At 42.6% G+C, this 60,948-nt stretch overlaps 1 protein-coding gene across 1 annotated transcript; it reads left to right on the top strand.

The window, feature by feature from the left end:
* Positions 1-8,064: 8,064 nt before the first annotated feature.
* Positions 8,065-42,058, top strand: CIROZ (ciliated left-right organizer protein containing ZP-N domains). The gene is made up of 11 exons (XM_082273183.1): positions 8,065-8,167; positions 14,542-14,630; positions 15,026-15,124; positions 19,240-19,364; positions 24,884-25,027; positions 28,445-28,483; positions 30,947-31,081; positions 35,234-35,318; positions 36,699-36,895; positions 38,938-39,064; positions 40,878-42,058. Exons 1-11 carry the CDS (start codon positions 8,142-8,144, stop codon positions 42,050-42,052), a joined length of 2,241 nt encoding a protein of 746 aa, XP_082129309.1. The 5' UTR covers positions 8,065-8,141; the 3' UTR covers positions 42,053-42,058.
* The last annotated feature ends 18,890 nt before the right edge of the window (positions 42,059-60,948 follow it).

Below are 60,948 nucleotides of genomic sequence, written 5' to 3'. Positions count from 1 at the left end.
AAAAGCATTCCAGCCAATTCTTTATTTTTTGATTTTTGATTGAAAAGGGAAGGGTTGGGTAAAACAATGCTGCCTGTGTCCCCATTGGGGAGATTTCCCCCTGACTGACTTTTGAACAGGGATTAAAATGGCATTTTCAACAGGGATTAAAATGGAGAACGAATTCAACATTTGACAACTAATGTGAGTGGACCGCACTGGATTAGTAGTCCACGTACATGATTGTTGGTGGACAATTTTGCCAGAAATGTGGTGGGTTAGACTTGTGAGGAGTAGGGTTAGACTTGTGAGGAGTAGGACCCTAGAGTAGGGTAGTTATGGTTGAGGTCCTCGGGCTGCTGCCTATCTGATGTGATATGAACGTTGTATCAAAGGGAGTGATGTCATGTACCTGGGTGTCCTTGAATCGGGAGGTTCCCTGTTTCATAGCTTGCAGCCTTATCTGTTGTGCCACAAAGAAGCTCTGGAGTTTTGGTAGTGATTTTACAGCCTGATGCTTTACTTTTGGACTCACTAGCTCCACCTGCTGCCAGCTGCGAACAATGTACAATTTAACCAGCTGTGAACAATGTACAATTTATCCAGCATTTAAATAGCAGCACTTCCTGTTCCTCCGTTTGTTTGGAATATCTTCCTGGGTGTGTTGTTTGCTCTTTTACTTTGACTATCGTGTATGAACTTTTGCCTGTAATCTTGACCCTTCTTCAGCCTGCCGAATCTGTACTTCACCGCCAGCTTGTGTATGACTTCTGCCTGCCTGACCATTCTTTGGATTACATTTGGATACCACTTTGCCCGATCTGTTGCCGGCCTGATCTCTGACTACGTTTTCGTCTGAATCCTCAGCACTCAAGCTCCACTTCAGACTTTACCTAACAGGTACCTAACAAGTGACTTGAGTGAGTGTGGTGGAGCGCCCGGTAACAGATGGTCATCTCGTTTGGAGGTTGAATTAGAAACAATTAGACGATGTCCATGATACATTTTTTTATTTGCACTAACATACAGTTTTTCAGGACAAGCTTTTTGGGTATGCCCCCTTCTTCAGGGTCCCAGAGTACTGCTGAGACATTGAAGAAGGTGGTACACCCTGAAAGCTTGTCCTGAAACATTGTATGTTAGTGCAAATTAAAAAAGTATCACGGACAGTACTCATTGTTTCTGTCACAAGTGCACTAATATGGCTACAATTACCTCAAGGTTGAATTAAAAGATTTGTATTAAAAATCCAAGGGTAACAGGTAAATCCAATGCATTTTGGGGGAAAACCGTCTCCCCCTTCTTCAGGGCTGGTGTGTAAGAATACAACCAAACAATTAACAACAAATAAGTAATCAATAGTGCAAATCAGGTGAGTGTTCTACACTAAATAGTATGTAAACAAAATGCTAAACCTTACACATAAAAAGCAGACTGGGGAAATCTGTGTCTAGTAGTCTTTCTGTGACAGTAGACATTTTATGACAAGACTATATAAGCAGCTAGACAACAGTAAAAATAGACCTGAAAATCTAATTATACTAAAGTAATAAAAAAAAAATAAGAAAAAATAATGAGAAAAATAAGAGATAAAAATAGGTGGATCTGGACGCAATTTTGAGGAACAATAAAAGATATCTGATAAATAATTTTTAAATCATAATTAAAAAAACGCAAAAATGAATAACAAACAAAAATGAATCGCTAATTAGAGATTCTGGATTACTCCTACCATGTCAGTTATGTACACAGACCTCTATACTATATTTATATTTATCAGGGGCCCGTCCATTGGGGGTGCAGGGGCGCCGCCCCCGCCATCCATGCGTCCAGCCCCCTAATCTACATGCAGGGCGCTGGATGCATGGATTCCAATGGGTTTTTTTTTTTAAAGCACGTGATTAGAGCCAGAGGCTCTAATAGGCTTCAAAAAGGGTGGGCTCGGGGCGCAGAGAACTGCGCCCTGACCCCGCCCAGTTGTGTGACAATAGCAAATGAATATTCGCTGTTGCCACAATGATTCTCCTCCTGGCCAATCAGGAAGCGGGTCCTGAGACCTGTTTCCCGATTGGCCAAAAGGAGAAGGCATGCTTTTGGCCAAGAAGGGGGGGAGGAGACGGCCGCCGAAAAGAGACATGAAGGAGCCTGAGGGGGAAGCCCTTCATCCTGGAGGAACAAGGTAAGTAAACTGGCGGGTAGGTGGGTGGGCGGAGAGATGTGGTGGTGCAGGCTGGAGTGATATGGGGGGCAGGTCCGTCTTCTCCACCCCCCGACTGATGGAGCACCAGTTGCCACTGATATATATATTTATATTTTTTTATTTTATTTTTTATTTTAAATTAATGCATTTGTTTCATTTAGGTACCGTCCCTTGATGTGATAGTAGTAGTGGGGAAATTAATTACATTTTCTAATTCAGATGTATGAATTCAAGTTTTTTTCCATTCCTTAATTCGGATACGCATGACGCCAGTCGATATTGTCCAATCATCTCATTCCATTTCTCTTGGTGGGTTGGACATGCACCCAAATATATTGAAACTTTTCAATTCGATAATATATGGAATATATAGCAATCTTCGGGCAAAACTGCAACATTTTTCCAATCCACTTGGACCAAAGAATAAATGAAAGGAATGCCGAAGATACAAAACTAATTTTGAAAATGAATCGCTTTAGCATAATTAATATGATGAAAAGAAATTCTTCAATGAACCAATGCATCCAAAATGAAAATATTCAGCGTGCACATGTCTAGTAGCGATAGTTCTCACTGAAATAAACCTTCTTTTCCTGTTCTGGCAACAACTCAAAATTTCTCTAACTTTAAGCTATAAATACACCTTTAACAACATTTCCCAAAAATCTCACCTATGCAGTTCCATTTCTTCTGAATATTACCTACTAGTGCTCCTCCTGTTTTAAATGCTGCCCCTCCTTTCATTACCTGCATGGGCATCCGCAAGGAGGGGGGGATCTGAACTTCCACTTTAAAGTGGTTGTTAAGCCACTTTATACCATCCTGTCCGGTCTGTTTAATAATCCTGTGTGCCCCTTTGTGTATGTGTTTTAAAAAAATAAGCCGTTCTTTACCAGTTTTAAGAGCGCAGATCGCTGCTTACGTGACCCGCCGACTCTCTCCTCTCCCCATCTGACAGCTGCCTGCAGTGGGCGGGACAGAGAATTTAGTCTTTAGTCAGGAGGGGAGGAAGAGAGGCCAAGAGGAGGAGAGAGGCGGCGGGTCACGTGAGCGGTGGCCGGGTCGGCGCTCTGAAAACTGGTAAAGAATGGTCTATTTTTATAAAAAGCAGACACGGGGCACACAGGATTACTAAACAGACTGTAGACAGGATATGAAACTTTAAATGAAACTACAGCAGCAGGAGGGGGGGGGAGGGGAGGGTCACTGACACAGGAGCAGACAGGCAGGGAAGGAGAGGGGAGAGAAGACAGAGGAGGACAGGAGGGCTGTGGATGAGGGAGGCACATAGACTGACCACAGTGTCAGGGCTCAGCAACCGTGGTATACTGTGGTCAGTTTACAGAGGAGAGAACATAACCAGGCAGGATCAGCCAGGTATTTTAGGAGATAGAAGGGGCCAAATTACACAGCCCAAGCACTGTGCTGTATAACATGCTTTAAGGGAACAGGATCAATATTTATTTTTTTAGGTTAACAAATGCTTTAACCACTTAAGCCCCGGAAGATTTTACCCCCTTCCTGACAGGGCCTATTTTGCGATTCGGCACTGCGTGACTTTAACGGACAATTGCGCGGACGTGCGACGCTGTATGCAAACGAATTTGACATCCTTTTTTTCCCACAAACAGAGCTTTCTTTTGGTGGTATTTGATCACCTGTGTGATTTTTTGATCATGCGCTATAAACAAAAAAATAGCGACAATTTTGCAAAAATAACAATATTTTTCACATTTTTTTATATCAAATTCCCCCCCAAAAAAATGTAAAAATCAACATTTTTTTAACATTTTAGGCCAATTTGTTTTCTGCTACATATGTTTGTTAAAAAAAATCACAAAAAGCGTATTTTGATTGGTTTGCGCAAAAGTTATTGCGTTTACTAACTACGGGAAAGATTTAGGTCATTTTTATTATTTTTTTTTTATCGAGTAATGGCGGCGATTTTTTTTGCGGGACTGCGACATTGCAGCGGACAGATCGGATCCTTGACTGACATTTTTGACACTTTTGGGGTTACCAGTGACATTACTACAGTAATCAGTGCTATACATATGCACTGTTACTGTAAAAATGACACTGGCAGGGAAGAGGTTAACTTTATTGGAGAGGGAGGGGTTAAGTGTGTCCCTAGGGGCGTGCTTCTAACTGTGATTGGATGTGGCTGTGTGTGTAACAGCAGAGATCAACAGTCCTACATAACAGGACCATATGATCTCTGCTGTTACATTAGCCGCCTGCCTTTCTCCCGGTGTAACCGACGATCGCGAGTGACCTGTGGACATCGGGTCCGCCGGTCACTCGCGCGGGGGGGAGTCTGTGAGCGAGCGGGAGCAGGAGCACGCCTCGCTCCCTAGAGCCTCACAGGCAAGCGACGTAGTACACGTCACTTTGCCTGTGAGGGGCTGACCGCCGCAGTAAATAGTAGTGCGGCGGTCGGCAAGCGGTTTAAAAAAAATTCTGCCGGTTCCCCTTTAAAAATAAATACTCACGAGTCATGGCGCCTTCATGACATTGTCGAAAAGGGGCGGAGCATGGGTGACCTTAAAATGATGCCCCACCCCTAAAAAAAGTTCTGTGGATGCCCATGATTACCTGTGCAGGTGTGGGGGGGCCTCACCACAAAAACCACTGGCCCCTTGATCCCCCTCCATCGTCTTTTGTGTGTAGGATGGGCTGGACACTACAATTGTGTGGTTCCTAGCGGCCAATACTGAGCTCAGCTGAAGAACGAGTGAGCTCACACGTGCGGTTTGAAAGATCCTTAGCAGCTGCTAGGGGGTCCTCTGTTGCAGTGTCCAGCCTTTCCCTTCAAATGGCGGGACGAAGTCAGATTAAGGGTTAGGGCTTTGTGAAGAGCCACCCCTCCTCCCACAGCTGAAGGTATAATGGGAAAAGGTGCAGCATTTAAAACAGGTGGGGCGTTCATATGTACGATTTAAAACAGGGGTGTCCAACCTGCGGGCCACGAGCTGCATGTGGCCCAAGACAGCTATGAAACACAAAATTTCGATTTTTTTGGCAAAAATGCGGGGTTGATACACTAAAACTGGAGCGTGCATAATTTGATGCAGCTCTGCAAAGAAACCAATAAGCCCGCCGTCGATTTACGTCGATCCTTTGACGCTAAATACTGGGATCATTGCAGCAGATAGCTTGCCATGACCCGGTATTTTTTAAAACGGCGGGCGATCGGCTTTCCGATAAGGGTGGTCCCAGCCGCGGATTCACTGCGGGATCACCCTTACGGTGCGGCGGAAGAGGTGACCCCCCCTCCCGCCGTGTCCCGGGCCGTTTTCCCGCTTACCGGACCCGCCGGCAGCAGGAAAAATTATCCGGTCCCGAATCCTCAGAGACAGGAAGTCGAGTGAGGGCAACATGGCCCTCACTCGACTCTATGGTCTTGGAGGATCGGAGGGACGTCAAACGTCGTTGCCTAGCATCCGGTTTAAAGGGCCGATTTTTTTTTTTCAACAATTTTTTTTTTCTTTTTCAGTGTAGTTGTGAGATCTGAGGTCTTTTTGACCCCATATCTCAAAATAAAGAGGACCAGTCATGCCTATTTCTATTACAAGGGATGTTTACATTCCTTGTAATAGGAATGAAAATGATCAACATTTAAGAAAAAAAAAAAAAAAAAATAATAAATCAAATAAATCCGAAAAAAAAAAAAAATGTAAGCGCCCTGTCCCTGTTAGCTCGCACACAGAAGAGAACACATACGCAAGTCCCGCCCACATATGTAAAATGTGTTCAAACCACACATGCGCGGTATTGCCACGATCGTTAGAGCTAGAGCAATAATTTTGAGCCCTAGACCTCCTCTGTAACTCTAAGCTGGTAACCTGTAGAAATTTTTAAAGCGTGGCCTATGGGGATTTTTAAGTACCAAAGTTTGTCGCCATTCCGCGAGCGTGCGCAATTTTAAAGCATGACATGTTGGGTATCTATTTACTCCCGTAACATTATCTTTCACATTATGGATAAAAATTGGGCTAACTTTACTATTTTCTTATTTTTTAATTAAAAAAAGTTAATTTTTTCCCAAAAAAATGCGTTTGGAAGACCTCTGCACAACTACTGCAAAAAATATTTCAACGATCTCCATTTTATTCTCTAGGGTCTCTGCTAAAAAAAAATATATAATGTTTGGGGGTTCTAAGTAGTTTTCTAGCAAAAAAAAACTGATTTTAGCTTGTGAACACCAAGTGTCAAAAATAGGCCCGGTCTTAAAGTGGTTAAGTCCAAGTGTCAATGGTCCCCAGCAGAAAGAGAGGGTGAATGGAGATGGATGGTTGAAAAAGTCAAAACTGTCCACTTACATAGTTACATAGTAGTTGAGGTTGAATAAAGACAATAGTCCATCCAGTTCAATCTGTGTAGGTGTGTGTGACCGTAATCATCTCTCATACCCCTTAACCGGTTGCCGACAGCCGCAAGTACATATACTGCGGCGGTCAGCCCTGGCCAGGCAAAGTGACGTATGGGTACGTCACTAGCCCGGGAGCCAATAGCGGGCCGGCGCGCGCCGCCAGAGGCGCGCTCCCGCCTCTGCTCGTTCACGGACACCTCCGTGCGTGTGACCGGCGGACCCGATGTCCGCCGGTCACTCGCGATCGTCCGCTGTGAAGGGAGAAAGGCATGCGGCTAGTGTAAACAAAGCCGCCTGTCATTCTCCCCTGTGTAACAGCACAGATCTAACGGTCCTGCTATGTAGGACCGTTGATCTGTGCTGTTACACACACAGCCACATCCCTGCACAGTTAGAAGCGCGCCCCTAGGGACACACATAGTCACTGCATCTCTAATAAAGTTAACCCCTTCCCTGCCAGTGTCATTTTTACAGTAACAGTGCATATGTATAGCACTGATTACTGTAGTAATGTCACTGGTACTCCCAAAAGGGTCAAAAATGTCAGTGAAGGGTCCGATCTGTCCGCCGCAATGTCGCAGTCCCGCAAAAAAAATTGCAGATCGCCGCCATTACTCGTTAAAAAAAAAACAACAAAAATGACAAAAATCTTTCCCTTAGTTAGTAAAAGAAATAACTTTTGCGCAAACCAATCAAAATACGCTTATTGTGATTTTTTTTTTTTACCAAACATAGGTAGCAGAAAACAAATTGGCCAAAAATTTCAAAAAATTTTGATTTTTACATTTTTTGGGGGAATTTCATATAAAAAAATGTGAAAAATATTTTTTTTTGCAAAATTGTCGCTATGTTTTTGATTATAGCACATGACCAAAAAATCTCACAGGTGATCAAATACCGCCAAAAGAAAGCTCTGTTTGTGGGGAAAAAAGGACGTCAAATTCGTTTAGGTACAGCGTTGCACGACCGCGCAATTGTCCATTAAAGTCACGCAGTGCCGAATCGCAAAATACAGTAGGCCCTGGTCAGGAAGGGGGTAAAATCTTCCGAGGCTTAAGTGGTTAATGTTCTGATCCTTGAGATGTATGTCCACTTAGCTTATCCCTAATTGTAAATCAGTGGATACAGTTTGAGGATGGGCATGCCGACAGAAACCTTGCTGGCTTCTATTAAACATTTCAGGTACATTGATCTTCACAGGAATCCATGCTGGGTTGTTTATTCTGACAGTTCAGATCCTGTGTGAAGGTCTTGGCCTGACTCAGGTGGTCCACCATTCAGTGCGTCTCCTTTGACATGTAAAGCGAGGAGTTGGTCGCAGTGTCCTTAGAGATCATCCTCCAGTTTCTGTTAGCTGTCCTATGTCAACTTTCTTATTTGTCCAATTATTGTAGTCCTTTTGTAGTCCTGAGGTTCAGCTGCTCTTTGTATATATCTTAGTTTTGATTCTCTATGGAGACCTAGGACACCAACTGATGAGGATATTTCGTATTATTGACGCCTCTTTCTGGGCAGCTTACAGTATTTAACAGGGGCAGGGAGCTTCGGAAACGGGCTAATAGGCGATTCAGAAGCAGAAGACACAGGAGGATGAAGCCTTTCTTGATGATATCAGGGTATGTGATCTTGAATTATTGCCTGGTTATTGTGTGCTATGTTTCTGGTTACCTTTGTTTTTTTAATCAGATTTTATTTTTTCTAAAGTTTTTGGTAAATATACAAAACATCAAATGTCAAACAAGACAGGTACAGTCAGATACAAATATATCATTGAATTGTATTTAGTATAATAGAATATAATTTCCTATTACACATACATTTATGGGATTGTGTTACATGGCAGCAGTTTATGGTATTAATTTATTACACATAGCAGCTCACAAGGTATTTTTTATATACAGTCAGATACAGCTTAGGGATCATTTCGGCACTGGACAGGAAATAATATGATTGCGTAATCATAACATTTGTAATATAATGCTATACAAACCATGGGGTCAAAACAAGCATTTGTGAAGTTAAAGCGGAGTTCCACCCTACAAAAAATTTTGCAGCATCAGTTAGCAATAAAAAAAAACCTAGAAAATAATTGGATAGTTAATTTTTTTTTTTCACTTACCTTGTTTTTAATGAAAATAAACTTACCTTCCTTCCTTTTCCTCCTTGTGCGGCCGCCGCCCCCGACGTCACTTCCTCCTTTGCATTGTGTCCTGGGATCCTGCTTCATCAATCCCAGGATGCAATGGGAACGGCCCCGGCCACTACTCTGATTGCCGATCGCAATCTACCGCGCATGCGGGAGATTGCGATTGGCATTCTGGGTAGCCAGGAACCCGGAAGAAGGACACAGTGGGAGACACCACGGCTTCAGATGCCCACACCGGAGATGGCCGCGCTCTGCAATCAATTTTAAAGGTAAGTATTTATCTTTATTTAATAACTGTAATGACCTGTAATGTGGGGTTAGTGTTAGGGTAATTGGGGATAGCTTAGGATTAGGGGGGTATTTTTAGTTAAAAAATGTGTATGTGGCCGGAACTCCACTTTAAGGTCATAGGACGACTGTCTTTACCATTTAAATAGCGATCAGGTATGCAGAACCTAGCTAGCATGATCAAATACAATACATTTGTATTAGGAAAACAGTATTAGGAAATAGGAAATAAGTTTATTTCTCAAATGCTGTATACAGTTTGGGTCTTGCGACCAATCCTCTATGGTGTGGCGAGGGGGGGGGGGGTAGGGGGGATAGCTGATCTGGAAACCACCCAAGACTCATATTTGTCCAAAGAGAAGGAGTCAAACCTACCCACAATGCAGTTTTAGGGTTGATATATAGCCTAGTACCCATTACAAGGAAACAAAAAAAAAGTGATGTCAGAAAAGTATTAAGTAGTCAATCGGGTCTGCCCATTTTTTTTTTTTTTATTTCAATATTTGTTTTTTTTTTCTTTTAATTTTTTTTCTTTTTTTGTTTCCTTTTTTTTAGTAAACATTATTGTCTTAGTATAGATCTATGTTTGTCCCTAGCATGGTTGAAGCCATTTACTGTTGACTGTTTCATTACCTCTGCTGGAAGTTTTATCCAAGCATCAACTACCCTTTCAGTGAAATCATACTTTCTAAGATTAGTTTCAAACTTGCCTCCGGTTAGTTTAAGGTCACATCTCCCGATGTTCTTGATTTTGGTTTCATATTGAAAAAACTGCCCTCCTGAACCTTATTCACCATCTTGATATATTTAACCACTTAAGCCCCGGAAGATTTTACCCCCATTCCGACCAGGGGGTATTTTGCGATTCGGCACTGCGTGACTTTAACGGACAATTGCGCGGTCGTGCGACGCTGTACCTAAACGAATTTGACGTCCTTTTTTTCCCACAAACAGAGCTTTCTTTTGGTGGTATTTGATCACCTGTGCGATTTTTTGATCACGCGCTATAAACAAAAAAAGAGCGTCAATTTTGCAAAAATAGCAATATTTTTCACATTTTTTTATATGAAATTCCCCCCAAAAAAATGTAAAAATCAAAATTTTTTAACATTTTCGGCCAATTTGTTTTATGCTACATATGTTTGGTAAAAAAACCCGCATTGGTTTGATTGGTTTGCGCAAAAGTTATCGCGTTTAATAACAAAGGGAAAGATTTTTGTCATTTTTGTTGTTTTTTTTTTAACGCGTAATGGCGGCGATCTGCGATTTTTTTTGCGGTACTGCGACATTGCGGCGGACAGATCGGACCCTTGACTGACATTTTTGACACTTTTGGGGTTACCAGTGACATTTCTACAGTAATCAGTGCTATACATATGCACTGTTACTGTAAAAATACACTGGTAGTGAAGGGATTAACTTTATTTGGGAGGGAGGGGCTGTGTGTGTCCCTAGGGGCGTGCTTTCTACTGTGATTGGCTGTGGCTTCAGCTGTAAGGACACTGATCAACGGATCTACATACTAGATCCGAGTGATCAGTGTCTTTACAGCGAGGAGAATGACAGGCAGCTTGTTTACACAAGCTGCCTGACATTCTCCCTCTCCCCCGCCGATCGCCGAGTGGCCGGCGGACATCGGGTCCGCTGGTCACACGCGCGGGGGGGTCCGTGACCACGCGGGAGCGGGAGCGCGCCTCCGGGGGCGCGCGCTCGCTCCCTAGACCCTCACAAGCAAGCAACGTAGCCCTACGTTAGTTTGCCTGTGAGGGGCTGACCGCCGACGTAGATAGTCGTGCGGCGGTCTGCAAGTGGTTAACCACTTGCCTGCTGGCCACCTTTACCCCCTTCCTTCCAAAGGACAATTTTCAGCTTTCAGCGCTGTCACACTTTAATTGACAATTGCACGGTCATGCAATACTGTACCCAAATTCAATTTTTATCATTTTTTTTTCACACAAATAGAGCTTTCTTTTGGTAGTATTTAATCACCACTGTTTTTTTTTTTTTTGCTAAACAAATGAAAAATGAAAAAAACAAAAAAACAAAAAAAAAAACAGTCATAGTTTGTTATCTATCTATCTTGTTACCTGTTTCTGCAAACAGGTAATTTTTCTCCTTCACTGATGTGCACTGATGAAGCTGCACTGATGGGCACTGATAGGCTTCACTGATGGCCACTGATGGGCATTGATGTGCGCTGATGAAACTGCACTGATAGGCACTGATGAGGTGATACTGGTGGGCACTGATGAGGCTGCACTAATAGGCAACACTGATGGGCACTGATAGGTGGCACTGATTTGCAGCACTGATTTTTCGGCTATATCACAGGTGGCAACAGGTTAATGGTTTCAATAATGTCTCCCCTTTGGCCCCTTTCACACAGGCTTTCCGATCAGGTCCGCCTGTCAGTTTTTCAGGCGTACCTGATTGGATGCTCCATGCAGTGCCGGGACAAGGTCATCCAGCGCCCAGGGCAAGGATGCCAAACTGCGCCCCCTTCCCTTAGGTTTAGGGTCAAGGCGCCCCCCCATCCCTGCAATAAACCATTGCACCCAGGGCAACCGCCCCTCCTGCCCACCCCTTGTCCCGGCACTGGCTCCATGTACCTCTATAGAGCAGCGGATGTCAGCGGTGACATCTCCGCTGATGCCCGCCGCTCCTTATTACGTCAGACTGATGAAACACGTAGGGCGGGACTACAGCGTCATTGCGTCACTTCCAGCTGTTTGGTAACGGGCCATGGAACGCACAGCACCCGGATATCCGGCAAGGAACACCGCTGTATCTGCATACCGCTGCTATACCGTAAGTGGATGCTGCATTTTAGAATACATTTATCACACTGGTACACTATGGGCTGTCTGCATTATTTTTACATGTAAACCTGGCGGGGAACATATGGAGACGCCGAGGATACTTTACTGCAGAAAGGGCTGATACCCCTTTACGGGGACGGATTTGTGGTGAGGGCAACACCATTGCACAAAGCACAAAGAAGCCTTTAAGCACTATGGAGCATGGAACAGCACGGATCACTTTAAATTGGTCTGCATTATTCAATGCCACAGGCACCTTGATGTTAATGGACTAAGCACTAATTATTGTGGACATTAACACTTGACACTGTTACTATCTATTATTTATCGGATATTTATTTAATTATTATTTATATATATGGCACTTTACATGTTTTCACATTTATTGGTTTGGATTCAGATACCAACACTGCACAGAACACCATATAGAAGTGTATAAGCAGGACATGTACTCCCTCTAGTGGTGTAATATAGAATTGGTCTATTCATTTTATATAGAAATTTTTTTCAGCACATTTTTAGTATTGTTCAGCACTTTATGGTGGAAGGAATATACACATTGCACTGGTCACTTTATGTTCACCTTGGGACATTAATGTATATGCTGTTAGATATTTTGCATATCCCTTTACTGTGGAAATAACGCACATAATTGGTTCATCACATTATTCTATAGAGTAGCGCCTTCACCCCATAAAATTTACCTTTCACATTTTTTACGTCACACAGTAATTGCACAGCGGCTTTTCAAAAGGAATTTTTCTGGAAAAAATACACTTTAATGAATAAAAAAATAAAACAAAAAACAATATACACCCCAATGTTTTTATAAAATATGAAAGATGATGTTATGCCACGTAAATAAATACCTAACATGTCATGCTTTAAAATAGGGATCGACCGATTATTGGTTTGGCCGATAATCGGTGGCCGATATTCACTTTTTTGAAAGTATTGGTATCGGCCACAAACTTGGCCGATATAACCGATATCTTCTAAAGGTAGGGCCTATTGGGCTGCCTCTGGAGTGGAAGGGGGGGGGGGGGATTAGAGCACCGCCTGATTACACAGAGCAGGGTTCTTCTGCTTACCCGGCGCGGGCGCTGTCATACTAAGTTCCGCCTCCTGGACCGGCTCCTACCCATGTTAGACAGCACAATGGTGACGTCTATCATAGGAGCTGGTTCAGGAAGCGGGACTTCATATGACAGCGCCCACGCCGGGTAAGCAGAAGAACCCTGCTCTGTGTAATCAGGCGGCGCTCTAATCCCCATGCACTGGTCACTCTGCATTGGATGGGTGCACTGGTCACTTTGAATTGGATGGGGGCACTGGTCACTCTGCATTGGATTGGGGCACTGGTCACTCTGCCTTGGATTGGGGCACTGGTCACTCTGCCTTGGATTGGGGCACTGGTCACTCTGCATTGGATGGGGGCACTGGTCACTCTGCATTGGATGGGGGCACTGGTCACTCTGCATTTGATTGGGGCACTGATCACTCTGCCTTGGATTGGGGCACTGGTCACTCTGCCTTGGATTGGGGCACTGGTCACTCTGCCTTGGATTGGGGCACTGGTCACTCTGCCTTGAATTGGGGTACTGGCCACTCTGCATTGGATGGGGCGCTGGTCACTCTGCATTGTTTTGGGGGCACTGGTCACTCTGCATTGTTGGGGGCACTGGTCACTTTACATTGATGGGGGCACTGGTCACTCTGCATTGGATGGGGGCACTGGTAACTCTGCATTGGATGGGGGCACTGGTTACTCTGCTGCATTGATGGGGGCACTGGTCACTCTGCATTGGATGTGTGATTGAATTTGCAGAATATTGGTCCATATCGGCCGATATCGATACTTTTTGACCAAAATATCGGTATCGGCCCTGGAAAAACCATATCAGTCTATCCCTACTTTAAGATTGCGCACACTCGTGGAATGGCGACAAACTATGGTACTTAAATATCTCCATAGGCAACGCTTACATTTCTTTTCACAGGTTACCTGTTTAGAGTTACAGAGGAGGTCTAGCACTAGAATTATTGCTCTCAACCAGGTGAGGAGTACAAAGACAAGTGCGTCTTGCCTACAGTCAAGCATGGTGGTGGGAGTGTCATGGTCTGGGGCTGCTTGAGTGCTGCCGGCACTGGGGAGCTTAAGTTCATTGAGGATACCATGAATGCCAACATGTACTGTGACTTACTAAAGCAGAGCATGATCCCCTCTCTTTGGGTTTCCAACATGATAAGGACCCCAAACACACCTCCAACATGACCACTGCCTTGCTAAAGAAACTGAGGGTAAAGGTGATGGACTGGCCAAGCATGTCAACAGACCTAAACCCTATTGAGCATCTGTGGGGCATCCTCAAACGGAAGGTGGTAGAACGCAAGGTCTCTAACATCCACCAGCTTCATAATGTCCTCATGGAGGAGTGGAAGGAGACTCCAGTGGCAACCTGTAAAGCTCTGGTGAACTCCATGCTCAAGAGGGTTAAGGCAGTGCTGGAAAATAATGGTGGCCACACAAAATATTGACATGTTGGGCTGAATTTCGACATTTTCCCTTAGGGGTGTACTCATTTTTGTTGCCAGCGGTTTAAACAATAATGGCTGTGTGTTGAGTTATTTTGGGGGGACAGCAAATTTACACTGTTTGCTGCCCCCACATTGTTTAATCCAGTATCTTCATTTATTACCATTACACTTATACTAACAGCTCCTTATTTCTTTCCAGTGTCCTTCTAAGTATCCTGTGTCATGTTCCCTCTGATGGCTTCCCATTCCAAAGCAGTGGTCTGGCCCCAATCCCAGAATCCTCCTCAGGTACAGTTCAATGCTAAATCCAAATCATTTGACTTCATGGGCTTGTGGAGGATGTTTGTAATTGTTGCTAAAGTTTTTTTAGGAAGAGGGATGTTATTCCCATACCAGGAGACAAACTCAGGCTGCCTGAAGTCCGAGTCACTAGATCTTGTGGGAGATCCCTTGATCTCTGGATCTTTCATGGTCCAGTGGTCAGGAGTCCTGGTGGTCATCCAGGTTCAACTTCAGGTTTGGGAAGGACATCCTTCTTCCCAAATGGCTCTTCTATTTTTAGATTTCAGTCTACATAGGACAGTTTTGCATTGACACAGAACATCACAAAAAGCTGTGCACATAAATAAGTTGGAAAGTCAGCTTGTACCCCTTGGGCTTACATTCTTTCTTCTGTTCTGCAGACAATGTTGAGTGTTTCCTGGACTATATGGAACTATGGGTGCCCAGGAAAATGATGAATGGCTTACTTCTCTGGCTGTCCCGGGTCATGCGATTTCCAGGTACAGATAGATTAGCAGAAATTTTGTGAAGTCCGTAATGGGATATCTGTTAATAAACTTTTTCCACTGCTTATAGACACCAGTTATAATTTTAATGTAAATCTGTTTGTTTTGACACAATTAATTTCCCCAGCTAGTTTTTAGCAGATGGTAAAATGTACTGTGAACACTTGATGCATCCAATGTATAGGTAACATGTCAAATTAGCAATCCTGTTGCTGGCATCACTTTTCCAGCAACAGGATTGTTAAAACAAACGTATGCTTCGATCCCCCGTTGGCCCAAATGCTAGAGAATTAAAAAAGAAGCATGCTTACCTAGGTGGATGCTGCATCTGTCCCCCACCGGCTCTAAGACTGAGAACCAAGCGATCAAACACCACTGATTATTCAGGTTCTCTGAGCTCCATGAGTAGAGAGCTAGTGACTGTTAGTCACCGCTATCTGCTCTGCCCCCCCCCCCCCCCATGCTCGCTGGAGAGTTTGGCTGTGCAGGGGGCCATATTGTCTCGATCCTGCCCCAGCCTGTACCAGCTCTGTGACATCATCCAACAATGGGCTTCAGCTGCTGCTGCTGCTAAAAATGGGTCACGGGAGTGCACAAAGAACTGTACTCTTGCGATCCACAGAAGAAGTACAGCTAAATGAGCTTTGGCTGTACTTCTCCTTTAAATCAGTGAGGTAGTAGCATTGGAGGAATGCCTCACAGGACCGGAGCTACCTTCCGGCCATATTGAAGGCCGGAAGGTAGCTCCAATATGACCTCTTCTAACTGTTTCACAACATTCTTGATCATCTCTTTGCCTTTCTCACACTCAAATGACCAACTGTGTACAACTATGGGGGAAATTGGGACTTTATATGAGACTCCTGACCAACAGAGTCTCCATCCCCAATGCAATGAAGCAAAAAAGAAAAACAAAAGCAAAATTGGGACTTTATAGGAGGTGTGACCAGCCACAGAATAGACATGAATACATAATGAGAGGGACCAGAGGATAATATTAAAATCGTATATTTATTGACAATCAGTAGACCAAATAGTGGTAAAAACCAACATGTTCAGTAAAAACATGTAACCCATGGTAATGGGGTATACATGAGTGAACCATAGGTAGGTATGCATGGTCTAAGACAGAGATACATAGTAATGCGATATTATCCTGGTACATACAAATAAGTAAATAGAACTTAAATAAGATCATGGATACAGGGTATGATAGCTACAACTTGTAATGGATAAAATTGCCTGTGTTGAACTCAACGCGTTTCGTAAAAATTTCACTTCATCGGGAGTAGGCATGATTCAAGCGTCTAGAGAAGATATATATAAATGAACTACAGTGGATACAATAAACAAGTAAACCTCACAAACCTAACAGAGGTATAGCTTACAATGAGGTAGCGTAGCATCCGGGAATAGGTCCCGCCTGGGAACTGAGGGGGCGAGGCCTGCGTGCGTCAAGCAGGTATAATATTGAAATTATATATAGAGTGAGGATCTCCAAAAGGGATAACAGACAGCCTCAACTGATAATACAGGTATGGATCTATGTGGGTAACGAAGGTAGTATAAGTAAATAAATATAAAATATAGAATGATGGTAGTAGATAAACAAGTGTGGCTGTTGATAGGATCCAGAAGATTATGTATGTATTCATGTCTATTCTGTGGCTGGTCACACCTCATATAAAGTCCCAATTTTGCTCACACTCAAATGAGCCAATCAACAAACTCCTGTGAAAGGATTACTTGAATGAGGTGAGTGTACCTTGAAAGGAGAAGAGATAACCAGGCACAGAGTGTCCTGCAGGATAGGTTCATATTGGAGCTCTGTCTATCATCCAACTTTGCCTGTGTCGTTTTTAAAATTTAATATTTGGAAGCTGTATGCACTAAATTGGTTAGGTTTAGCAAAAATGACACAGGAAATGGGGTGGGTTTACTAAGGGCAAATAGGCTTTTCACTTTGCAAAATAATTTTCCTTCAAGCCTAGTAAGTGTGCTGAAAATTCACTTTGCAAAGAATACCCAATCATGTGCAATAAAAATATAGTAATTTTGATTGCACATGATTGGATAATGGAGGTCCACAAAGCATCATTTCATCCATTCCGCTCTGGGGCTGCAAAATGAAAATGGCCTCGCAAAGTGAACAACCTATTTGCATCAGCAAGTCCTCCCAAGATCTGAATGTAGTCAGCAGTGAGCACTACACAGTGATTGACACACATGGTCATTTTATTGCATATGGGGAAGATTTGCTAAAGGCAAATAGGCTGTTCACTTTGCAAGGCAATTTTCCCTTAGCTCTGTAAATGTGTTGAAAATAATGTTGTAAAGAATACCAAATCACATGCAAGGAAGATAAAGAAAACAGTTATTTTGCTTGCGCATGATTGGATGATGGAAGTCAGCAGACTCATTCACTAGACTTTGGGAAAATCTCCTTGCAAAGTGAATAGCCTATTTTCCTTTAGTAAAGCAACCCAAAGGAACCCGAATGCCTCGTTTCCACTGAGCGGCACGGTTCGGTTCGGTACAGTTCGGTTCGGTACAGTTCAGTACGGTTCGGAACGGTACACCTTGATCAGGCTTGCGTTTCCACCGCCAACAGTAGCTCAGCTCAAGAGTACCTCAACAGTGTAGCTCCACCCTGTTGGTACGGTACGATTGTGCTTGGTACCCCAACGAAAGGGTCCCAAAAAAGTGGTACGGTACGGTTCAGAATTAGGGTACCACTCACAACTTTTGACAATGGAAACGGCAAAAATTTCGTACTGTACCGAAACAAGCCGAACCATACTGCTCAGTGGAAACGAGGCATTAGGGCGTCACGCTTATGGTCCTGTCCCTGAAGACAACTCGCCAGTGGCAGAATCCATAAAGACAACAATGAAAATACTCACCTGTTTCCTTAGTGCGTGAGACATCAGAGTGTCAAAAGGCAAATGTACATATATTGGAACTCTAATTATGCCTCTGGTAGTGAAAAGAAAAATGTATCTTTAAAATCCAGGCAATATTTTTATCACAAAACTTCATATAAAGAATTGCCCATAGGCATATCAAAATATTATAAAAAAGCTGAAGCTAGTTTGGCGCAATGTTGATATAGGTACTGTGCAATAAACCAAAGCTGCTGCCTTCCTTAACATCAGCCCCTGCAAAAGGGCAATGTTTTAATGATGAAAGTGCATGTAATAGGTATGGTGCTGCTTTGCGAGTTAAGTTTATGAAGAGGATGTACATATATACCCTAAAGTGCTTGGTGCTCAAATAATGTATGTGCGTGCTGGTGATAATGACTTAATTGAAAATACATGGCAAATGATTAGTGCTTGTAGAAAATTAATAAATGATATGTGTTAGATCAAACAGCAATTTCAGAATAGCAGATAGTTGAAGCTGTTCCTGCATATACTGTGAACTAAAAAGTCCGAAACATGTCAGGTGTCGCCTATATACCAAGAGACTTTCAAGTACATTGGCCCAACTAAGCCAATTGTTCATGTTGCTATTTGCCTTTATTGTTATCCTATGTATACTTATGTGGTTATGTTGCTATGCGATTCCCTAATAGGATACTTTTAGGATCTCATTTTTTTATATACTCCCTTGTTATGTTTCAATAAACATTTATATATTTTTACTCATGTCTCATGAGGGTCATTAAGTCCTAAGGGGTATTTAGACACAATTTTCTTTGTGTCTTCAATTTTTTTTCCCCTTCAACTATGTCTTCAGGAGTTGCTCCATCTTGCTACACTTTTCAGTATTTATATAGTGTGGTAACCTGGCAACCCCGAGTCACATGATCGGCAGCCATATTTGGTTAGTCTTTTCTTGCTAATGTGGATATCCTTTGTAATTTAACAAGCCCATAATGCCAAAGAGATCCCATACTTACTCCAAAGCTGATATTTGAAAGGAATATATGTATCACTCAAGAGAGACTTGATATATCATCCCAAGGTTCACTTCTTCATTATAATCTCAGGGGTGTCACATGGTCAGCCACCCTATTGATAATAAGGGGGCATGCATGTTACGACACTAATCCATATAGGAGGGGCATACATGTTACAACACTAATTACTTGTCTTGTGTTGCAGTAAGCCTCAGCTCGCTGGACCGCTCCAATCATCTCCTCTCCCGCTGCAGATATGCCCTGGATATGGATAATAATGCCAACTATATCTTCAGAGTTCATTACTCAGCCTGCAATGTGCAGACCCAGGTAGGAAGATGATACACCCTCACATGGTGATGGTTCATGCAATTCCCACTAAAAATACCAAATTCTCATTATTGAAGAAAAGGTTCTTTAGCCATACAGGCTGAATGGCTGCATAAACAAAATAAATTAATAAAACTAATAAAAAGACAGAGAGATATATAAAAAAGTGACAACGCGTATATGTGTGTGTGTGTATATATATATATATATTAAAGCATAAATGTGTAACCTTATTAACCCTTTCACATAACAAACGCTTGCCTATAAAATGGGGAATCTTAGTTTGCATATTGTAATGCATGTTAATTTGGCCAGCTGCATGAAAGTAATCTCTCTCTGGTCTATATATATATATAAATATATTGTTTATACAGTCATGGCCAAAAATATTGACACCCCTGCATTTCTGTCAGATAATGCTCCACTTCGCCAAGAAAATTGTTGCAATTACAAATGTTTAGGCATGCTCATGTTTGTTTCTTTTGTTTGGATTGGTATGACACAAATTGGAGAAACAAAAAGCCAAATCATTCCACACAAAACTCCAAAAATCGACTGGACAAAATCATTGGCACCCTCTATATGAAAAAAGGGGAGACAAGCTCAACGGATAGAGTTTTGGGAAGAAAGGCACCATGTCCCAGTTGCATATATAGAAAGGAAAAGAACATGGAAGGGGCGCATGGGGGGGTGGGGGGGTTGGACTTTTTAGTAGGGTGCCGTCATTAGACAAATATGCCAAGAAGATATGTATAAAAAGTATGAATAATTTTATTGAAAACACAAAAACATAAAATGTATACTGTATTCAGTAAGGCAAAACAGTATTACAACATGGGTTAAATTCCATGTTTTTAACCCATGTTTTAATACTGTTTTGCCTTACTGAATACAGTATACATGTTATGTTTTTGTGTTTTCAATAAAATTATTCATACTTTTTATACATATCTTCTTGGCATATTTGTCTAATGACGGCACCCTACTAAAAAGTCCCCCCCATGCGCCCCTTCCAACGGCACCCTCTATATAATATTTGGTAGCACACCCCTTGGAAAAAATAACTGAAATCAACCGCTTCCTGTAACCATCAATGAGTTTCTTAAACTCTTTATTCGCCAACTGCTCCAGGTATCTCAGATTAGAAGGTTTCCTTTTGCCAACTACTGTTTTAACCATGAGTAGTGGCATCAGCACATTGAACAAATTCAAAAATTACCTGTTCTCTCTCTGTCTTTTCACTGAAGTAAATTAAGTGATGTGTGACCAAGGAGGAGTAGAACCTAGTGCTAAAAACAGATCAAAACTAAAGTTTGGTGATTTTTTTTTTTTTAAAACCCCACCAGAGACAGTAATTACCATGAATGAAGGAAGGAAGTTCCCTCTGTGCTGGTGGCTGTTGTTTTCAGCTAAGATCCAAAGTCCTCTGCCCTTTGATACCCCCGTAGCGGTGATCTTCCTTTGCTGTGGGGGGTAATATGAGCAGCTTCACCTATCACCGGCACTTGTCAAAAGCGCCTACTAAGCCTACTTTTTCCACCCACCTTCTCCATTCAAAGAAGCCATACTGTTCCAACAATGAAAAGCATTTTGGGATCCGAGGAGGTGGACCTCCATTCATAGAGCACTTTTCAATATGGGAACTGATAATACGACTTCTATGAATTGCGCATGGGGGGGGGGGGGGACGACATAGTTGGCACTTGGCGAATGCCTGTCACAGGTGTAGCTGCTCATAATAACCTCCACAGTACAAGAAGATCACTGCTTGGAGGTATCCATGGACAGAGGACATCGAACACAACAGCCACCAGCACATGGGACACTTCATTCATGGTAAGTAAAGTCCCTGATACTTTGGGAAAAAATTACCAAACTTCAGCATTAAAGTTTGTAGCAGGGAGGAGGCGGCTTTAATAAGGGCATTAGACATAGAACTGAGATAAGAGACTGGACATCACAAGTTCAACAGGTCCAGCAAAAATCAGGCCAACAGAAAAGAGATTGCTCTGAAAGGAGCCATTTCTGTAAAAAGTCCTAGAAAGTGTCAAGGAATCAGCAGGATCACAGTAAATGAGGGCAGAGTGCGGGCCACTCTCTTCATACCGCCCAGTGAGTGTGCCCAGAACAGGGGATCGGGGTCCCTGGGTGTTACATGGAGCATCCCTGGTATGAAAGGGAATCGGGGTCATCAGGTGTGTCATGGGGAATCTGAGTCACCAGGTGTGACATGGGGGATAGGGGTCACCGGGTGTAACAGGGGTTCAGGGTCACCAGGTAAGCCATGAGGAATTGGGGTCCCTGGGTGTGCCATGGGGGAATTGGGTCCCCAGATGAACCAAGAAGGAAATTCCCCTAGGGGTGGGACTTTTTAGGCACAATTCAAATTATGTAACAAACCAATTTATATAAAAGTAAATTCTTTATTAAATAGTACAAAGAAGATAAAAACAAGAAGGCAAGCTAGAGCATATTGCACATAAAAAACAGTTGAACTCAAAACCACAAAACCTCCGGGCTGTAACCCGACGCGTTTCGGAGTCTCTCGGGCTCCTTCCTCAGGGGTGCCCTTGGAGGGTGGTCTGTGAATAATTAATACATATATATTAATTCCAACATTGTATATATAGTTGCAATACATTAAACAAAAAGTTTGGATAACAACTTACATAGTTCACTGTGATAATGAGCATGGGTAGCCTGCCTGGCGATTACAAACAAATGGGCAGCATATCACTGTTAACCATCCGGAGTGCCGTATTCACGATGTTCTAGATCTAAGCCAAGAGTCTAAGATCTTGAGGTGTTCGGGATTTTTTGTGTGCAGACCAGTCTTGATGCCAGACTGGGTAGGGGCAGCTGGAGCCTCAAATGACAGCAAATCTGCTGGGCAAGAATCGCATGATTATTGCAGGGTCCGAATAGAAAGGACCAAGCATGTGCAGGGTGTCAAAAAAGATAATCTTCAGCCCCCCATGTCTCTTATATAAGGTCAAGAGACGGGATTATAACTCTTATTGAATCAACAATAAAGTATAATAAATAGCCAAATAAAAATGAAGTATCCATATAAATATATCATGCTAGGTATTAGGACCATAGCAAAGCATATAAATCCCTTTAAAAAAAAAAAAAAATGGTGGGGGCTGAAAAATCCCATTAGGAACCGTGCACAGGTCAAAAATCCTAACACTGATCAAATAGATCAGCAGTCTTTGAATTAGAGTAACTGGAGAAGGTGATCCTTTTCTTACCTTAGAAACAGCTAAAGGTTGTTGACAGAGGATAGAGGTCCTCACAAGACCTGTGTGTTCGGCAAAAGAGCAAGCAGCTCTGACGCCAGACACACAGGGCTTAAAAAGCGTGGCAATCAGCTGAAAAGTGGATCAGCTGGATTACCCGCATTCAGCAGATAGCCGTCAGAGGTTCCCTGGGACGTAAGAGCCAGACACGCCCCCGACCCGGATATCCGGCGGAAGCGTGAGTGGCCGATGCGTCTCACCGACACGGAAGAATCACTTGTTAGCGTGGAGCGCAAACAAGTGTAATAGACCGCCGCTGCCGACATCTGATAGATGTCGGGATGGAGAAGCGGATGGAGAAGCGGATGCCCATATCTTCCGTGTCGGTGAGACGCATCGGCCAATCCAGCTGATCCACTTTTCAGCTGATTGCCACGCTTTTTAAGCCCTGTGTGTCTGGCGTCAGAGCTGCTTGCTCTTTTGCCGAACACACAGGTCTTGTGAGGACCTCTATCCTCTGTCAACAACCTTTAGCTGTTTCTAAGGTAAGAAAAGGATCACCTTCTCCAGTTACTCTAATTCAAAGACTGCTGATCTTTTTGATCAGTGTTATGATTTTTGACCTGTGCACGGTGCCTAATGGGATTTTTCAGCCCCCACCATTTTTTTTTTTTTTAAAGGGATTTATATGCTTTGCTATGGTCCTAATACCTAGCATGATATATTTGTATGGATACTTCATTTTTATTTGGCTATTTATTATACTTTATTGTTGATTCAATAAGAGTTATAATCCCGTCTCTTGACCTTATATAAGAGACATGGGGGGCTGAAGATTATCTTTTTTGACACCCTGCACATGCTTGGTCCTTTTTATTCGGACCCTGCAATAATCATGCGATTCTTGCCCAGCAGATTTGCTGTCATTTGAGGCTCCAGCTGCCCCTACCCAGTCTGGCATCAAGACTGGTCTGCACACAAAAAATCCCGAACACCTCAAGATCTTAGACTCTTGGCTTAGATCTAGAACATCGTGAATACGGCACTCCGGATGGTTAACAGTGATATGCTGCCCATTTGTTTTTAATCGCCAGGCAGGCTACCCATGCTCATTATCACAGTGAACTATGTAAGTTGTTATCCAAACTTTTTGTTTAATGTATTGCAACTATATATACAATGTTGGAATTAATATATATGTATTAATTATTCACAGACCACCCTCCAAGGGCACCCCTCAGGAAGGAGCCCGAGAGACTCCGAAACGCGTCGGGTTACAGCCCGGAGGTTTTGTGGTTTTGAGTTCAACTGTTCTTTATGTGCAATATGCTCTAGCTTGCCTTCTTGTTTTTATCTTCTTTGTACTATTTAATAAAGAATTTACTTTTATATAAATTGGTTTGTTACATAATTTGAATTGTGCCTAAAAAGTCCCACCCCTAGGGGAATTTCCTTCTTGGTTCAATAGTCATTTTTGGGATGTGGCACCGTTGGGGATTTAGACAACATGAGCAATTTTGTTTGTAACTTGGGTCCCCAGATGTGACACAGAGAAACATTAGGGTCCCCAGGTGTGACGTGGAGGAACATCAGGGTCTGACATAGAGGAACATTGGGGTCACTGGGTATGACAGCATGACATGGAGGAACACGGGGTCCCTGGGTGTGACATGGAGGAACATCAGGGTCTGACATAGAGGAACATCGGGGTCAGTGGATATGACAGCATGACATGGAGGAATATTGGGGTACCAGGGTGTGACATGGAAAAACATCAGGGTCCCTGGGTGTGACATGGAGGAATATGGGGGTCACTAGGTATAAGAGCATAACATGGAGGAAGCATCAGGGTCACTGGGTATGACATAGGGGAGTTTTTAACCATTTCCCTTTTTTTTTTCTTTTTTTTTGGGGGGGGCGCAAGTAGCTGGTCTTGCCTAGGGCGTAAAATAGTCTATCACCGGCCCTGCATCCATCTGAATAAATTGTTTATTCTTCAGGACTGGCACTCTTCAGGTTCTAAGCTAAATTAGCGTTTCATTCATTTAGACTAGGCCAATGTTTGCCTAATCATTAACAGAGTCATTTTGGGAGTGGGTGCAGGTTGTTAGGTGAAGGTTAAAATTGGGGAGGTTCCAAAATATTGTATGTAGAGGGAACAGGGTTCTAGTGATACAGAAGGGAAATATATGTGAAAAAAAAGTGTTTGCATGGAAGAAATCAAACAGGTGCTTGTAGTAGAGGATGTGTTGAGCTCTGAAATCTCTGCACCTACAGAAGGGCTTCCACGTCCTGGAAATTCTCATGGTTAAGAAAACATCATCAGGAAACAGTCAAAGCAACCGCTACATCTTGAAATGTCCGGCTCTGACGGCAGCACTGGGCAGGGAGAAGGTGCGATGTGACCCAACGTATGTACAGGTACTGAGTTGGTATATTGTATAGTTATACCTATGTATTTGAATTAAAAATACTGGAAAGTCTGCTTCATCTGGTTGCCTCTCTTCTTTTACATTAAAGCTCAATTGAGTTAGCTGTTTAAGTCCAACTTAAAGTGGAGTTCCACCCATTTTAGTAACTTTAGATGTATGTAATCCCCTTTAAAACTACTTTTACCAATGGAAACTTTTTTTTTTTGCTAGTAAATACCTTATTTTCTTCTTTATTCATCCTCTCCTCACTTCCGGGTCCGGTCGCTGATCGGCGATTACGTCATTCGGCGATTCGCAGGGGGTGCTGGGATGGCATGAAATCTCGCATTATTACACAGGAGCTGAGCTGTTTGTATTGAGGCCTTGCTCTGCCCCGCCTCCGCCCCGCCTCCTCTCAGTGAGCGAGGACTGAAAGCATTATATCCTCACTGAGCTCACTGAGAGGAGGCGGGGCGAAGGCGGGGCAGAGCACGGCCTCAATACAATACATACAGTACAGCTCATTGAGAGGAGGCGGGGCGGAGGTGGGGCAGAGCAAGGCCTCAATACAATACATACAGTACAGCTCACTTAGAGGAGGCGGGGCGGAGGCAGGGCAGAGCACGGCCTCAATACAAACAGCTCAGCTCCTGTGTAATAATGCGAGATTTCATGCCATCCCAGCACCCCCTGCAAATCGCTGAATGACGTAATCGCCGATCGGCGGCCGGACCCGGAGAAGAGGATGAATAAAGAAGAAAATAAGGTATTTACTAGCAAAAAAAAAAAAAGTTTCCATTGGTAAAAGTATTTTTAAAGGGGATTACATACATCTATGTAATCCAAGTTATTAAAAATGGGTGGAACACCACTTTAAGGAATTAAAAAAATCATGCAGTGCAGGAATACCCCCAATGGCATTGGCACCTTATTTATTTATCTTGTATTGTACATGGAGGGGCAAGCGTGCGACTGTAGACCCAAGCAGCATAGAGAGGAAACTTTGGAATAAGGTAAGTATTTCTCATCATTCCATCACCCCTAGACATAATGAGCATTTAACAGTGGGGGGGTTTGAGCTTTGAGGGTGGATTTTTTTTAATTCCGTGCGTTGGGCTTTACATCAGCTAAATACATTCCACCAAAACAAAAGATATGCTTATGGCTGATTTTATTTACATCTAGACCACCTTGAAAGTAGAAAAGCATGTCTCCTGCATAGAAGGACCATTGATCTCTGGTCTCTCTGCAGAAATCTGGCATAGCCCTTGCTGGTTCAGAGCTAGAGCTTTCCAATCAGCCAAGCTCATGTCCCGTACTAATTGTCATGCTCTTGTTCTGACTTAGTGGGGGCTGTGTCAGACCTCTGCAGAGAGACCACTGCTTCCACACAGAGAACAAGACTCCTTCTCTACAGCATGCTGGTAGGGGGCAGGTTTTTTTACTCAGCCTGTGGCTACCTTCTAAAAAAGTTAATTGTAAGATTTTGAACCCCTTTTCGTTTTGATACACCTGGAATGTATTTTGCTCATTTAGAGCAGGGGTCTTCAAACTTTGGCCCTCTAGTTGTTCAGGAACTACATTTCCCATCATGGATTGTCCTGTCTGTGAATGTCAGAGTTTTACAATGCCTCATGGGATGTGTAGTTCCGCAACAGCTGGAGGGCCGTAGTTTGAGGATCCCTGATTTAAACTTAAAGTTCAATTAAGCTTTAGGGTGTTATTCACATCGGCTTCAGCTTGTATAAAACAGTTTTTACAGCAAGATTTTGCAATGCAATTGTTGAACATTGTTGAAGCCTTTCAAGAACCCCTTATAATCAGTTTAACAAATTTTAATTGTTGCTGACTGTTACTTTAACGACCTCCCACTCAGCCTATTATAATAATGCAGCCGAGCAGGAGCACCATTAGCCCAGGTGGACATCACGTCACATGACATCCTCCCATTCGTACACCTTGTGCGCGCCTTAGAGGCTTTTGTGACCCACTTTAATTTGTGACACAGCAGAACACAGATTGTAATACCGGGCCGGCCCTGGTGCTATGTGATCAATGTGACCAATCACAGCGATCACATGTCAGTTGTACACAATAGCTTTCATTCATAGCCATTCATTGTGTACTATTGTGATCTCTATGATTGGTCACAGTGACCGCATGGTACAGGGCCAATTACAGTGCACTTGTACCATGTGATAGCTGTGGCCAATCACAGCTATCACAATTGTACACAATGGCACATGAATGGATGCCATTCATAAAAACGATTGCTTATACAGTAATGAACACTGTAATAAGCATTCATAGTCTAAAAAAAAAAAATCCTGATTTCCTCCCCAGGCAGTACAGTGTCACTATGGTGACATTGTACTGGTTTGGTCATGGTATGTAAAAAAAACTTTAAAAATTGAAAATAAATGTTTATTTTTTTTTTTTTTATATAATGTCACAAGTCAGTGTCCCTGATCATTGCCACACCAGTCATATGGTGACATTCTACTGCTCTGGTGACAGTATGTAACAAAAATTGTGGGAAAAATTTTTTTTTTATTTATTTCCTAATTCTCCAAAAAATTGTGACTAAAAATTATAACTTACAAAAAAAACTCTCCATGTCTCTCACTAAATGCCTTCATATGTCTACTTTCCAAAAAGGGGTAATTTGGGGGGGATTTGAACTGTCCTGGCATTTTAGGGTGTCAGAAAATTAGTTAAGATGTCAGTACATCAGGATTGATCTATTTTCAAATATACAGTATATACCATGGTTTATAGACCCTATATCTTTCACACAGAGTAAATATTTTATACCTATTTGGGATACTTTTTCAAAAGAAATGTAACATAATGCATTTTGGCCTAAATATATGAAAAAGATTATTTATTTGCAACATTTTATGACAGAAACAAAAAAAGAAAAACTTTTTTTTTCCAACATGTTTGGTATTTTTCCATTTATATAGCAAAAAAAAAAAAAAAAAAATTTAAATACCACCAAAAGAAAGCTCTATCTGTCTGAAAAACAATATAAATTTAATTTGGGTAAAGTTTTGCATGACTGAGTAATTGTCATTCAAAATGTGTCAGCACTGAAATCTGAAAATTGGCCTGGGCAGGAAAAGGGTGAAAGTGTTCGGTATTGAAGTGGTAAACACGTTTCTGGCAAGCTTCGGGGCTACTTGAAGCTTGGGCCAGTATGTTTTTGGATTGTGTGGGTAGACTGGAGCACCAACCAATAACCACATGTGATGAAAAATAAACTCCATGGAGATAGCACCCTGGTGGGAACTAACCCTAAGCCCTATTGTTGGACACACTGCTATACACAAAGAGATAAATTGTTTGAAATTTTGCACTAAGAAATTCATGTTACATGTATCCTTACTGCTTTTTCTTTTTTTTGTGTCTAATTATGTTATTTCAGGTGACACGGCCATTGCCTTTAGGAAATTCAGATGTCCAGGTAAAGATGTTCTTCTACACGGATCATGCCCATCCTAGTTTAAAGTGTAACTCATATTTACATAGTTTGTGAGGTCGAAAAAAGACATCAGTCCATCCAGTTCAACCTATGATGTGTGTGTTTGCTCTTAACCATACATTGTATACCCCTGTATGTTGTGGTCTCTAAGGTGCCCATCTAATAATTTTTTGAAACTATCGATGCTCCCTGCTGATACGACTGCTTGTGGAAGAGAATTCCACATCCTTACCGCTCTTACAGTGAAGAACCCCTTACGTATTTTAAGGTTAAACCGTTTTTCCACTAGTTTTAGTGAGTGGCCACGTGTCTTATTGTATCTCCTTTCTCTGAAAAGTTTGTTCCTTCTGCTAGGTTCGCCAGTACAGTATTTGTACATTGATATCATATCCCCCCTCAATCGTCTCTTCTCCAGAGAGAATAAGTTCAGTGCTTGTAGTCTTTCCTCATAGGTGATGTCCTCCATTCCCCTAATTATTTTTGTTGCCCTTCTCTGGACTTTCTCCAGTTCCAGCACATCCTTCCTGAGGACCAGTGCCCAGAACTGGACAGCATACTCCAGATGTGGCCGGTCCAGAGTCGTGTAGAGTGGGAGAATAATCTCTTTATTTCTGGAGTGAATCCCCTTTTTTATACTGTTGGCTTTGCTTGCAGTGGCTTGGCATTGCATGCCACTGCCAAGCCTGTTGTCTACCAGTACCCCCAAGTCTTTTTCAATCCTAGACTCACCCAGAGGTCCCCCCCCCCCCAGCTTGGTTTCTGGTACCCAGGTGCATTAGTTTACATTTTTCAACATTAAACCTCATCTGCCGTGTAAAGTTGCCCACCCCATTATTTTGTTCAGGTCTGCTTGTAAGGTTTCCACATCCTGCATAGACGATATCGGCATGCTTAGTTTAGTATCATCCGCAAATACTGAGATTTTACTCGATATTCCCTCCTCTAGATCCACTTTTATGGGGGGGAAAAAAAGAACCTACATATATTTCTGCACATTTATATCTTTCCTGAAGAAAATGGTGTTTGTTTCCCCAAGTCCTTCCTGAAATTGATTTCTGATTGGGAGGGCCCCTATTGCATGGGAGGCCTATAATTTTAGGGCTCCTTCACACTAGCTTTGCTCTCTGAAGAGCGAATCCAGAACAATTGACAGACAATGAGAAGGTGTTGGGTCCACTCCTTACTGCCTGATTTAATCCCTGCACATGGTTTCAGGTTGCTTGAAGAGTGGCCCCATTCACTTGAGTGGGTTGTGTTTAGTTAGCACTACGCACCATTAAAATCAACAAGGGATATATTTTGTGCTGCAGTGTGCATGTTTGCATCCCCGGCTGCTTCCTCTGCAGCTTCTGGGTAGCTGTTGGGTGTGGTAAATGTGTTACTCAACTTTGGGGTTTTACTGTTTGTCAAGCACTAGTGTGAAAGAGCCCTTACTTGGTGCCTCACTCTTCTTCAGAGTGGCATTTAGCAGGCACCAGTATAGGTGAGGATTTACTTTTATTTTTTTGCTGGTACATCTTTCATTGGCACTTTTATTTCGATTACAGGGTTTCTTTAACCACTTTCAGACCGGAGGATTTGGCTGCTCAAAGACCAGGCCCTATTTTGCGATTCGGCACTGCATGATTTAACGGACAATTGCGTGGTCATGCGGCGCAGTACCTAAACAAAATTGACGCCCTTTTTTTTCCCACAAACAGAGCTTTCTTTTGGTGGTATTTGATCACCTGTGCCATTTTTATTTTTTGCCCTATAAACAAGAAAAGAGCAACAATTTTGAAAAAATAACAATATTTTTCACATTTTTTTTATATGAAATTCTCAAAAAAAAAAAAAAAGTAAAAATCTAAATTTTTTAACATTTTAGGCCAATTTGTTTTCTGCTACATATTTTTGGTAAAAAAAAAAAGCACTGTTACTGTAAAAAATGACACTGGCAGGGAAGGGGTTAACATTACTGGTGATCAGTGGGTTAAGTGTGTCCCTAGGAGCGTGATTCTAACTGTCATGGGGCATGGCTTGTGAAGTCATCACAGAGACATGCGATCCTATATAGCAGGATCACATAGCCTCTGTGATCACTTTGGGGAGAATGACAGACGGCTGTGTTTATATCAGCCGTCTGTCTTTCTCCCTCAGCTGCGGGAGATGGCGGGTGGCTGGCGGCCATCTGAGCCGCCGGGCACACGCGCTGGATCCCCAGCTGATGAGCGGGGCGGGAGCGCGCCTCCGGCGGCGTGCGATCACCCCCCTAGCTCCACCCAGGCGAGTGCTGTACATGTACGATGCTTTGCCAGGGAGCGCCAGACTGCCGGCGTACAACTGCGGCGGCTGGTGCGGAAGTGGTTAAGAACCCATGCTTTACCTTTCCCATTTCTGCATCCAATCAGCATTTATCTATGTGATAATTCCCTACACACAGTTAATTTGTTCCTTCTACCCCAGGACTGGTATCTCACTTTTCGTGGGGAATTGGTGGTCGCAGTGGAAGATGCAAGCCTAATCGGTGTAGAAGTGGAGATGAATGAGGTCAATGTAACAGTGAGAGGACTGCGGGGCCAGTTACTGAATCCAAGACAGGTAAATAAACTGCAAACCTTTAAAATGGCTCACCTGTAGAAAGATTTGCTGATAGCAGCAATGGTTGGCACAGGTAGTGTTGGTCTTTTGACTGTCAAAGCATCACTTACACTATATTACCAAAAGTATTGGGCGCCTGCGTTAACATGCACATGCATTTTAATGGCATCCCAGTCTTAGTCGGTAGGGTTCAATATTGGGGTGTTCAATGGATGTTAAAGGAAGCAGAATGTGGTATGTTCCATGTACTCCTATATCTAGTGCATCTTTGCTATGTTTATTAGAGAATAATTACTTACATCTTTCAACATAGGTGTATCTCAGCCTTGTTTGCTTCTGCATTGTGCATGCTGGGCACCAAACTCTGCAATGTCGCATAGGAATATGTAAAAGAGACAATTTGGTTGATTTACCAAAGGAAAATAGGCTATGCAGTTTGCAAGGGAATTTTTCTCTTAGCTTAGTGAATGTGGTGAATATTCGCTTTGCAAAGAATACCGATTACATGCAAGGAGAATAAAAAAAAAAAAACAGTATTTTAGCTTGCACGTTATTGGATGATGAAATTCAGCAAAGCTTCTCCTTCCTTCACTAAGCTAAGGGGAAATTCCCTGGCAAAGCGTACAGCTTGTTTGCCTTTAGTAAATCAACCCATATGTATTTTCCTGTGTGTATTTACTTGGTAATGTTTGTATTTTTTAGCACATGAACATTTTGGCTCATTAAAGTGGACCTTCAGTCATTTTTTCACCTTTCCATTTATTAAATCCTCTGCCCTTCTTGTTTTAACTTTGGATAGTAAAACATTTGTTTTTCTGCCAGTAAATACCTTATACAGCCCACTTCCTCTTTCTTGTCTGGTAATTAGCCTAGGCTAATGACATCATGCACAGCTCTCTCTCACACTCTTATGAGAGTTTGTCAGCAAGGGAGGAGGGATGAGTCAAAGGAAAGCCAAGGAGACTTGCAGAGCTGGAGGGGGCTGAATGAGGGCAGAGATAATCTGAAGACTGCAGTGATCCATGTGTATTCATCCAGAGAGGGGAAATGTGCAGACAAGCAGTTGTGTGTGTCTGTAAATAAATGTGTGTATCTGTGTGCCTCTGTGTGTGTCACGGAACCATGAACAGACGTACAACAACAGATAAGTGAAAATAAGAAGGCTTTATTGAAAATCAAGCTGTAAAGCAAAAGTCCAAACGGATGGCGAAACCGAGGCAGAGTCCTTGCGAAGCCAGAGGTCAGGAACCAGGAGGGTAGTCAGACGAAGCCGGGATCAGGAACCAGCAGGGTAGTCAGACGAAGCCAGGATCAGGAACCAGCAGGGTAGTCAGACGAAGCCAGGATCAGGAACCAGCAGGGTAGTCAGACGAAGCCAGGATCAGGGACCAGAAGCAGCAGCAGTCTTAGAAGCATGTGAACACAGGAGGACCAAGCAAGGAACTGAAGCCACAGACCTCCTATATATATGAGCTAGGCATCTAGCTCCTCCCAGTGGGAAGGAGGAGCCGCAGGGTGGGAGGCTACAAGAAACCCAGAAACCAAGATGGCCGCCAGCACATGTCAAACGAAGGAGAACAGCAAGAAGGTAAGACCATGACAGTGTGTCTGCATCTGTGTAAATCCAGGAAGTGAACAGGCAGCAGCTGGAGCAGCCCACAGTTAAAATGGCTGCAGCCAAACTTAGAGGAGGGAGATTTCTGCAGCATATTTGGCAATAATAGAATCACAGTATATATAAAATAATATGCAAAGTGGTTAGAGGGAAGCTTCAGAATGGCAAAGATGTTTTTATTACACATTATGTATGAGCAGACTGCAGTTCCTCTTTAACAGTTTGACCAGCAGTGGCAGCTGGAGCTCCATGGGCCGGGGGAGGGGGGGGGGGCGTCAGATGGACAGTACCATACACCCCCCCCCTGGACCACACCAGGCCTCACACCCCCGGACCACAGCAGGACAGGGCAGTACCCCCAAGACAGGACAGGACCCCCAGGACAGGACAGCATAGGACAGGATCACTCACCCTGCCTGGACATCAGCGACGGTGACAGTGAAGGCGGCTCCTTCCTCCTGTCTTCTGTGTCTCCTCCCTCCTCCATGCCCAATGGCATGGCTTCTCATTTCGGCCAATCGGAAACGGGACTAAGAACCCACTTCCTGATTGTCCAGGAGGAGTATCCGTGTTACAATAGTGAATTTTCATTCACTATTGTCACACAACTGGGTGGGCTTAGGGCGCAGTGCTCTGCGCCCAGAGTCCACCCTTTTTTTTTTTTTTTAGCCTGTGAGAGCCTCTGGCTCTAATCACATGGTTAAAAAAAAACAAAGCCCAATGAACTCCATGCATCCAGCGCCCCACATGTAGATTAGGGGGCCGGACGCATGGATAGGGGGGGCGGCGCCCCTGCGCCCCATATGCACCAGCCGCCACTGTTGACCAGTAGCTAAAATCAGCATATATATATATAGTTTAAAAGAATGGGTAGTGTCGCGCTCAAACATAAAGTGCTTGTGCAGATATATTTAAACCTTAATTCAAAAATTAAAAATACATAATAGGTGACAATCTAAAAAATCAATCAATCTGTGCTCAATATTGTAAAGTGCAAACAGTCCATATGCAGCATCAAACAGTCCACATCTCTTTGGTGTCACACAAATTAGCAGAGACTTGATGTTAGTGCAGATTATCCTTCACCTCCACACTTCACCCAGTGATCTAGTAAGGTACTCCTTACCGGAAATATATGACCCCTTAATTATAGGGGGTCACATAGGCAATATCTCCACTCAGTACACACGATCCTCAGCTCCTCTGTTACACAGTGGGTAATCCAGCATCAAGCCCTTATAGTGTAGCTCGGATCAGGTGGCAAACATGGGTGGGACAAAAAGGAGACTCTCATGGTGCAGTACATCTAAACATATCGCTTTATTTAAAAAGTATTGCACTTACTCGAATCACCATAAAACAATCGCCTTTCTCATAAAAACATCCAGCGAGGGTTGTGAGCACTGCCGATCGCACAGCGCTCCTCTAACCCGGAAATGGCTACGGTCTCACGTTTCCCTTCCCGACGTACGTTTCGTCAGTACGACCTGACGTCATCAGGGGATCAATCTGAACCATGATCCCCTGATGACGTCAGGTCGTACTGACGAAACGTACGTCGGGAAGGGAAACGTGAGACCGTAGCCATTTCCGGGTTAGAGGAGCGCTGTGCGATCGGCAGTGCTCACAACCCTCGCTGGATGTTTTTATGAGAAAGGCGATTGTTTTATGGTGATTCGAGTAAGTGCAATACTTTTTAAATAAAGCGATATGTTTAGATGTACTGCACCATGAGAGTCTCCTTTTTGTCCCACCCATGTTTGCCACCTGATCCGAGCTACACTATAAGGGCTTGATGCTGGATTACCCACTGTGTAACAGAGGAGCTGAGGATCGTGTGTACTGAGTGGAGATATTGCCTATGTGACCCCCTATAATTAAGGGGTCATATATTTCCGGTAAGGAGTACCTTACTAGATCACTGGGTGAAGTGTGGAGGTGAAGGATAATCTGCACTAACATCAAGTCTCTGCTAATTTGTGTGACACCAAAGAGATGTGGACTGTTTGATGCTGCATATGGACTGTTTGCACTTTACAATATTGAGCACAGATTGATTGATTTTTTAGATTGTCACCTATTATGTATTTTTAATTTTTGAATTAAGGTTTAAATATATCTGCACAAGCACTTTATGTTTGAGCGCGACACTACCCATTCTTTTAAACAATTGTTCAGCACCTTGTTTTTTTTTTGTTGCCGCTCACTACAAGGAAGCAATTCCTGTAAATAATTAATATTAATTATTAATATTTATATTCACATAGAATTTGTATTTATTGATAATATATTTACATATTTATACATATATACACGGTTGAACCACTTGCGCGGTTTTTGGTTTACACCAAACCCCCCTTTTTTTCTGATATATATATATAGACACAGCTTGGTACCTACAAAGCAACACGTTTATTATTATTATTAAAACAATACAATTTTATTGTTACTACTACGATTACATATTTATCCAGTACAAATGTATTCTTTTTAAATGAGCAATATTCATTGTTTGACAAAAGCAGTTTTCTTATCAGTTCCTGGACAGACAGACAGACGTCCTGCCTCTCTGGATGGCCCATGGCTTTTATGCATATTCCCTGGAAGCTTCGTGCCCACCCGGTAAGAACTAATTTATGTCCATAAGAAGGATCAAGGACTAGTTCTTTGCCACACACAAGGTGCATCTTCTGCATAGATTATTTGAATTGCTTTGCTTTTGCTGTGGGTTCTGATGAACAATGTCCCTCTGGAAGGAATAACCTGTTCACAATTGCAAAGTGAACAAATTCTTTATTTAGCAAAAGGCAAGGATTTTACAGACTGCGTATACAGACACCATAACATGTATAAGGCAGTTCAGGCACAGCTGAGGAGTCAAAGTACAGTCAATAACAAACCAACTTCTGTAAAGCTCAAAAGTCCAAAGGCCTACAGTGTTCGCATTCTATCAAAAGTCCACGAAAATCTCCCAAACAACATAACAGTGACTCCTTTTTGCCAAGAGTGCAAGTCCTTTATAAGTTGCCTGCCAGAGACCTATGTCCCATACCCTTCAACCAAATAGTTTAACTAGTTTATAAGATGGAGCAAGCAAAAACAGGAGGACAAAAAGAAAAGAAAAGAGGGGTGCGGTTGCAGATGGAGGTGAAAGGAAGGGGAGAGTAAGAGGGGGGGGGGAATGCACCAGTAGGGGAGGGAACACAGTCCAGCATGGAACAACCAATTTATTAAATAAATATTGGCCCTACCGTGTTTCCCCGAAAGTAAGACATCCCCCGAAAATAAGACCTACTAATAGTTTTGCCTCTCGCTGAAATATAAGGCATCCCCCCGAAAATAAGACATCCCCGATAATAAGGCCTCCCCCGAACATAAGCCCCCCCCCGAAGCTTACCGGTACCGTAACTCTGGTGGGCGCCGCCGCGCAGCTCACTGTGAGCAAAGCCGGAGCAGACAGGACAATCAGAGAGCATGTGGTGCCGCCTGCTGCTCGCTCCGCCCTGACAGTGAGTCTCGCGGGGCACAGTGCGTGGACACACAGTCGGGCACTGAGCACTGGTGACTGAGGTAGGAAATGTCTGATTAAGGTGTGGGGGGGGATGACTGGCATAGGGGTGGGGGATCACTTACAATAAAATGACACAGGAGGATCAGAGGGGGCAATCAAAATGACACAGAGGGGGCAAAATAAGACATCCCCTGAAAATAAGACCCAGCGCATCTTTGGGAGCAAAAATTAATATAAGACACTGTCTTATTTTCGGGGAAACACGGTAGTAGTATGCTCTAGGCAGAGCCTTATTGGTCAATCAACTCCTAGTAAGAGGTAGAATAGAAAAATATTGACCACATGTTACAAAGTAATTAACATGCTCAATGAATATGCTAAGTCAGAAGATAGGTACTTCTAAATGGGATGGTGGGTTTATTTTCGGAACGGAAATGGGTAAAGATTATACTGTTGTGAGATGTTGCATTACCATAACATTGTCTCTCTAGTGTCCCAACATCCTGGAGAAGAGGTTGTGGTATACATTCCAAAGCAGCGTGTGGGACTGGTGAAGAGGGGCTCATACACTACTGAAACCCTGACGCTGAAAAATATTGTAGCAGGACAGGCCATCAGCATCACTGTGACCGAGAACAAGCAGTTTGTGATGGTTAATATCCCTGCAAATGAAGTACTAAGACAACAGGTAAGCTTCTGTAGAACTCAAATGCTAATTCCTAGCAATAATGGCTTACGTAAAGTAGATGTATATATTAACTGGATGACATTTAGTTTGCAAAGTATTGCATATCATAAACAATTGATATTTTATTTCTTTACTTTAAAAATTCTGTCTTTACCTAAGTTTCATCCTTTGTTACATTTCAGTGCTGTTTCTTACCAGGTGCCTCTTTTCAGACATTTAATATTTGAAAGGAGGCTGAGACCAAGCCAGTGGTCTCTAAATTGTGGCCTGCAGACCATATATGGCTCTTTGCTAGCCTGGACCTTGGCATACTATTCCTTCCACTGATACAAGGTTTTATTCCTCCCACTGACACCAAACGTGGGACATAATTATTGACACTGACACCAACAATGAGGCATCATTTGTTCCAACTGATACCAATAATGGGGCACTATTTCTCCCACTGATACCAATGATGGGACACTATTCTTCTGAAGGATATCAATGATGGGGAACTATGTCAATGATGGGGAACTATTGCTCTCACTGACACCAATGATGGGGCAATATTCCTGTCACTGATACCAATGATAGAGATTTGTTCCTCCCACTGATACCAATGATAGGGCACCATTCCTCCCACTGATACCAATGATGGGACACTATTCCTCCTATTGATACCAATGATAGGGCACCATTCCTCCCACTGATACCAATGATGGGACACTATTCCTCCTACTGATACCAATGATGGGACACTATTCCTCCCACTGATGCCAATGATGGGACACTATTCCTCCCACTGATGCCAATGATGGGACACTATTCCTCTCACTGATACCAATGATAGGGCACCATTCCTCCCACTGATACCAATGATGGGACACTATTCCTCTCACTGATACCAATGATGGGACACTATTCCTCTCACTGATACCAATGATAGGGCACCATTCCTCCTACTGATACCAATGATGGGACACTATTCCTCCCACTGATACCAATGATGGGACACTATTCCTCCCACTGATGCCAATGATGGGACACTATTCCTCTCACTGATACCAATGATAGGGCACCATTCCTCCCACTGATACCAATGATGGGACACTATTCCTCTCACTGATACCAATGATGAGGCACCATTCCTCCCACTGATACCAATGATGGGCCACTATTCCTCTCATTGACACCAATGACAGGACAGTATTCCTCCTACTGATACCAATGATGGGACACTATTCCTCTCATTGACACCAATGACGCGACAGTATTCCTCCCACTGATACCAATGATGGGGCACTTTTCCTCCCACTGATACCTATGATAGGGCACCATTCCTCCCACTGATATCAATGATGGGCCACTATTCATCTCATTGACTCCAATGACGGGACAGTATTCCTCCTACTGATACCAATGATGGGGCACTATTCCTCCCACTGACACCAATGATGGGGTACTATGCCTCCTCCTTCCACTGATTCTGAGATTTTTTACCCCCCACTGGCCACAATCCAGACCCCCACCCCAAGTGTTAAGGACAGTAAGCTACCTATTTGGACAAGTTTCTTGATGGTGATAATAACCAAACATCCCTTGGTTATGTCTAGCCCCTTGTAGTCTCCACTGGGAGCAGATGTGAAGGGTGACAATGCAAGAGAGACCACTGTGACCCTATAACAGGAAATACCTGCACAAGAACCTTACTGGCAAAATCAATATAAATTATGTTGATGCAAGCTGTAAAGTTGAAAAAAAAAATGTAAAACTACTTTTGAAATTTAATTTATATTTTAAAGACTATGAGATTTCAGTAATTGGGTTTACATCTTCTTTAACAAAGCATTCCAGTCTGGAAAAATAGGCTTACTACCTTCAAATAATTTTCAGTTATATGCACTTGGCATTGCTTTTGTGAACACCCTATACACCTCCTGTTAGCCAAATCACATGAAAAGAAAACTATCTTGGCTTATATATACCATCAGATTTGACTTCTGAAAGTTCCAATAAAGTCAATGAGGTCAAACTGATCATCTGTTTTTGTTTTTTTAAAGGACTGCAGCGCTACAGGAGAAACAATCCAGAGAGTCCAGGCATACTACAGCATTGAGCTGGTCCTGCAGTTTGCTGAAATAGCATATCCCATGAACTGGACGCTGGAAAATTATTATGAGTGCTCAGGTAAAAACTGCAATATATGTATGAATTTCAGTGCCTAAAGCCCAACTCCTGGCTAATTTTGTTAGATGATCCCCCTGGAGGTATAAAATGGAAAAGAGCAGCTCCAGCTGCATCACTCTTCTCCTCTCAAGTGCTGTCCCCTGCACATATAGATGGGGCACATCCTGTGAGTGTAGGGTGTTAGCGACCTTTGAGAGGTTGTCATAATTGTACCCTGCGTTCACATACAAATATATGGGGTGTGGTGCTGACTTTTTTTACATGTCACTCTCTGAATCATTGAGGAACGTTCCCAACCACATAAATGGCCTGAAGATTTCTCAAAAGGTAAGTAGAAAAAAGAAAAAAATACATACAAATTTTGGCTTTATTTTTCTTCAGTCAAGTCATTGCCCTAGAACTTGAATGCAGTCCATGAGTTGGGAAATGGCAACTTCCTTCTGATGATTCTGGGATAGGTATTTAAAAGACAGCATTTCTAAATTGTAGTCTGTGTTGACAGCCTTTTGCTAGTTTCAAGCAGAATTTGCATTCCCATACAAGTCAATTGGAATGTAAATCCTGCCTAATGCAGGTCAGAAGGAGGTCCACTGGTCAGATGCACCTGTCAACGAATTCTAAATTAACTCAAAAGAGTCTCCCACTGATGTTAAATTGGTCCAATCGACACAAGGCCAAAGTCCATCGACACAGGCCCTAACAAACCTATATCTTGCATTATCTGTGACAGATTCCCTTTAAACCACCATTGTTTTACATGTACACATTTGTGTTTTCGAAATATAAGTTAAGGCGATGAGTTTTAAAGTTATGAATACTTGTAGTAAGAAAGCAAAAAGTAACAGTTGGGTTGATTTACTAAAATGGACTTGGCTTGTGACCTGACTCCTCGCTTCTGCTCATCCCACCTCCACATCTCCAACTTCAAGTTCGCTTGGCACCTGTGCCCTTCAGCTGCCCAAGCAGTCCCTGTCTCCACCACCAGGGGTGCTTGGATGGGAATTGTGCAAGAGGCCACCCTTGTCATCTTGGCCTCCACAGTCAAGTACATGACACTGGGGCTAATTTACTAGAACTGGAGAGTACCAAATCTGGTGCAGCCCTGGAAAGAAATCAGCTTCAAGTTTTTTTTTTTTTGTTAAAGCTTAATTCAACAAGCTGAAGTTAGAAGCTGATTGGCTACCATGCACAGCTGCACCAGCTTTTGCACTCTCCAGTTCTAGTAAATCAACCCCAGTGTCATGTACCTGACTGTGGAGCCCGAGATGACAAGGGTGGCCCCTTGCACAATTCCCATCCAAGCACCCCTGGTGGTGGAGACAGGGACTGCTTGTACAGCTGAAGGGCACAGGTGCCAAGAAGTTGGTTAAGCGAGCTTGAAGTTGGAGATGTGGAGGTGGGATGAGCAGAAGCAAGGAGTCAGGTCACAAGCCAAGTTCAGTAACAGCCAGGCAGGTAGGTACAGAATCACGATCAGAATCCAGGTCAGAGACAGGCAAGGGTTGGTAAAATAATCAATAGGAGACATAACAGGCAGGGGGACTCTGAAGAGGAGTGTCAGACGTAGCCAGGTCAGTAGCAAAATCAGCAGGTATTCAGGAGTATGGAAGACAATCCATCAATGAGGATAGGAATGCGTGGTTTATGGTCATAGAAATTAGACTATGGAAATCCTTGGAATAAACGAAATAACTCTAGCATAAATATAGGGCATTCTATACACTTTTTATTATTTTAAATTCATGTATGTATCATGCAGTAAAACTCCAGGAATGGTATCTAATAGGACTACAAATTATACATCTATTTTCAGGCCTGCCACCAAGAACAGCCAACAAAGGGGTGGACCATGCAGGAAATATAACTGTGAATAAGACATGGGTGGATCAACAAAGTCTCTCAGTGGCAACAACACCAAACCCAGCAGCTAAATTTCCTTTACCTACAAACCCAACTTTGTTTTCAATCTACACTCAAGAAACGCAAGACAGACCAAATCCTGTAACATCAGATACTTCTCCGGAGTCTCAGACTATCAACGGTAATAGTGAGATACATTTACTCAATGGAGTTTCTGTGAAAACAACAGAAATTAGTCCCAAACATTTTGTGGCGGACACTGATTTTGACACCAGTGGATCAGGAGATTATTCTGAGTCCCAGCTTTATGAGAACGCAACATTGGAGTCTTCTGACTTAGGAAGTGGAACCCAAGAACACTACCCTGATACTCTTCTCTTGAATATTAAAAACAAACGCTTGCTGGGATTGCCAAGATCTCCTGAAATATCTACAGGGTCCTCTTTATCAGCTCAAACTGCAGGAACAAATATGACTATTTCAATCAGCAATACCAATCCAGTGAAAGCAACCCATCTCCCATCAGAGATAAAACACAAGGATTCTTCACCAGTTGCTGGACATGAGGGACTAGAGAACGTTGACGTTAGGCCTAATACACTTACAGCCAATCATAGTAATTCTAATACAACTTTTAACCAACATAAGGTGTTTTCCAAAAATATTACTGATATTAAAAGGTCTAGTTTATCTCAAAGACCGATGAGTGATGCAGACTCCTGGGAGATGCTTCCTCATAACACACAAACCGAACTAGATGAGAGAGAAAAAGATGGACTCCTATGGCTTTCCCCCAGAGGTTATAAAATTAAGAAAGGAGAAGAGGAGATTATAGTAACGTCAAAGAAAAATCATGTTGCTGATCATGAAAAAGCAGAACATCTGATGCCCATCCCAACCGGTAAAGGTCAAAATAGGCAACCCAAGGATGCCCAGTTGTTATCAGAGGCCAATACTGGACACCACCAATCTCTGTCAGATAATCTGTCTTCACTGTCCAAGAATCCTCAGTATTCTGTTGTTTGGTCAGCATCTAGTCATCACACTGAGGAGATATTAAACAAGACGACCAGTGAAAAAGAAGTGATTGTTTCTGATGAGCAGCTTTTGTTAGCAGAATCAGGATAGTAAAATTTTAATAAGTAAGCTTATTTTCAAGGGTTCCTTGGTGTTCCTGCTACTTTAACCACAGCTGTGATGATTGCAGGCAATTATCCACTGGCATTTTGGCTAAATGACTCAACGACCCTCCTATTCTGGTCCTAAATCACACCTTCTTAAATGAGTGTGTTTAGAAAAGACACATTTCAGCATAAGCTCATACACACACACACACACACAAAAAAAAAATTTTTTTTGGGCACATGGTTCAATTACCTTACCCGAGAACTGCCCAGAGATTAATTAAGAGAGATTAGGGTTGATTTACTAAAGGCAAATAGACTGTTCACGTTGCAAGTGCAGTTGAATTTTGCAAGGTAATTATCCTCGGAGCTTAGTGAATATGGCGAAACTTCACTTTGAAAAGAAACCACAATCACATGCAAGGAAATAAAAAAAAAAAACAGCATTTTTGATTGCAAATGATTGGATGGTAGAAGTCAGCAGAGCTTCACCTTGTTCATTAAGGTCTAGAAATAATTTCCTTGGAGAGTGTAACTGCACCTGCAAAGTGAACAGTCTATTTGCCTATAGCCAATTAACCCCATTATGTTACTTTTTGAACATACAACCTGATATTAAACCAGGAAAATGCAGAAAACACTGGTTCAATTCAATATATTCTGAAAACTTTTTTAGATGTTGACCCTTGTACCACAAACCTGTTCTTAGATCCTTATGGGTCTCTGCTATATTGAAGTGCTTTAACCTTCTTAGCAGTATTCCCGAGTGTGGCTCGGGGTTAAATTTCAGAGCCAAAAGCTGTAACCCCGAGCCACACTCAGGGTACCGCCAGAAGCATCGATGGATCCTGAAAGCGGGGTTACTTACCTTGTCACCGGGATCCAGCGATGTGTCCCGGCGGTGTCTAGCGGCGGATCTTCCTCCCGATCCCCTCCGTGCCCCGGCTTCCGTCTCCTGCGACGTGACGTTCGCAGGGGGTGGAACCGGCGGCAAATTCAAATGTAAAACACACTGATACAGTACAAAATAAAAAAAATCACATTAGTTTGCCCCCCAGTGCCCTTTCCTGCAGTTTTACTGTACTTTTTATGTATGTGTATATATATATATATATATATATATATATATATATATATATATATATATACATACATACTTTAACTTTTTTATAGTTTTTTATTATATTATAATTTATGATTTTGTGTTTCAAACTTTATCATACCCGAGATGTTATAAAGAAGAACGCACAGTAAAAAATAATCATATGTAAATAGTTGGTTTGGGCTGCTCATTCTTAAAAATTACATGCAAAATAATGGTACCGCTTTCAGCACCTAAAATCCGAAAGAATCATAACGCCAGGGAGGTAAACTATCTTTTTATTACATTTTCAGGATTACAGTGAAACGTTATAATGTAATCCAAAATAGTGCACAATAGCTTTATCAACATAAACAGCAAACAAGTAGTTATCAATAATGGCATGTTTAAGCGGAAGGAGTTAAGACAGAATGCCATGGAAGTCCACCAATGGGTATCAGGAACTGCAACAGGGTGGTCAACTATGGAGAGACTTGTATTGAGAAACATGTTCCGTTATAGTCCAAAAAGAGACCAAGCAACCCGCGGGCCTTACATCAAACAATCTCTTTTTTAATAAACTATGCAATGTATTCGTGATCATTTTGAATTGTATGCTGGTGCAAATTTAAATTATTCCTGTTTCCCACAATTACAGTCTTTTATTTGGACATATATGTCTTCTGTAATTATCTTTCTATGTAAACTAAATCAGTCACCTGTATTTTAAAGTGTAACTTAGATGTATCTGAGCATCACAAGCTGAAAACACTATTTCATTCACCTTTAATTTTCAAAGCAAACTCACCCATCCATCCATGTCGCTATGCTTTATTTTTTTGGAAAAAATCACATTGCAAAACACCCCTCTAGCATTTGTAACCATGGCCACCTTGAGTAAAGGGTAGATGATTTATGTAGCATTTACTTCCTATAATTCATCTGTCTTTAGCTTAGGCACGCAGGCAGGAGGGTGTGTTTAGATGAGAAAAGCTCTCCTCCAGATGAAAGAGTAAAAAATGTTTAAAACAAGTAAATATAATATACCTTCTTATCTGTTTACCAAAGCTAGCAGTATAAGTATTAAAAATAGTTTTTGTTGATTGTGAGAGTTTGGTTTTGCTTTAATAACACAGATTGTGACTTGTCTATATTACATTGTGTAAAAATGTTAATAAAAATATAAACAGGAAATATTGATAAGACTAAGATATATATTGTAGCGGAATAGACACTGAGAATATGGTTTGGATTACTTCAAATGGGACAGTAATATTTGTCAACAATATAATCCATCAAGGATCCATGTTAAGGCCTAGCTGCCTATTGCCAATAAGAGGCTGCTTCACACAGTCAGACTCATATTAGATACTAATATCATCAGCTCAACCACCTGTCTTCCACACATGGATAATTATGCTGGTTTACTCACCTGTTATCTACTGTGGGTTCTGTGTTAACACTTATAATAGTTGTATTGTACTTCCGAAGCTTGATGACGGAAAGTCTGCTAGTTAATTGGCTCAGTTTGATTGAATCACAGTCTCTGCTCTAATTCATCCCAAAGGTGTTCTAGCGGGTTAAGGTCAGGACTCTGAGCAGGCCAGTCAAGTTCCTCCACCCCAAACTTGCTCATCCATGTCTTTATGGACCTTGCTTTGTGCACTAGCCAAAATCATTTGATGGAGGAGGGATTATGGTGTGGAGTTGTTTTTCAGGGGTTGGGCTTGACCCCTTATTTCCAGTGAAGGGGAACTCTTAAGGCATCGGCATACCAAGACATTTTGGACAATTTCAAGCTCCCAACGTTGTGGGAACAGTTTGTGGATGGCCCCTTCCTGTTCCAACATGACTGCGCACCAGTGCACAATGCAAGGTTCATAAAGACATGGATGAGCGAGTTTGGGGTGGAGGAATTTGACAGTCCTGACCTCAACCCGATAGAACACCTTTGGGATGAATTAGAGCGTAGAATGCGAGCCAGGCCTTTTCTCCAACATCAGTGCCTGACCTCACAAATGCACTTTTGGAAGAATGGTCAACATTCCCAGAGACACACTCCTAAACCTTTACACAGGAAATGGAGGGGTACACTGACCATGACTGTATGAATAGTAGTAATACACAGGACTTACCACTATGGCTAAAAGAGGGTAAAATCAGGGAAAGGCTGGATAAAATTAACACAAATAAATATCCAGGCCTTCATGGCGTACATCCAAGAGTACTCAAATAACTTAGTAAAACTATATCTAGACCACTGTTCCTGATCTTTGCTGACAGTATTATGACAGGAAATGTACCAGGGGATTGGAGGAAAGCAAACGTTATACCGATATTCAAAAAAGGGCAGAGGCATGTCCCGGGAAATTATAGGCCTGTCAGGCTGACATCGATAGTATGTAAACTTCTGGAAGGGATGATAAGGGACTATATCGTAGAGTTTGCTAAAGACAACAACATCATGAGCAGTAATCAGCACGGGTTTACAAATTGGCGTTCTTGTCAAATCAATCTCTTAACATTCTACGAGGAGGTGAGCTGTGAGCTAGATAGGGGGAGACCAGTGGATGTGGTGTACCTGGATTTCGCTTAGGCATTTTATACAGTTCCCCTCAAGCGCATAATTTATAAAATAAGGTCTGCACTGCAGGCATCAACAGCAAGGTTTGCTCTTGGATAAAAGGGCGTGTCCAAAGGGTGGTAATAAATAGCGCATACTCAGACTGGTCTGGGGTGGTAAGTGGGGTCCCCCAAGGCTCAATCCTGGGACCAACCTTGTTCAATTTATTCATAAACAGCTTTGAGGACGGGATCAGTAGTTCTATATCAGTTTTTGCAGATGACACAAAATTGGGCAGGGCAATAACTGCACAACATGAAGCAGATATCCTACAGAATGACCTGAACAAAATAACGGAGTGGGCAACGACATGGAAAATGAGGTTCAATGTGGAGAAGTGTAAGGTTTTGCACTTGGGGACTAAAAACATAAAAGCACAATACACTTTAGGGGGGGAACCTTTGAGGGAATCAAAAATGTAGAAAGATCTGGGATTCTTGATAGAGGATAGACTAAGCAATAGTATGTAATGTCAAGCGGCAGCTGCCAAAGACGGCAGAATCTTAGCATGCATAAAGAAAGGAATGTATTCCAGAGATAATACTATAATCCTACCACTTTATAAAACTCTGGTCCGACCGCATCTGCAGTATTCTGTCCAGTTCTGGTCGCCACTCGCCAGTCCTCAGGAGGGATGTGTTGGAGCTGGAGAGAGTCTAGAGAAGGGCAACTAAACTAATTAGGGGATTGGAGGACCTTAATTATGAAGAGCGTCTGCAATCGCTTGATTTATTCTCCCTGGAGAAGAGACACCTGAGAGGGGACATGATAGCAATTTATAAAAACCTCAATGGTGATCTCAGCATAGAAAAAAAGCTATTCAGTCGAAAAGATTGCATGAGGACTCGAGGGCATACAATGCGATTAGAGGAGAAGCGTTTTAACCTCAGGCAACGCAGGGGGTTCTTTACTGTTAGGGCTACAAGATTGTGGAATTCTCTACCACAAGAGGTAGTTTCTGTGGGAAGTATGGCTACTTTCAAAAGACTCTTGGATGTACATCTCAAGGATCAGAACATTCAGGGGTATGAGAGATGATTATGGTCATACACACCTACACAGGTTGAACTGGATGGACTATTGTCTTTATTCAACCTCAACTACTATGTAACTATGTAACTTAATGGATGACAACTTATTTTCAGGACACTCTCACTAGCATCCCTTTTCAACCAACACCCATCCACTGATTATCCTAGGAGCAGGGGTGGCCCCCCTCAGGTCAGGCGCCTTGACACAAGATTCTGTACTCACTGTACTGCAGAGCCAGATCCTCCAGGGTCTCCCCTCTCAGTCAGTTCCTCTGGACCTCCAGATTCAGTTCCTCACTGCTACTCTCCAGGCCCTCAGGACGAGACTTTACAACCACTTTACCTGCTTGTTTAGTCTAGGGGAGAGTAAAAGCACATTACCTTACCTGATCCTCCACTCCCCATGGCAGATGGCACTCCCTTACCCTCTGGAAGTGGACTGTCCTTTAGCATTATCATGTCCAATGCAGGAATATGCACCCTTGCATTGGTCTTGATGACATCAGGAATTTAGACTGCTAGAGCTTGGGGAAATGTCACAGCAGGCCCCAGTCTAGCAGCATGAAGGAGTGGAGGATTGAGTAGGTAGATGTCCCCAAAACCTAAATGAGCAGCCCCACTACAAAGAATTGTTGTTGTTTAGTCGTTTAGTAGTGTCAGACTCTTCGTGACCTCATGAACTATAGCGCGCCAGGATTTTCTGTCCTCCGCTGCCTCCTGGAGCTTGCTTAACTTACTGTTCATTGTTTCGATGATACTATCTATCCAACTTGTTTTTGTGATCCTCTTCTGTTTATCCTTCCATGTTTCTTAGTATCAGGGTCTTTTTCAATGAGTTTTCCCTTAGCATTAGGTGGCCAAAGTATTTGAGTTTCGGCTTCAGGATTTGTCCTTCCAATGAATTTTATAGGGTTGATTTCCTTCAGGATTGACTGGTTTGATCTTCTTGCCTTCCAATGGACTTTGAAGAGTCTTCTCCAACACCATAGTTCAAAAGCATCAATTCTTTGGCGTTCAGCCTTCCTTATGGCCCAACTTTCACTGCCATAGGTTACTACTGGGAATACCATAGCTTTGACTTAACGGCACTTTGTCGGTTGGGTGATGGCTCTGCTTTTTATAATGTTTTCTAGGTTTCCCATTGCTTTCATTTCAAGAAGCAAGCGTCTCTTAATTTCATGGCTACAGTCACCTTCTGCCATGATCTTGGAGCCTAATTCTTTCATTTCCAAGAGTTGTGCTGTAAGCTACTATTTCAGAATGTCTGACTCTAAATGTCACTTTTTTTCCCTGACATACGAACAGTAACACTGAAAGCCTAAGACAACCAAACCTTGGCGCCCAAACAGAAATGCTCATTGGTCAGACTAACGTAAACTGCTGGAGATTAATTGGTTGTTATGACTCATTGCACACCATTGCTCTCTAAAACCTGTTATTTAATAAAGGCGTAAATGTTATAAATGTCATTTTTGATCTTCATTTGCCTCAGCATCCCTTTGTATCAGTAACATCTGCAGTTTGTTAAGGATTAATTACTTTGTGGCATTTGGAAGAAAATAATTGTGTGCCTAGAACGCTATCCTGAATAAAACATGTTTTGTAAATAAATTCACTTCCATTTTCTAGGCAGGATCGTAGCTATGAGTCATGAAACTGCTCTAATGTATCACTGACATGAGATGTATTTAAAGAATGTCACTAAGGTCTTATTTTATCTTAACCACTTTACCACCGGAGGATTTTCCTGCTTTACGTCCAAGCCACTTTTTGCAACTTGGCACTGCGCGACTTTAAATGACAATGGCAGTCATGCAACGCCGTACCCAAACAAAATTTGCGTCCTTTTTTTCCCACAAACAGAGCTTTCTTTTGGTGGTATTTGATTACCTCTGCGCTTTTCATTTTTCGCAATATTTATAAAAATAGAGCGAAAATTTTGCAAAAAAATTGACATTTTCTACTTTGACAGGTAAAAAATATCCAATATATTACATTTTTGTCATATATTTAGGCCAAAATGTATTTAGCTACATGTCTTTGACATAAAAATCCTCAATGAGCGTATTTTTAACGGCTTTAAGACCGGAAGATTTTACCCCCTTCCTGACCAGGCTATATTTTGCGATTCGTGCCCTGCGTTATTTTAACGGAAAATTGTGCGGTCGTGCGACGCTGTACCCAAATTAAATTTATGTTGATTTTTTCCCACAAATGGAGCTTTCTTTTGGTGGTATTTGATCACCTGTGCGATTTTTAATTTTTGAAAAAAAGAGCAACAATTTTGTAAAAAAAAAAAAACAATACTTTTTACATTCTGATATATAACATTCCCAAAAAAATTTTTTAAAATCACATTTTTTTAACATTTTAGGCCAATTTTTTTTCTGCTACATATTTTTGGTAAAAAAAATCATTATTTTGATTGGTTTGTACAAAAGTTATCTCGTTTACTAACTACGGGAAAGATTTGTCATTTTTATTGTTTATTTTTTTTACTAGTAATGGCGGCGATCTGCGATTTTTTTTGCGGGAGTGCGACATTGTGGCGGACAGATCAGACCCCTGACATTTTTGACACTTTTGGGGGTACCAGTGACATTACTACAGTAATCAGTGCTAAAAATATGCACTGTTACTGTAATAATGACACTGGCAGGGAAGGGGTTAACTTTATTGGTGATCAAGGGGTTAAATGTATGCCTCATACTTACTGACGTGTGTGGGGGGAGGGGATTGTGTGACACAGACACAGATGGCAGGTTCAGCTATGCTGAATCCTGTAATCTGTCCCTGTCTGTCACTGAGGAGATCCGCCCGCTTTGTTTACACAAGTGGGCGGATTTCCACACTCGATCCCAGACGATTGGGGAAGAGCGGCAGTGATCATCGCCTCTCCTCCCCTGGCCCAACTCCTGCTGTGTCTGAATACAGCGGGAGCGAGCCTCCTGCGGCGCACGCGCGCCGCCGGCAGGGGGCGTTGTCCAGCGATGTAGGTCTACATCGCTGGACGATAACGAGCCACTTTGCTGCAGTACCAGCTCAGCGAGCGGTCGGCAAATGGTAAATTGTCCCATTTTAACTAAAGAAAAACTCCATACAAAAGTTATTTTTTTTCAGCTATTAGATGCATCTGGTGAGCCTTTAACTGACCTCATATAGCAACAAGGTGCACTAGTGGTTAAACTTCCCTTGCAATAGTTCCTCCTTTTGCTGTTACCCACCTTGGAGGTTGAAGTGAATCCCTTTATGGGTTGTGTTTTACGGTAGCGAAGGGTATGTAGGGCTTGAAACTCAAGAACATAGATATAAAGCTAGAACCCTAACAAGATATTGGTTGGTTTAAAGCCCAATTCCAACTTAAGGTAAAAATGTAATAATGAATTGCCTTCCACTAGTTGAATTTAAGAAAAACAAAACATCTTTCACTGTAAGAATCACCTTTCCTACAGTGCTGTCCCATGCAGACTATATATATATATATATATATATATATATATATATATATATATATATATATATCTATATATATATATATATATATATATATATAGATATATATATAGATATATATATCTATATATATATATATAGATATATATAGCATTGGTCATTATTCAATAAAATAATGTCCAGGGTCATTCAGCCTGTGGGCCCAAAGTGTCAATGACCTGTCCCATTGGTTTACATTATCAAGCCTCCCTTGGCTTACAGGAAAAGGACACATAGAGCTAAGCCACCTCATTTCGTACCTACCCAACTGGAAGAAGAGAACCCATGACCCATGGAAAACAGTAAGTATATAACATTTTAAAAAAGGCCATAGGTGGTGGGGCAATCTGGGGTTGGTCTCCAGCATGTGCCAAACACTGGAATTACAATTTTTTGGGTGCCATCATGTTTCAATAGCCAGGTACAGATATACAGTGCTTTGAAAAAGTATTCATACCCCTTGAAATGTTCCACATTTTGTCATGTTACAACCAAAAAATGTAAATGTATTTTATTGGGATTTTATGTGCTAGACCAACACAAAGTGGCACATAATTGTGAAGTGGAAGGAAAATGATAAATGGTTTTCCAATTTTTTTACAAATAAATATCTGAAAAGTGAGGTGTGCATTTGTATTCAGCCCTCTTTACTCTGATACCCCTACCTAAAATCAAGTGGAATCAATTGCCTTCAGAAGTCACCTAATTAGTAAATAGAGTCCACTTGTGTGTAATCTAATCTCAGTGCAAATACAACTGTTCTGTGGAGCCCTCAGAGATTTGTTAGAGAACCTTAGTGAACAAACAGCTTTTATGAAGGCCAAGGAACACACGAGTCAGATCAGGGATAAAGTTGTGAAGACGTTTAAAGCAGGGTTAGGTTTAAAAAAATATCCCAAGCTTTGAACATCTCACAGAGCACTGTTCAATCCATCATCCGAAAATGTAAAGAGTATGGCACAACTGCAAACCTACCAAGACGTGGCCGTCCACCTAAACTGACAGGCAGGGCAAGGAGAGCAATAATAAGAGCGCGCTCCCACCCCTACTCGGCAGCGGGGAAGCCAATGCACGGGTCAGGTGGCTCCGATTGCCGCCTGACACCCGCGATCGTTCCTCGCTGAGAGAGAAGGATGGTCAGCTGTTGTAAACACAGCTGACCGTTCTTCTCCCTGGAATGATCACAGAGCTCCTGTGATCCTTCTATAAAGGAACACACGTCTCTATGATCATTTTACACAAGCCACGCCCCCCACAGTTAGAATCACTCCCGTAGGCTCACATTCAACCCATTGATAACCCACAATGTTAACCCCTTCCCTGCCAGTGTCATTATTACAGTAACAGTGCATTTTCAAAATACGCTTATTGCGATTTTTTTTTTTTTTTTTTTTACCAAAAATATGTAGCAGAAAACAAATTGGCCTAAAATGTTAAAAAATTTTGATTTTTAATTTTTTTTTTTGAGAATGTTTTATATCATAATTTGAAAAATATTGTTTTTTTTTTCACAATTGTCGCTCTTTTTTGTTTATAGCGCAAAAAATTAAAATCGCACAGGTGAAAAAATACCACCAAACGAAAGCTCTATTTGTGGGGGAAAAAGGACATCAATTTTATTTAGGTACAGCATCTCACGACCGCGCAATTGTCCGTTAAAAATAACGCAGTGCCGAATCACAAAATATGGCCTGGTCATTAAGGGGGAAAATCTTCCAGTTCAGAAGTGGTTAAAAGGAATTAGTCCCAGAGCTTAGTGAATGAGGTGAAACCCTGATCACTCAATTATGTGCGAGCAAAAAGGCTGTTTTTTTCATTTATCCTTGCACGTGATAAGGTATTCTTTGCAATGTGAAACTTTGCCACATTCACTGAACTTCGGGGGAAATTTTCTTGGAAAGTACAACTTCACTTTGAAAAGCAGCCTATTTGCCTTTAGTTAATCAACCCCATTGGGTTCATAGTGTGAACTTACCTTTACACTGAGGAATTAAACCAATTTTGGACCCATTGCCTTCTACCTACATCTTCCGAGCTGTGTTGTTTTTTTGCAGTTATTTGTTCACTTTTATGGCAACTTTTTATTGCACTTTCATCTAATACCTTCAAACTGCTAGAAAAAGGGGAAAGATCCCCGCACGTCCACATCCAGTCCTATGGTGGTATGAGACAGACAACCTCAGCCTGGGCTCCTGCCAGGCCATGCCCTACCTTCAAACTGCTAGAAAGAGGGGAAAGATCCCCGCACATCCACATCCAGTCCTATGGTGGTATGAGACAGACAACCTCAGCCTGGGCTCCTGCCAGGCCATGCCCTATCTTCAAACTGCTAGAAAGAGGGGAAAGATCCCCGCACATCCACATCCAGTCCTATGGTGGTATGAGACAGACAACCTCAGCCTGGGCTCCTGCCAGGCCATGCCCTATCTTCAAACTGCTAGAAAGAGGGGAAAGATCCCAGCACATCCACATCCAGTCCTATGGTGGTATGAGACAGGCAACCTCAGCCTGGGCTCCTGCCAGGCCATGCCCTATCTTCAAACTGCTAGAAAGAGGGGAAAGATCCCCGCACGTCCACATCCAGTCCTATGGTGGTATGAGACAGACAACCTCAGCCTGGGCTCCTGCCAGGCCATGCCCTACCTTCAAACTGCTAGAAAGAGGGGAAAGATCCCCGCACATCCACATCCAGTCCTATGGTGGTATGAGACAGACAACCTCAGCCTGGGCTCCTGCCAGGCCATGCTCTACCTTCAAACTGCTAACTGATTATACATAGTGATTTCTGCACCTATTGACTTTCAACAAGTATCATGCTTTTTCTACTTTATCACCTTTATTTAACAAAAACACGTCCCCGTCTATAATTTTATATAATAATGGTCTAGAAAATGTATAACAATAAGCTGCGCTTGGGTCTATCAAAGTAATAATTGAATAAATAACAGCTGCTGCACATATGTAGGATAAAACATAAAAAAACAGTAAAAAATTTAAAAGCAGCGCTATTAAAATAAAGTCCAAAGGTAATTAGGTAAGGTCCAGCCTATTGGTCTCCTAGAAGTGCCACCACCACCAGAGAGAGAGTGACCCCCCAATCACACTGCCGCTTACCGTCCCACCAGTTAAAGAAGGCTCGTAGGATCCACCAAACAGCTCCTCCGGAATTCCTCAGCAATCCCAAGATCAAGCTATATTTAGTGTGATTCCATACAGATGATTCAGGGCAAACCGATAACTCATCTCTACGTCCTCCCAACTCACTTCTCACCCGGAACTTCCAAGTTGGGAGGACGTAGAGATGAGTGATCGGTTTGCCCTGAATCATCTGTATGGAATCACACTGTATATAGCTCGATCTTGGGATTGCTGAGGAATTCCGGAGGAGCTGTTTGGTGGATCCTATGAGCCTTCTTTAACTGGTGGGACGGTAAGCGGCAGTGTGATTGGGGGGTCACTCTCTCTCTGGTGGTGGTGGCACTTCTAGGAGACCAATCGGCTGGACCTTACCTAATTACCTTTGGACTTTATTTTAATAGCGCTGCTTTTCAATTTTTTATTGGTCTAGAAAGACCTTTCTTAACCTTTTTAACTTGATATAATTTACAGCTCTTAGAAAACCCCTGTTCAAAGTGATTATACCTACCACCGTTCACAGTATATTAGCTTGGTCAGGAAGTTGTAGAAAGTTTTATACTAAAGCGTGATGAACTTAACTAAAGCATTTTAAACCCCAGAGCTGATCACTTTTTTTTAACACCCACCTATATGTATATGGCATCATTATGTTTGTTAATAATCCTAAAAATGAATAATATTAATGGCAAAGAAATGCAGATAGTGAAAATTTTCGTTTCTCTTGATTTTTAATAGTTAGTTTAGATGTAACTTCTAACAAAGGGGGTCAATGGAAAATGACTCCCTTGTGTTTGGTGTAGTTGGGAGATCAATTAACCATTGAGCAAAGCTCAAGGAACTTCTTGCAACCTCTGGAAGAAGCTCATGGTTGCATAGAACCTTAGTGAAGAAAGATTGGTATAGATCAGCCTTTTTCACCCTGGTGCACCCTGGTGTACCTTGAGGTTTCTTCAGGGATGCCTTGGCAAAATGCCTAAAAATTGCCCAAAAATGTATACAAGCCAGCAAGTGGATCAAGCCTACCTTTTAGTTACGCAAAGCCACAGTTTTTTATTGTGCACCATTTTAACCTTTCAGCCACCGGTGTCCTAACAACCAGTTATGTTATCTGTTGATAAGAAGGGTGTTGATCGCCTGTACATGATCCTTGTTTAACCGCTTTCGGACTGCCCGCCGCAGAATTACTGCGGCAGGCTGGCCCTCCTGCGCGAACTGCCGTAGGTATACATCGGTCGCGCGCCTGCAGCTAGGGGGCGAGCGCCGCTGCTGCCGGCGCACTGCCGCCCCCACTCGCCAGCGGGGACTCCGATTTCCGCTTGCCACCCGCGATCGCTGCCACTGAGAGAGAAGAACGGTCAGCTGTTGTAAACACAGCCATTTCACAAGCCCAACCCCCATACAGTTAGAATCACTCCTCTAGGTACACATTTAACCCTTTGATCGCCCCTGGGTTAACCCTTCCCTGTCAGTGTCATTATTACAGTAACAGTGCATATTTTTAGCACTGATTACTGTAGTAATGTCACTGGTCCCCCCAAAAGTGTCAAAAATGTCAGTCAGGGGTCCGATCTGTCCGCTGCAATGTCGCAGTCCCTCAAAAAATCGCAGATCGCCGCCATTACTATTAAAGAAAAAAATAATAAATATTACATAAATCTTTCCCATAGATAATAGACGCGATAATTTTTGCGCAAACCAATCAAAATACGCTTATTGCTATTTTTTTTACCAAAGATATGTAGTCGAAAACAAATTGGCCTACAATGTTAAAAAATTTGGATTTTTATATTTTTTATTTTGAGAATGTTATATAGCAGAATGTGAAAAATATTGTTTAAGTAGCACTTACAAGATCACCATCAAATGCTGTCAAATATTCGTAGTGGTCCGCAGTAGTCTGCAGTGCTATCCGCGGTGATGCTTGTGACAGCGTGGCGCCTCCTCACTGACGCGTTTCCTCCCTAATTGGGCATCCCCTGAGATAGCCTATCTCAGTGGATGCCCAAAAAAAAGGCTATCTCAGTGGATGCCCAATTAGGGAGGAAATGCGTCAGAGAGGAGGCGCCACGCCGTCACAAGCATCACCGCGGATAGCACTGCAGACTACCGTGGACCACTACGAATATTTGACAGCATTTGATGGTGATCTTGTAAGTGCTCCTTATTTTATTTAATAAAAGTACTGGGGATAATGCACTATTAGTTGCTTCTCTTTATTATATGCTAATATACTGAGAACAAGAATAGCATTAGGCCCCAAGAAGTCTCCAGCCTGGTCATCATTGAGGGAACCCACATCAGAGGAAGGAGGAATTTTTCCAGTAGCGATCCTACACAGCAGGGGTGGGGAACCTACTGCCGGGGGGCCGTATGCGGCCCTTGAAGTCATTTGGTCCGGCCTCCCGTGCAGCTGAGTCTGTGTCTCTCAGCTGATCTGTCAGAATGGAGCCGATGCATCCTGTATAGTTTCAGCTCTGTTCTGACAGTCTGAGTGAGTCACAGCCGGAGTGATATCAAATGCACTCTGCCTGTGACCAATACAGAAAACATTGCCTCTTCCTCCAGCGCGGTGCCGCTGCTAGCCAGCATTTCCCACCAGCAGCAAACACAGCAAAACCAGCCAGAGCCAGCAGTTCCAGCTAGAGCCAGCAGTACCAGCCAGAGTCAGCAGTATCCACCAGCAGTACCAGCCTGCTGTACCCACCAGCAGTGCCAGTCTGCTGTACCCACCAGCAGTGCCAGCCAGCTATACCCACCAGCAGTGCCAGCCAGCTGTACCCACCAGCAGTTCTTTTCAAAACTTACCACCACAAAGAGTTGACTGTGCTCCAGACTAACAGATGCAAACCTGGAAAACCAGTTGCGAGAAGCAACATCATCAATACCAGCTAACATCACACACCTCACCAAAGAGAAGCAGTTGCAGCCATCACATTAGGGGGGAGTTAATTAAATGTTACACCAAATATAACATTTTTAAGTTGATAATTTTGTACGGCCCCCGAATGATTTTATAAATACCCAAATGGCCCTTGGCAGAAAAAAGGTTTCCCACCCCTGCTACACAGGCTCAACTGTCTAGGTCTTCTGGTAAGAGACTTAACCACCCTACATGTTTTTGGAGGTGTGGGAAGATTTTCATCTATCTCCCTCTCTCACATGAGGATTCCACTCTAGATGCGGCTGTCTTCACGCCCTTTTATACCATTCCAGCTGGTAAGAAGTACATTTGCACAGGTGGTGGGATACTAAACAATCAGATCTGTCTTCCGGCTGTCATTTGAAACACCTTTGATTTTATCCACGTGCGATTATTTTGGATTTTGTTCACTTCACTTGGATGTCACATTTTACGTTTGACCTTGTTCAAACTCCTTGTATATTTGCTCATATGTTTTTGTACATCAGTCACTTTTCTTTAATGCGTTTTTTGATGCAATTTTAGTGTTTTCACTTCACTGAAATATCTCTTTAGCGCACCAAAATTTTTTGATCTTTTTATTACCATTATTTGGACCTTGGTTGCAGCTTACATATCATATAATCAGCGCACCTTTCACACTTTTTCAATGGTATAGATTACAAGGGCTCGAATCTACGTGTTACAGCTTTGCTATGCGGGCAGCAGATGGCAGTGGAAGCTCACAGTTTATCGCGTACGCGAAACAGCTACAAACTGGCAAGTGAGCCAAAATCTCAGAAACAGGCGGAAAGAATAGAAATAAATAATCAGACCATTTAAAGCCTCAGTGCAATCATCTGCTTCGCTGGGGGTTTGTGTCCTCCCCAAGACACCTGCATTGTGCTTCCTCGCCTCCTGCTTTGAATGTTTTTACATAATTGATATCACCCAGTTGCCTTAAGCTAAACAGTATTTATCTATGGGGACTTCTCGGTTTCCGAGATACTTATCTATTTATGTTCTGTGTTCCTGCTTATTGGGGAATTGCCGTGTTGGTTATTTTGAGGTTTGTTCCATAATTCCAGGCATGTTTAGCTTATTTAGTTGAATTATATAATTATCTCATTGCTCACACGGCTTGCATGTGAAATTATTCTCCTTTCTCTCATTTCGAGATAAATGGTTGGAAAGTTACTTAATATCGACAGTGACCAGCGGCATAGAGCTACAAAATATTTGGTGTTGAGGAGTGGCCAAGTAGAAGGGGGTGGGCTTCCTGGTGTGGGAACTTTGCCTTTAGGGGTATTTCACCAAATTATGAAGTTCAAATAGAAATGTTTCTGGCGACACCTTCTGGGAAATAACAAAGTGGATAAAGGTCTGCTCCGTAAAAGATTTTGCATTGGGGAGTTTTAAAGTGCATTTCCACTTAAACAGTCAACCAAACTGTACGTTTTTATGTGTTCCCATTCACACAGCACCAGAGGCGTAACTAGAAAGTTCAGGGCCCCAGTGCAAGAAACCATGAAGGGCCCCCCGGACCCCAGGCGGGGGCCCTTCCCTTCAAGCCTGGGGCTCTTCCCACTGACCCTTTACTCTCTTTGCAGGGCCCTTTTTTACGGCCCCGCAGCGGGACCCTTTCTCAAGTTCTGCAGTGGGCCCCCTTCCTGCCATCTTGGGGCCTTACCACGATGGCGGAATGCCGGGGCCTGGTCGCAAGTGTGACCTTTGCAATCCTGGAAGTTTCACCCCTGGTGTCAGTAGTTTTTATTTTTTGGTATTTTAATCGTATTATTTTTTATCATTTTACTTTTTTACAATGTCACTGACTATGACTCTGTCCATTCAGAAAAGGAAGGAGCTGGTAAATTACATATTTACCGCCCCCCTTCATGGTTCTCTATTGTGACACATCCCCTGCAGCAGCCAGCAGGAGAGGGGAGGGAGCACAGTAGGGGGGGCCAGGGGAGCACACAGGGGCCCAGAGACACCAGAACACAAGTGAACTGGATAGGAGGAGCGGCGGGGGCAGCATACAGAGGAACCAATCTCCTCCATTTTCCTCCTGCAGCTACAGGAGGAAAAAGGAGGACAGTGATTTCTCTACATGCTGCCCCCACCGACCCTCCTATGCATGTGTACAGAGGAGTCACACCCTGGAGCATGGGGCCCGGTTGCAATTGCAACCCCTGCAACCCCTGTAGTTACGCCCATGCACAGCACACCAAAGAAATATTTCTTACCTTTTAGATGTTTCTAAGAAGAAGGTGTCATGGTTGATTCTCTAAGAATTTCTGGACAGTCTTAGAGTTTCTTTGTCCCCACACAGACTATTTTCAACTTTCCATTAGCACAGTGTTCAGATCTAGTTTACTGCTGACAATGAAGAAACTGAGAAGACAGTACAGTTAGGGTTATAGGGATTGTAAAGGCAGAAGGTTGTTTTATCTTAATGAATTCTAGCCCCCCTCAGCCCCCCTAATACTCACATAAGCCCATCTCTATCCAGCGATGTTGCAGGAATTTCTCAGCTGCCCTTTCTTCAGTGGTTGAGACAGTAGCATGGCACAATTGGCTCCCCCTGCAGTCGGTCAAAGTCAATCAGCCAATCAGAAGAGAGAGGGACAGGCCAGGCCACGGCTCCGAGCTGTGACTCGGCTCCGGTGTCGCCACAGCAAACTGCTTGCTGTAGGGGAACTCAACAGGAGGGAGGGGCCAGGAGCACAGAAGAGGGACCCGAGAAGAGGAGGATCCGGGCTGCCCTATGCAAAATCATCTGCATATAGCAGGTAAGTATAAAATGTTTGTTATTAAAAATGTTATATCTGTTAATCATGTTAATCATGTTATATCTGCTCTATGAAGTGGATTTGCACAGGCCAGCCCGGATCCTCCTCTTCACCGGTCCCTCTTTGGCTCTCCTGGTCCCTTCCTCCCTTTGAGAGCCCCCACAGCAAGCAGCATGCTATGGGGGAACCCGAGTCGAGCCGTAGCTCAGTGTAGCTATTCAGACATGGAGCCGCGATTTGACTTCACCCCCTCTCTCTCTTCATTGGCTAAATTACTTTGGTTGACAGCAGCAGGAGCCAAAGGTGCCACTGCTGTGTCTCAGCCAATGAGGAGGGACAGTCCTGGATGGCTGAGGCACTCGGGGACATTGCTGGATCGAGAGGGGGGCTGAGGGGGGCTGCTGCACACTTTTTATCTCTTACAAAGCAGGGAGAGCAAGAATTGTTATGCAAGTAAAAAGCACTTAAAAAGGTAACCAGCAATTTTTGAATATTTTTTTTTTTAGGTATGTTAATGGGAACAAGTAACAAATATATAGTAAGTGTTATCTCAGTTTGACTGCAAAAGTGGAAATTCAATGAATGCTCTACTCACTGGGTTAAAGCATTGCAAAACCCTTGATCAATCATAGCACTAACTTGTACACAGTGCTGTTTCTTTCTACTAGACATCATCAGTGGTTCCGGGTAACAAGTGAAGCACCAAAGACGTGACTTCACTAGAATGCAATAAGATTGTTACTGTAGGACAATTTTTTTAAAAAAGTTTGTTCATTTTGGCTGGGGAAAACTGCTTATTCAGTTTTAGTTGGATTTGGGTTGCTGGGAGTTCCTGTGTAAAGACATGTTTTAACCCCACTTTAACATGTAACTGCACCTTCAGACTTGATCAAACAAAAATGGACTGGCGCAACAGGACTCAAAGGTGAACCTCAATGGCCTCCTATAAATCATATGGGAAGGTAACGAATGGTGTTCTGAAAAGTCCATAAAGTCCATAAGTAGAACCGGTCTGTGCACTCCTGAAGGCAGCTTATTCTCAAGTGGAGAAGAAAGACTTGCAAGATACTGGAAAAGAAGAAAAGCGCCACTCTAAATGCAGTATGACTCGGTAATTTATTGGACATTTACCATACTGGGTACTCACAAGATTTAGAAAGTTAAAAACATGGTGGATATTCCTCAAAGGATCTAGCTAGAGGCCTGAGGAAGGAGCGCATGCTCCGACAACGCGTCGCCTACGTCATCACGCCCCACGCTCCACGCCTAACCCGGAAGTCCGCCGCCGGAGGCGCTGCAGGTGTCCCCTGGGTCCGGAAATCGCTGACTCCCGCAGTCAGACACGGATCTGTCCGGAGCACATCAGTCCCTCCTCGCCCAGGCATTGGACCAACCGATCCTTTGAGGAATATCCACCATGTTTTTAACTTTCTTAATCTTGTGAGTACCCAGTATGGTAAATGTCCAATAAATTACCGAGTCATACTGCATTTAGAGTGGCGCTTTTCTTCTCCTCCACCTTCAGACTTGATGAATGTTGCTTGAAAATCCTTCAAAATATTGTTTGCTTTTAACGTTTAATTTTGCAAAGAATCGAATTTCTTGATCAAAAACCTAATTCAATGTTAGAATTTTGTTCTGTCAAGAAAATATTAAATGTTTCTCGTCAAAATTGTTTAGTATTTTTTCAATATAACAAAGATTGACAAATTTTATGCAAACAAGGATGGTGATACAATATTCAAATAGCAATAAAGCTAAACATATCAATTTATGAACAGGATAAGTACATAACAATGTAAAAATGTAACGAGTAGAGCAACGAATAAACCAATTGAGTATTA

This window comes from Pelophylax lessonae, assembly GCF_965119305.1.
Source record: "Pelophylax lessonae genome assembly, chromosome: 12".
NCBI classification, from domain to species: domain Eukaryota; kingdom Metazoa; phylum Chordata; class Amphibia; order Anura; family Ranidae; genus Pelophylax; species Pelophylax lessonae.
This window is presented reverse-complemented; position numbering and strand designations above follow the sequence as displayed.

Coding starts and splice junctions, on each gene's coding strand:
- CIROZ (XM_082273183.1), top strand. CDS start 8,142: ATGAAGCCTTTCTTGATGATATCAGG. Junction 15,125..19,239: donor CCGGGTCATGCGATTTCCAG/GTACAGATAGAT, acceptor CTTGTGTTGCAG/TAAGCCTCAGCTCGCTGGAC. Junction 25,028..28,444: donor GTGACCCAACGTATGTACAG/GTACTGAGTTGG, acceptor ATGTTATTTCAG/GTGACACGGCCATTGCCTTT.